The sequence below is a fragment of the Pseudonaja textilis genome, chromosome 5 (assembly GCF_049901715.1).
Source record: "Pseudonaja textilis isolate UNSWEBS1 chromosome 5, rPseTex1.2, whole genome shotgun sequence".
NCBI lineage: Eukaryota > Metazoa > Chordata > Lepidosauria > Squamata > Elapidae > Pseudonaja > Pseudonaja textilis.
In genome coordinates this window covers 30522722-30580506 of record NC_141994.1, presented here as the reverse complement: position 1 = coordinate 30580506, position 57785 = coordinate 30522722, and the positions used below count along the sequence as shown (strand labels likewise).

At 37.2% G+C, this 57785-nt stretch overlaps 2 protein-coding genes across 2 annotated transcripts; one reads left to right on the top strand and one right to left on the bottom strand.

The window, feature by feature from the left end:
• The first annotated feature begins 1645 nt into the window (after positions 1-1645).
• On the top strand, positions 1646-22906 carry GNS (glucosamine (N-acetyl)-6-sulfatase). Its single transcript, XM_026700096.2, has 14 exons — positions 1646-1878; positions 3370-3429; positions 5270-5476; positions 6185-6250; positions 9199-9297; positions 9981-10148; positions 10991-11073; positions 12138-12256; positions 12589-12692; positions 13857-13958; positions 18035-18142; positions 18385-18495; positions 20555-20715; positions 22316-22906. Exons 1-14 carry the CDS (start codon positions 1723-1725, stop codon positions 22386-22388), a joined length of 1617 nt encoding a protein of 538 aa, XP_026555881.1. The 5' UTR covers positions 1646-1722; the 3' UTR covers positions 22389-22906.
• A 6022-nt stretch (positions 22907-28928) lies between these two features.
• RASSF3 (Ras association domain family member 3) lies at positions 28929-57078 on the bottom strand. Its single transcript, XM_026700107.2, has 5 exons — positions 56676-57078; positions 42996-43103; positions 36497-36761; positions 35250-35365; positions 28929-31757 (listed from the first exon to the last, which is right to left on the bottom strand). Exons 1-5 carry the CDS (start codon positions 56802-56804, stop codon positions 31608-31610), a joined length of 768 nt encoding a protein of 255 aa, XP_026555892.1. The 5' UTR covers positions 56805-57078; the 3' UTR covers positions 28929-31607.
• Between the last annotated feature and the right edge of the window lie 707 nt (positions 57079-57785).

Sequence of the window (57785 nt, the reverse complement as noted above, 5' to 3'; positions counted from 1 at the left end):
ACCTACTTTCCAGCTCTGTTCTCCTGTGCAGGGCAATAAAAGAAGGCCCAGCCAATCAGCTGGGACTTATGAGGCAAAGAATAGATGGGGCGGGGCCAGTCAGCTGTGCTATTTGCTGGTTCTCAGAACTACTCAAAATTTCTGCTACCAGTTCTCCAGAACTGGTTAGAACCTGCTGAATACCACCTCTGAACCAGAAGTAACTATCATGCAAATACAGCCTAAGAGTTATTACTCCAAGCATACATCTTGATTGGAAGAATAACAGACCAGGAAACCTATATTTATGACTGATTCTTTTCATGGTTGCATTAAGCTGATGAAATAAAGAATGCCTAAGAGCTATAGAACTTATTTGTAACTTACAGAACTGCAACTACTTGTATACAAAATTTTCCATTCTGGATGGGTACTTCTAGTTCTATAAGAAATATACTGGTTAAATAATGAAAAATTTGCTGTTTGGCAATATTCAGGATAATTTAGCATGGAACTGCTATTATTAAACTAAAATAAATAATCTTTACATAACATTTTAAAAATGTTTTTCTTAAGTACTTTTCTACACACTTTTTCCAGTTCTAGGGAAAACAGAACCTGATAGCCATTTGGATATTCTCCTATTTGAACCTGATGTCAAAATCTGCTTCTCTTCCTAGGAACAAAAGTGATAAAATATTTATAGAAGGCTATTAAAGATGTCTATTTGGGCAAACTACAATATTTTTTTCCTCTCCATAAAATTCAGAAGCATAAATCATGATTTGAATTTTAATGCTTCCCCAAATAATTCATGGCAATTTTATGTCCAGGCCACTGGAAAACCACCTCCCCTTTTTAACCTTCTTTGTGCTAAAAGACTGTCTTAAGGTCAAATTTCAATTACTTGTGTTTTATTTTCAATCTGAGAGGCAGAAAGATTTAACATACAGTATGACATTTTGTGCACAGAATGAACAGCATTTAAATCAATTAAAAACAGAATTCATAAAGAATTCACAAACCAACAATGTTGGCTTGTTGCAACAGAAAAAATAGTCTGAGATTTTAATTAATGAATTTATGCATATTTTGGACCATTGCAGCCATTATCATAAGTTAAAAGCATACATCTATAGCTGAATGTGAAAATTGTAACCGGTGTTATCAGATATGAACTGTTGCAATGCCCACCATTAAAATTGTTGGATACAAATTATCTACCAGGTAGCTAATTTGACAGGACTGTTTGTAATTATGTTTTCTTGTGGGGTTTTTTTTAAACAAAACGTTTTGTTCCATGACTTGGTAAAGGATTATACAGAGATACATCATTGTTTATGATTGATATGCTTCAAAGCTGAGACAAACACCCAGCCCCTAAACAGGTGATAGGACTCAGCGTCTTAATACCAATGAAATCCTGACGCCGCCCCCTCAGCGACCTTCCCTCGAAGAAATCCGACGGCTGAAGCGATCGGAGCCAATCACAACCGGAACGCGGCAGCAACGCAGAGCGAGTGGGAGGACCCGGAGCGCATTTACGGCCTTCGCGGAAGCTGCCGGAGGTCTCCAAGTCACGTGAACCCAATTTGGCTCCGTCCGTCAGCCTATAGGAGAGGAGAGGAGAGGAGAAATAAGGAAGCGTGCTACGCCCCCTTGTCTCGCGACTACTCTTACGCGGTCTGCTGCTTTAACTGCTCTCGTCTTTCCCTTCCGTTCGCGCCTGGCTCGGATGCAAGGATGGCCCGAGCCTGCCCGGTTCTGGCTCGGCCTTTGGTGTTCCTGCTGGTCCTCGTTTCTACTGCTAAAGCAGGGGCAGCCGGTCTCGGCGGAGAGCGGAAACCCAATGTGGTGCTGATTCTGACAGACGACCAGGATGTCTACCTGGGGGGAATGGTAGCCTTGTTCTGCGCGTCGTGGGGATGGGATGGGGAGATGGACCCTCGGGTAGCAGGAGAAGTGAATGCGGGTGGTTCGGAATCGAAGAGTGTCCAATGTGGTAGTGAAGAATGCGCAGAAAAGCCCTGTGGTCTTTGAGGTGGGGGAAGAAACCACTCTGGAACCACTTCGGTGCCCACAGAACCCAGGATAGGGTGTCCTGGTCATACGTCGGTGCTACTCTTTTGCATTTCTGCAGCTTGCAGTGGAGAGGGCATTATGGGACTAGTTCTGAGCAAACGTGCAAGAATAAGGGGAAGGGAAACGGGGAGGGAACTGAAGTATTTATTTTATATGTATCCATTTCACGTATTCATAACTATGTTTATACCTATACCTATTATCTTTTAAGCTATTGACAAATCAAATAAACTTGAATTAACGTGTGTTAGGTGGGCCCGGGGGAAATTGAGGATTGAAGTCCGGTAATCGACCGGTAATCAAGGAAGCAAGGTTGTTTCTCCATTCCAGGGTTTAAAAAGGGGATTAAAAAGAGCCTCTTACTATACTTTAAAAACAGTTGCAGCTATGGTGGTGTATAGGTGAAATGCATATAATTCTGCATGCACCTGTAGTGGAACCAATCAAAGTAAGTGTTGATACAACTAGAAGTGTGGAAAGGCTTGGGAAACAGTTGCATCTTTTGGTGTTTAGCAGGGACTGCTCTAGAATTTGCAGCAGCTGATTCTGTGATCTAAAAGGAAGGAAATTACTTAATTTATGGGTAGCAGAAATGCTTGTGGGATTTTCTGCCTCAAGGTTTGTTATTACATTCTTTGGGGTGTGAACAATATCTGGTTTGTGCTTCAGGTTCAGGGTTATGCTATTTAAAATACTAGCAGAGTCCTGAAGCAATCTTTGAATACTTTAAACTAGATTCCGTGGAAACTGGAAAGACAAATTCAGAATATTTATTGAATTACCCATCAGAATTGGCTGTGAATGGCATTTTTCTAAAATATATTTTCTAAAAAGTTTGTTTACTACATACTATTCTCATTACTGACTGAAGCATCAAAACAATATTTAAATTAAAGGTATTTTCTATGTAATATATAATTCTACTATTGTAACATGTTAATAGCATCTACTTTGCATCTCTATGCTTATTCCTAAGAAAGAAACATCTCTGAGCAGAAATCAGATGATTTTCCATGAAAGAATTTAATATAATACTGAAGTTATGGAATAATTTGTTTCCAATTTTGAGATTTCAGTACTAAAACAATATTGGCTTCTTAGCCTGCAATTATAAAGTTATTGTTGAAGATTTGATGCAACATCAAAATTCTGGATTAGCTGCAATACTGTGTATGCATCTCCTCAAAATGTGCAGTTGGGAAAAATTCTAGTTAATGTAATATTTACTTTTTAGTAAATCTTAAGATTGTAATCATGAAATTTCCTTTTTTACAAAGTACAGTTCTTTATATATTTCCTTTATTTCAGACACCTTTGAAAAAGACCAATGCTCTTATTGCAGAAATGGGCCTAACTTTCTCAAATGCAGTAAGTACATAGTTTGTGGTGGGTTTTGCAAAATTGATTGTTATAAGGAAAGACTGTAGAAGGCATCTGACTCAAGGCATGAATAATTAATGTCAAGGGAAGAGCTGGGCAACAATTTTGTGTCCTGGTAGTCAGTTAGCTTGCTTGTAAATACAGTTATGATTTATTTCATTTGAAGAGGATATTATAGAGCCTTAGAACCTCTAGAAAATTTAATGAAATCACTGTGATGCAGAATACTTCAGCATATAATTTGCTGAAGTAAAATTTTGGGAAAATCTTAATTTTCTAGCTAAGCAACACCAGAGAACTCTCTGAGCTATTTGTTAAGTTTGGGCATTGTCTTAATTAGATTCAATGATTTCTATCAACATTAAAGTTTACTTAGTAATTTTTGCTTTATTAAGGACATTCTGCATGTTTACAGTATCATCTGGGTGGCACTTAAGCTGTTATCAAAGACTGATAGGAATTTGATTTCCCTTTTTATGTTGGTTGGAATTTTGGCATGCATGGTGGAAATTGTTTTCTAGAAATTTAGTCACAAAGATAATGAGGGGATGGGGAGAGGCAGTTTAGGAGGGTTTCTTATTTGGCTTATGCTCTCCCTCAATACTGGATGTATCCTTCCTGTTGGTTATCATCTCAAATTATGAGGAGAGATTTGAGAGAGATTTTTAGGGGATTTGGAGTACAAGTATTATTATACAAACCCAAAGAGCATTATAAATGAGGTTGTTTAAGCCATGTGGGAGAACATTATTCCAATGCTCAAAGTATCTATATCTTTGGAGATTAATTAGAGCACTTCAGGATATTTCAGTATTTTTTGAAGAGTTTGCAATTTAAATGGTGTTTTGGTTTAATTGAAGTATTGAAGTGCTGTGTTCTATTTTTTAATAGTTTTTATTAGACATTTTTCAACAATTTAAAAACATTTACAACGTTACAGCATCGTTATCATTCATATTCATATATCAGTTGCTGTATTCCTTTTATATCTATTGTCCAGCTAGATATACCAGGTGTCCCAGACTGGATAGTATTCAGTTTCATTTTTATCTTTTAACTCAAGGGTCAGCCTGTTCATCTTTGCGCAGTCCAGGATCTTTCTTATTACTGTTCCCTCAGATTACTGTTCCAGAAGTCAGTTAACATTTGGCAGTAAACTGGAAAAAATGCTACAATATTCTTTTAAAATGTGACACATTTGATTATTTTGTGTGTTGTAAAATATTTTTGCAATAAAGACCTTGTTCATTTCAGTAATGAGGAAACTGCAATTGTCACTCATTCTATTCTATAAATATAAAATTAAAATAATTACTAGGTTATAATATCAAGCAAAAAGTAATATCAAGCAAAAAGTAATAAATAGTTTTCTGGTGTTGCCTATCTAGAAAATAAGATTTTTCCAACATTTTATTTAAGCAAAATATCAGAGATAGCAATTCTGTATCACTGTGATCGCTATGATTATATTTTTTAGAGTTTCTATGGCTCTATAATATCCTTTTCAAATGAAAAAAAAATCATAAGTGTATTGACAAGCAAGCTGATTGACTACTAGGACACAGTATTGTTGGAACTTCTGCCCTTTCCACTAATATATATTAATGAGAGGTATTTATTTTGGTGAGTGGCTGTTATGTCAAATATTTTAAAATATATTTGGATATTGTATGTAGAATAGTTTTTTAAACTTGATGGAAATTACTAAATCTACTGAATTACTACAATTACCAATCTGTTTATGTTAATTTTCTTGTAAAAGTTATAGACAGGAATGTAGGAAATTAGTGTTGTACTACCTAATTCTATAATCATTTTTTTCATGTAGTATGTACCCAGTGCACTGTGCTGTCCTAGTAGAGCCAGCATCTTGACAGGAAAATATCCACATAATCATCATGTTGTAAATAATACTTTGGAAGGAAATTGCAGCAGCAAATCCTGGCAGAAGATTCAGGAGCCATATACCTTTCCAGCTCTACTCAGGTCTGAGTGTGGCTATCAAACATTTTTTGCTGGAAAATATTTGAATGAGGTATATGATATATATTGTTTGAAACATCAATTTTAAAAGATTTTTGCATGTATAAAATCACTGATTGCACAAGGAAAATAGAAGCTCTTTGGATTAATCTAAATCTAAATGTTATATATAGAAGGAGAAAGTCATGCTCCTGAAAATTAAGCTATAATAAGAGTATGTATTAATGTAAGATCAATAATCTATACAGTACTTAAATACAATGGGAATTAGTTGAATTGCCTTATTTTAATTATCATAAGTACATGTTATCTAAATATTGTGAGAGAGTTTGTGTGGTACATTTTGTGGCATTCAGTGGAGAATAATCAGCTTCTTGTTCTTAAGAGCCTGTTTATAAGTGAAATAATGGAAGGTTGGGACATCAGAAGCCACCTCTCTCCAAGTAAATGAATGTTATTTTTAATAATGAAGCTCTTGATTAAGTCATTTGTTGGTTATAGAACCATATATGCCTATAAGGGATTAGGCAATTATATGCAAACTCTCAATATTTGCAACTTGGATTGCCTCTTCCAACTGAAAAAAAAATCTACATGAAGAAAACATGTCATTTATTTTACCTTAAAGCTTTTTATTTCTTAGACAGATAGCTTTGGTACACTCTTTAAACCTCTTCTAGGGCCTGTTGTGGATACTCTTAAGATTTTAGCTGAGAAAATGAGGAAATAACCTCCTTTAATATTAGATTTTCATTTTCAGTATGGAGCAGAGGATGCAGGAGGACTTGCCCATGTTCCTCCTGGATGGAGTTTTTGGTATGCTTTGGTAAGTATGAAAGAAGGACGTATGTATGTCTTTTCATCCTCATCATCCTCATCATCTATCCACTGCAGGATGAAGGCCTCTTCCATATGTTTCTAACCAATACAGTTCTGAACTTTCTTTTGCCAATTGGGCCTGCAATACTTGCTGATGTAGTCGATCCATCTTGTTTTAGTTCTCTTTTGTGGACGCTTTTTATCAAGTGGAATCCACTCTTCCATCAGTTGTTCTTGCTATTGTGACCAGCCCGTTGATGATATTGTATACTTTGTTGGTTTTCTAATCCATGTGCAGGTCTTTCTGTCTTGTCTTGTAATGCTGAGCATGTATCTTTCCATGGCTCTTTGCACTACTCGTAGCTTTTGTATCGATTGTGGCAGTAAAAATAGTGTCCATGTTTCACCAGCATATATGTTAGAGCAGATAGCACACACTGATTGAAAACTCTTCTCTTCAGGCTTAGGGGGAGTCGCTCTTGAAAAGTATGCTTAGCTTGCCCAATACATGCCAACCACATTTAACACGCCATTGAATTTCCTTTATTCTATCACTTTCATTGAGATCTGTTGGCCAAGGTATATGTAGTAGTCTACTATATCTACTATGTCTACTTCTTCTTCAGATATATTTTTTTCTTTCTTTGGTGAATTTAGTAAACATAACCTGGCTCTTTCAGGTTTATTTGTAAGCCAAATGATTCTCCTTCCTTGTACAGCTCTTGTATGTGTCTTTGTAGCTCTTTGAATCTTGTGAAAAGAGAACATCACCTGCAAATCTTAAATAGGTGCCATTGATTTTTATTCCATCTTTTTCCCAGCTAATTTGTGAAATATTTCTTCGAGGCAGGCTGAGAAAAGGATAAGTGATATTGTATTGCCTTGTCATATGTAGATTTCCAAGATCATTAAAGCAAATTGTTGCCATTGTTTTTTCATATATTGGTTGTAGTATATGTAAGCAGTGTCTACGCTTTGATGAAGCAATGCATTAATTATTGTTTGCTTGGAATTTCATAGTCTACTAAAGCCATGCACAGAGGAATAGTGTACTCATTCCTTTCAATGAATTGCTGAACAATCTGGACATGATCCATTATGCTGTAGCCACTTCTGAAGCCTGCCTGCTCCTTTGCTGTGCATCAATTAATATTCTCAATATTCTTTTTGTTATCATCTTGGTGAAAACCTTGTAGATGACTGAAAGAGGCTTATTGGACAATAGTTTTTTAAATCATCTTGGGCCCCTTGTGTATAAGAATCATTTCAGCATTTTTCTATGCATCAGGTATTTTTTCCTTTCTGAGGCATCCCGAGTATAATTTTGCTAGTATGTTGTATAAATTCTGACCACCAACTGTCAGCTTTTCAAGTGTAACAAGGTAATTTCCTGAAGCTTTGCCATTTTTCATTGATTTTATGACACTTAATACTTCCTCTATTAGGATATCTGGCATTTCCTCTTTTGTGGATATTGTTACTTTTGAGTGATCTTTGTATAGCTCTGGATAGAATTTTCCAATTATTTCTAACATTTCCTGTCTTGATTTACACACAGAGCCATCTTTATATTTAATTTAAACACATTCATTCTTGTATTTATAAGCTTGCATTTTGCTCTTTCTAATCCCTTTGTTTTCTTCAATTGCTTTTATTCACAAGCTTCACATTAAACTGATATGTTTTTTCTTGGATAGATTTTCTTATGGTCTTGCAAAGTTCAATGTACTCCAGTTTATTAATGAAACATCCAGTATTCTTCATTGTTGTTTTTTCATTAAATCAATAGTTTAATGTCTTTTATATGTACTTATATGTAGTTTTAAACAGGAAATTATTTTCTCTGGCATACCTTAATCTATGCCTCAAAAAGATGTGTATTAAGAATGGGATAATACCTACATGTTTATTGCACAATTGTGTTATACATAAATTTGTATATATTGAATACCCTGTGTTTCCCAGAAAATAAGACCCAGTCTTGTTTTCTTTTCAGCCCCAAAATAAGCAAAATAAGGTCTTATTTTGGTGGGATGTCTTACCCACTTACCTTAGGACCACTGCAGCCATGCCTCTTACACCCTGACACCTGTCGCGCTAGAGCCCAACTTCTGCGACTGCAGAATGCCAGGTGGCTCCTCACACCGGTGCCGCCGCTTGTGGCAGGAAGCTACATGGTGCATTGTGCTGTTGCAAGTGGCGACATCGGTGCGATGTGCCATGGGGCATCCAGACACAAGCGGCTGCAGAAATCAGGCAGTGGCATGGCAGGTGTTGAGGCATAGGGTGCCTGACTGCAATGGTCCTTAGGTAAGCAGGTGCGGGGTGTATGGGGCAGCTCCCACCCACCCCCAAGCTTGTTTTTTACACCTGCACCCATCTTATTCAAACAGACATTGGGCGGGGCTTTATAAGGGCCTATTTGAGGGGCAGGGTTTAGACACAGGCATGAAAATTGGACTAGGACTTGTTTTGGGAGTAGGTCATATTTTTGGGGAAACTATTTAAGATTGATATCTGCTATGACTTAAAGTTGTTTCTTTGTAACCTAAAAAGATTATGTCAATACTCCTGTGTGACAAATTCAGGCAAGATTATAAGAATTCTGATTTGTTCAGATTAAGTATAATAGTAGATGCTTCCTGATTGGTAGTGCTTAATTGTTAAACCAGAAAACTTTTTCCTGCAAGTTCTTTTAGTGTTATCTCTGAATTGGTAGCCTTAATTTGATTTGCTCAAAGCCAGGATCATTACATAGGATTTATTTTAGATAGGTAAGATTTTAATGATTAGGAGAAACAACCCTAGGGTCATAATTCATACATAATTATGACAGCCAATTGGAAGGCATATATCAGAATTTGGCTCAATAAGCCAAAATTCTAAAGGATATTGGTTTTGTTCTATTGTCTCTTTCCTGGGCATAAGCAATGTATTTTTATTTTCGTACGCTAGGAAAAAAACTCCAAATATTATAACTACAGACTTTCAGTAAATGGAAAAGCACGTAAGCATGGTATGAACTACAGCATGGATTATCTGACAGATGTACTGGTAAGAATTTTTCAACTAGTTTTAGCCGATTTATTTCTTCTACTAACTAGTTTACATAGAATGTCCATAAAATGAAAACAAATTTGTTACGCGCAAACTTCAGTGTAATTGATTAGACTGCAGTCCCTCGAATGTTAGCCATAATATAGTTATCTATGTTAAAATGACACAGGACATTCTTTTGTTATACAGTCCTAATATGGCTGTCTGTCTGGAAATAGCATATTGCTCAAATTGTTCACGGTATGATGAAAAGAATGAAATCCTGAGAGTAAATTCTGAACTCTTAAATGCATGTCTCATTGTACTTACGAAATTATTTAGAATACGAATTTCTTGCACATCTCTTTGTAGTTCCTAGTTTTCTGTAGTATTTTTTTTTATATCAAGGCATTCCTGAACCTTGCCCAGGTTATCCTTATCACAACCATCATACTTCATTGCAGTTTTACATCCAAGATGCATAGGGATTGTTTCTGCTCTTTATAAATTTAATCCTTGAATTTCTGCATCTGAAGATCAGTTTATCCCTTTTGCCTTGCATTTTTTCTTTGTTACTTAGTTTGAATGCTAAACACAAGACATTTAAAATAAATGTAATGGTTTGTGAATTTGAGGCATTCTCTTAGAGACACCTGGTTCTGAATCAATATGATAATGAGTAAATAAGCATCTGCTTTCAGGCTAATATATCATTGGATTTTCTGGAATACAAATCCAGCTTTGAGCCATTTTTCATGATGATAGCAACTCCAGCACCACATTCACCTTGGATAGCCGCTCCGCAGTATAAGAAGAGTTTTGAGAATGTCAGTGCTCCAAGAAATAATAACTTCAATATCCATGGAAAGGTATGGATTCTAGATTTTCTACAGATACTCTTGTTAGTATTTGCTAGATATTCTTAATGAATCCCTGCTTTAATTTCATGACCTCAGAATCTATGTAAATATATGTAGCAGCAAATTTGTTTTTTTAAATTCTTAGGTTCTAATCTCAAGGTTCTAATCTCTAGGTTCTAATCTCTTAGGTTCTAATCTAAACACCAGATTAGATTGGTGCTTTCTGATTCTAGTTGAAAATGAGGGGCATATGATGTTTCATAATATAAACATAATGATATACATCTTAATTTTATATTGGCTAGTGTTTTCTTTTTTCATATTCCTCTATTCAAGGTCTTGTGCTTTAGCAATATTTGGTGTTTTTCTTCTTGTCTAGTAAGACCTTGCCCTCAGACAATACTATTTTATTAATGAAAACTAATAAAAACATTTAGAAATCGTAATGTTTGAGTTTAGGTTTCTTTGTAGAAGAAACAGTACAAGTAGCAAGTAGCAAAATACACTGTATATTTATGGAAAATTCTGATGCTCAAATTTCCTTTGTCTTTTGAAGTATGGGGTTATTTAAGCAATAGTCACTATTGAAATTGATCAAACGCCAAAATGTGGCAGCCAATTTTTTATTTTGGAAAAGATGCTTGAAATTAATGATTGCATTAAATAAATAGGTTAGCTAGCTAAGGATACCTCTGCTATACCTAATTACTGAGAGCAAGTCACCCTGATTTCTGTGCCATTTATTTCTGAGTAGACTTATAAACTTTGCATGTTATTTTCAACTAGAGTTATATAATGTTGATTAAACATTAAATACATTTTTTCTCACTTTTTTAACAATGCTTTTTCAGGACAAACATTGGCTTATCAGACAAGCAAAGACTCCAATGACTAATTCATCAATACAATTTCTAGATGATGCTTTTAGAAAAAGGTAGGAAACAATTTTTATAGGAATTTGTTTTTGCAAAATCAAAAGCTTACATGAAAATGCATGTTTCAATTTGTTACTTTGATACAGAAATTGGCTTTAAAAGTATAAAGCTAATAGTACTTTAGAAAAACAATCTGTCATAGCAATAGCACTTAAGACTTTTACAGGTAGTCCTTGACTTAGGATCACAACTGAGCCCAACATTTATCTTGCTAAGTGAGAAATTTGTTAAGTGAGTTTCACCCCATTTTACAACTTTTCTTTCAACATTAAGTGAATCACTACAGTTGTTAAATTAGTAACGTGGTTGTTAAGTGAATCTGACTTCCCCATTGAATTTGTCCGAAAGTTGCAAAAAGGGATCACATGACCCACATCATAAATGTGAGTCAGTTGTCAAGCATCTGAATGTAAATCAGGTGATCATGGCGATGCTGCGATGGGCCATAAGTATGAAAAATTGTCATAAGTCACTTTATTCAGTGCTGTTGCAACTTCAGACAGTCACTAAATGAACTGTAGTAAGTTGAGGACCAGTTGTATACCGCTTTACAGTGCTTAACAGCCCTCTCTAAGCAGTTTAGAGTCAGCATATTGTCCCCAACAATCTGGGTCTTCATTTTACCAACCTCGGAAGGATGGAAGGCTATATCAACCTTGAGCCAGTGAGAATCAAACTGCCAGCAATCAGCAGTCAGCAGAAGTATCCTGCAGTACTGCACTCTAACCACTGCACTACCATAGCTCATCCACCCTAACTTTACAAAATAATTAAAAATGATTTGCTTACTTCCATTGATGGAAGAACTAAATAGTGAAATGTAGCAGCGTGTGCTAGTATATTGCTCTTTAGAAGTAGGCAAAAATTCTTGTTTCACATGAGTGTTCTTACAATTGAGCAAATCGAGTAATTTAAAAAAAAAAATCCAAAGCAATCTTTGCCCAGCTGAGAGTACTTGACCTAAATAGCTTTGTAGAATATGTGAAATCAATGTCTTTTGTGAGATATAAAATGCTGTTAAAAGTTTTTGTATTTTAACCTGAACAATCCTATCTCTATGTAGATGGCAGACACTTCTGTCAGTGGATGATCTAATAGAAAAACTTGTGAAGAAACTGCAGTTTCAGAGAGAGCTGGATAATACATATATTTTTTACACATCAGACAATGGATTTCATACGGGTAATATATATATAAAATATTCCTAGAATTAATTAAGGAGTTCAAGGTATAGATTTGGAAAACTTCTTTTAAAAATGTGATATTTCTGGGCGAGAAATAATACATTGGACATCATTTATTTCAACTTGGATGATAATATATGCTCCTCAGAAATTATCATGTAGAAACTCTAAATTTCAAGCCAACAGATGAGCAGCTAATCAAAAATATTTCATGAAGATCAGATAAAGTAGAATAGTAGTTTGCCAACCAACCTCTGAAGAATGAAATATTTTGCTTCAGAATTTCTTGAAAATTGCGAGTGATAGAATTTCTGCTCTTTATATTTATAGGCCAGTTTTCTTTGCCTATTGACAAACGGCAGCTGTATGAATTTGATATTAAAGTTCCATTGCTTGTTCGAGGCCCAGGAATAAAACCCAACGAGACAAGCAAGGTATGTTTTCCCTCTGTATGATACCACAACATTTATGGTATGAATTATTTGTTGAGTATAATAAGAATGCAAGATGTTTTGAATAGAAATAGGCTGTGTAAGAAGGGGAATGTAGTAAAACTGTATGTACATATATAGGTAAAGCAATCGAATAATATTTGTTTCTGAATCTGGTAAAAAGCAGAATTTACCGTACATTTATTTTAATACCTGAGGTATTTTTTAAAAAGTTGTTACAAAGCCTCTTATCTAGTCTTTGGAAGCATTTGTTACTCATATGGGTGACTAGATAAGTTTTCTATTTGCAAGCCAAGCTTAAACATTGTATTATTGCTATAGGAGGTGAATGGCACGAGCAAATAAGAGCTGCAACCCTCTAAAATTATAAAAAAAAAAGTTGAACACCACTCTCCCATTAATAAAATTAATAATTTTATTGAGGTTAGGATTGGATAAGAAATGTACATACTGATATATATCATATGGAACTGATTTTCTTGCCTCCTTTTTCTCTTGCTTATATATTTTGTATACACTGGAATGAATCTCCCTTCTAAATTCTTGTGTGTAGTTTTATGATTAAGAATGGGAAGAGGTTAGGCTAATAGTTGAATTACTACGTAACTATTCTGTTTATTATAAAAGGGAATGTTCATATTCTGAATGAATGGCTTTAAGTCGTCTTCTTCATGTGAGCACCTCTATGTTATCAAACAATGGTAGGGCATACCCCTGATCCAGAAATCATGCAATATTTATGGTACCACAGCAACATTTTCTAAATGGAGATTCTCAAGAGATAACTAAAATTTAGAGAAACCACAAATCTCACAAATTTTATCATCTGCAATAACCTCCAGAGTTGCTAGTGATCCCAGGAGAATATACTGGGAGCTGCCATTCTCTATTCTTAAAAACAAAAAAAGTTGTCTTTTTAATCCCAGGTGACCAGTTATCAGGTTTAAGTTAAAGTGAGAGTATCCACTGAGACAAGAATTTTAGCTGGGGATTATATAAGTAAATGGCAAAGCAGGAAATTATGCTTCAGTTTTGTTACTTCTGCAATTTTGGCTATTTCTAGCTCCAGTTTTATGACATTCTGTAAATCTCTTAACATTTAATTGTTTCAGTTGGAAAATCTGTAATATTATTCCTGCCTTCTAGATGCTTGTGGCGAACATTGATTTAGGTCCTACTATATTAGATATTGCAGGCTATGATCTGAATAAAACCCAGATGGATGGAATGTCATTATTACCATTGTTGGTAAGTGCACAAATTAGATATTTATTTTGGAAATTGTTCTTAGGGTTCCATAGTGTAACTGTCACTGGATTATAACAATCAATCTCATATTTTCACACACATTTTTCTGTCAATACTTGTCATGCCCCTGTCAGAATCTGATTCGGAGGGGGAGGCCAAGCAGCTGACAGGGAGTGGGAGTATGGCTCCGTTGGCTGTGGAAGAAACTGGGAAAAAGTAAAGGCTCGCTGGGAAGAGCAGGGGAGAGGTAGAGCAAGGGAGAGGGGGTTTGGAGGACTCAGGCCCACCCTCTCTTCATCCTAGGGCACGCAGGCAGGAACGGAGAAGGGAGCAACATGAGTTGCATGGCTTATGGGGGAGGAAAGGTCCCCATTCCCTTCATTAGCTGCAGCTGGGAACACAGTGTTTAAAAAGGGAAGCTGTGCACAGCAAGTTGTTGGGAGCAAATCATGAATTATCTGATTTCCTTGAGGCTTATCTGGGTTCCTGGCGTCTTCCCAACTGTGTGTGCTTTGCTGTGCTTTCAAGTCTGCAATTCAGATTTAACAGATAATCAGAGTTGGAAGGGACATCTAGCCCAACCCCTCGCCCAAGCGGGAGACCCAACACCATTTCTGACAAATGGGAGCCTAATCTCTCCTTAAAAGTGATGGTGCTCCCACAACTTCCAAGGGCAAGCTGTTCCATTGGTTGATTGTTCTCACTGTCAGAACATTTCTTTTTATTTCCAGGTTAAATCTCTCCTTGTTCAGTTTCCATCCATTATTCCTTGTCTGGCCTAAGGGTGCTTTAGAAAATAGCTTGACCCCCTCCTCCCTGTGGCAGCCCCTCAAATACTGGAAGACTGCTATCATGTCTCCCCTGGTCCTTCACTTCACTGGACTAGCCATGCCCAGTTCCTGTAACTGTTCTTCATATGCCTTAGTGTTCAGTCTCCTAATCATCTTGGTTGCTCTTCTCTGTACTTTTTCTGGAGCCTGAACATCTTTTTTATAATGTGGTGAACAAAACTGGATGCAGTACTCTACGTGTGGTCTTACTAAGACTTTATAGAGTGGTATTAGTACTTCCCTTGATCTTGATTGTATTCCTGTTAATACAACTTAGGATTGCATTAACTTTTTTGGCTGATAGTGCACACTGCTGGCTCATATTTAGCTGGTTGTCCACTAAGACTCCAATATCCTTTCACAGTTACTGCTATTGAGCCTGGTTTCACCCAGTCTATATGTGTACTTTTGGTTTTTCTTGCCTAAGTGTAGGACTTTACTCTTCTCTACATTGAATTTCATTTTGTTAGATATGGCCCAGTGTTCTAGTCTGTCAAGATCCATCTGGATCTTGAGCCTATCTTCTTGGGTGTTAGCTATTCCTGCCAGCTTAGTATCATCTGCAAATTTGATAAGTTTCCCTTCTATTCCCTCATCTAAGTCGTTAATGAAGATATTGAAGAGTACTGGGCCTAAGACAGAACCTTGTGGCACCCCACTGCTTACTTCCCTCCATGTAGACTTAGACCCATTAAGGACTACTCATTGGGTACAGTTTGCCAGCCAGTTGCGAGTCCATTTAGTGGTGGTGCTATCTATTCCACTTTTTTCTAGCTTACTAAGAAGTAGGTTGTGGTCTACTTTGTCGAATACCTTGCTGAAATCTAAATATATTATGTCCACAGTATTTTGCTGGTCTACTAATTTAGTCACTGTGTTGAAGAATGAAATAAGATTGGTTTGGCATGATCTGTTTTTAACAAACCCGTGCTGACTGCTAGTTATTACCTTACTTGTTTCTAGATGTTGGCAGATCTGTTTTTTTATTATCTTTTCCAGTATCTTCCCAGGTATTGATGTTAGGCTGATTGGTCTATAGTTTCCTGGGTCTGGTTTTTTTTTTCCTTTTTTGAAGATGGGAACCATATCAGCTCTTTTCCAGTCCTCTGGTAGTTCCCCGGTGCTCCAGGATTTTTGAAAGATATGGTGCAGTGGTTCTGAGATGACCTCTGCCAGCTCCTTTAAAACTCTGGGATGTAATCCATCAGGCCCGGGTGATTGGTTTTCATCAAGATCATAAAGGTGTTCTCTTACTATTTTTTTTGCTTATTTTAACTTTTATTTCTGATCTTTCTTTTACAGTTATGTTTTTGGTGGGTTGAGCTATAGTTTCTTTTTGCGTGAAGACCAATGCAAAGAATGAGTTAAGCAGCTCTGCTTTCTCTCTGTTGCCTGTTACTTCCTTGCCTCTTTAGTGGACCGACTGTTTCCTTGATTTTTTTCTTGTTATTTATATGTTGGAAGAAACTTTTTTTATTATCCTTGACTTTTGTTACAAGTCTTTGTTCGTTCTGAGCCTTTGCTTTCCTGACTTTGTCTTTGCAGATTCATGCTATCTGCTGATATTCTGCCTTAGTTGTATGTCTTCCTTTCCATTTTTTGTACTTGTCCTTTTTTTCTTCCAGTTTGCCAGAGAGAACTTTGTGTAGCCATGCTGATTTCTTCTTGGATTTCTTGTTTTTCTTTCTCAGTGGTATTGTGCTGGTCTGGGCTTCTATGATCATACCTTTTAGAGTTTCCCAAGATTCTTGAGTTGTTTTCCCCTTTAGGATTTTCATCCATGGAATCTTTCCCAAGTTCTCTGTAGCAATATAGTGGTCCTTTAAATACAGTGCAACTCTACCTCCTCTTTTATGGGGTCTGTTTTTTTTTAATAGTTTGTATCCTTCGACCAGTATGTTCCAGTCATGGGTTTCATCCCACCAAGTTTCTGTTATTCCAACTATATCATATTTACCTTCATGTATTCGTAGTTCGAGTTCACCCTGTTTGTTCCCCAGACTTTGTGCATTTGTATATAGGCACTTGAATCTTTATGTCTGACACTGTGTTTACTGTCTACATAACCTGTGTTGTGCCTGCCTGCCCCTACTTTCTTGCCACCTGTTTGATTAGTGCATGTGGTATGGCACTCACTATTAAATGCTTGGTTTTGGTTGGCATCAAGGCTGATAATCTTACCTGCACAAACATCTATTTTGCATGCACTGGTATCCTGATTAGTTTTAGGTTGCTGGGGATAGAAATTCTCTGAATCCATTAATTCTCTGTCCCCGCTGTTCAGTTTAAATATTTATCCAGGATCCTGTGCTTTACAGCCATCTCTATCTTTCTCCTGGCCTGTCAAGTTAATTACTATAGCGAGGTTTGTTTGAATTTTTAGTTACAATTTGTATGTACTTTGTTTTCGGACTGAATTTCCTCCACTTAAAGACTGTTCCTGAGAGTCTTTCTCCAACCAAAGGTAACCTGGACATTGGGGGCAAAGTTGGAGCTAATAAAGGGACTCTTCTTGCTTATTTGACTGTGTTGCCTTTGTGCCACGCCCCGGGTCATCACAATACTATAGGAATGAATTGCTTTACATCTTGGTTTGAAGCAGTATGCTTCAGATGCAGAAAGGATAATTTCTGTTTAAACTGAACAGGTTTGAGGTAGTGCAAAACAGCTTTCTATGAAACAGCAATTGCAATAGCTTTTAGATTTATATACCGCTTGACTGTGCTTTACAGCCTTCTATAAGTGGTTTTACAGTCAGCATATTGCCCCCAACAATTTGGGTCCTCATTCTACCCACTACAGAAGGATGGAAGGCTGAGTCAACCTTGAGCTGGTGAGATTCGATATGCCAAACTGCTGGCAGCTGGCAGTCAGCAGAAGTAGCCTGCAATCCTGCACTCTTAACTACTGTGCCACCGTGGCTCTTGGAAAATTAAGATGAGCACTGTGAGTTTGGGAACCCTGGTCAAGATGGACAAAATGTCCTCTTCCTGTGCACAGTTAAGCAATGTGAGATTATCTGAAAATAAATGCATTTTTCACTAGTTGTGGTTTTAATGGTGCTAAGTATTAGAAAAAGACAACAATTGTTCATCATGAAATTATTGAGAGGATCCTCGTATTTGTTGAGTTTATTTCTAAGATTGTTTTATTGATTATAAATAGATTGATTACAGACATTTAGACAGTCTCTGAGCCTGTAAAAAGCAATAATTTCCACTTTTGTTAATCCTTTCTTTGTTGTAGAAAGGAGAACTAAACAAGACCTGGAGATCAGATGTTTTGGTTGAATACCAAGGAGAAGGACATAACAGCAGTGATCCTACTTGTCCTGGTCTTGGACCTGGTGTTACTGTACGTAATGTTGAAAATGTTTCATTCCCTTTAGAATCCTGTATACTCTAAATTTAGAGGGAGATGGCTGTATATGGAAATACTTAGTAGTCAAATGTTGGCTGAAAACACGGAATAGTAAAATTAAATTTGGATGTCATTTTGGGAGGTCTCTGGGACATAATCAAAGGCATATACCATTTCAGTGTTCTAAACCATTTGAATGGTACTAAAATTATTCTAACACTTAGCTATTTTTATAGCACTGTTTTCCAGACTGTGTTTGTGAAGATGCATATAACAATACTTACGCATGTGTAAGGACGCTATCGAATAAATGGAATCTGCAGTACTGTGAATTTGATGACCGTGAGGTAATTTTGTCTTTGTTTTTGTAATTCCATGTTAATGGTAGTCCTTATGAATATATAATACTTCTATAATTAACAGTGACTTGAATTAAGCCTTTTAAAACTGGTAAAATACATGCAGAAAAAAATCAGGATGTTTCTGTAAGATCTCTTATGCATTTACATATCAGATGCATTTTGGAGCTTCCTATAGTAAAGCAGCTACAAAGATTCCTAAGGCTTCTTTGGATTTATAATCGCTATTGATTTTAATATTGTAAAGTAGCAGGAGCCATTTTTAAAAAGATACTATATTTTCCAGAAGTTTTTAAGCTCTATTTCTTTAAAAGATAGATGTACAGTAACCATTAGCATCCATTGAAAAAGTTTGTTCTCTGTGGTTCAAAAATAATGTCAACATTTTATCTCAAAAAGTTTATAAAATGCAATGATTTGCTTTCACAAACTGAACCTAAAGATATACCAGAAAGACATTTTTGAGCAAAGAGAATTGTCATTCTAATTCTCTTCTAGCAAATAATTCCCTATTTATATTCCTATTACACTTTATTTCCACTTCCTTCTTACAAAAATTTACTTGCAGCCATGTATCATTCTAATATTTATCACAGATTTAAGTGTTAGTAATACATTATATTGCTGCAATATTTGATTGTGTTGTCATATATTTTAAATAGCGTAAGTAACGGACTATACACATGGTGAACCTATGCCTCAGCTTTGGCATGCCTCAGCTAGCTTTCAGAAAAACATGTCTGTGCTACATTGATTTTAGACTCTTTTGGGCGCACGCCGATAGAACCGCACATAGAACCGGTAGGAAAAAAATTGGAAACCCACCACTGATTAGCAAACACTTTTAGTAGAGGACTGTTCTGACTTAACAGCTAGTTTCTTTATAGTTGAGGGAAGACTGAGATTAGCATGTACAATCTATATAGGCAGCTTCCATTATAATCTTATTTTAGATGTCATCAACAACGGAGGCAGTATATTTATGGCAATCTATATATACAAAAAAGCGAAATACCACTCACACATCATCACAAAATCTCCAGAACCATAAAGCCTACAAACCTGAAATTTGGTATGTATGTTCCTCTTGGCTTGTAGGTGCTCACTAAGAAAGGATTTTTTTAAATGACCATCAGAGCATTAGTATTTCATATATTATTATTAACATGGTCTGATGCTAAGGAGTTCTACTCCCCCTCCCTACCTGAAAAGAAATCTGTTCCAAATGCAACATACAAGCAGAGGAAAGGAGTTTCAGTTTTAGTTTCATAGCAGCAACCAACTTTAGTACAGAACAGTTGAGCCATTACTAGGCTCGTTGCGGTCTCCTTGCTCACATAACAAATACTCTTTCAATTTCCAAATAGCCCTCAACTCTCTCACACACTGACAGGACACTAGCCAGATGAATACCGATGGATGCTGATAGCCAGAGGCAGGATTTTTTTCCCCTATTTTCCTCCCCCAAAACTAAGCCCAATCACATATTTTCACAGCAAAGTACGGGTATAGAGCTAGCAATTGATAAATTTAAGATTGCAATGAAAAATTAAATTTCAGCTCTTGCCTGAAGAGCTGCAGTTCCAAACCTCTGCTTAGCATTTTCAGATGGCCTGGACTTGCTGCCTTATAGGTATGAGAACAGCTGTGTCAGCCACCCTTACTGTATCCACAACATGGTTTCAATCTTACATGAATTCATCATTTTGATAGAAACTGTTGTGTATTATTTTTGTATCTTTTAAGTCTAACATATTTATTTACTAGGGCTGTGCATGTTTTAAAAATTGGGAAAAGCACTTTGAACCTAACTTTTTGGGGTCTTCTGTGTCTCTAATACCTTTGAATGAATAAATTAACATTCAGATAATTATTAACTGCTAATCAGATCCAAGGCTAGGTTTTCCATTCATCCATGGAAAAAAATGGTTGAATTGAGTGAACAACTTCACTAAGATGTTAGAACTCGAAAGAAACTTCAGTCACAATGATTTGTCAGATGAATTAAGTACGTATTTCTAATAGCATTGCTTTTGCTTTCATGAAGGTGTTTGTTGAAGTTTACAACCTGACTGCAGACCCACACCAGATTACTAATATTGCAAAAACAATAGATCAAGAAATTTTAGAAAAAATGAATTATCGGCTAATGATGCTACAGTCCTGTGCTGGAGCAACGTGTCGCGCACCAGGAGTTTTTGATCCAGGGTAAATATATTCCTTCAATTATTATGTTCAGTATCATCAATATGCTGCTGATGCTCTGTTGTACATCTCAACCCCAGGCCAACCAAGTACTCCTATCAAGGTCATGTTACAGTGCATGGAGGCTATGAAAGTGGGGGAGGAACAGGTTGAAATTCAACCCCGATAAGGCAGAATCACTTGGGCTGTTGGTTTTTCTGGTATGAGGGATTTGACATCTTAAATTCCATAAATAAAACTGCTGTGCATTTTGGAGGTTTTCCTGGATTCTCTGCTTGGAGCAGGTTGTGGCCAGGAAGTCTTTGCCAAATTCATCAGGTACACCTATTGCAATCTTTTCCAGACGAAGACTTGGTCCTCAGTCAGTCATGTCTTAAATGATCAAACACTTGACCCATTACATTCTCTGTGAATATTACTTGAAAAGCACTCAGAAGCTGTAATTGATTTAAAATGTGGCTGTACAAGCAATTATGGGTGTGCCTTGATAGACACCTCTGCTAAATGTTCTTCCAAGTGAGATTCGTGGTGTTGGCTGTGACCTATAAAACCCATTATGGACTATAACCTGGTTGTTTGAGGGACTGCCTTTCTCTCATGGTTCCTGTCTTGAATGTTCCAACAGAGTGACAAGTTGTGGGGTCTGTTTCTGATACAATGTCACCTGATGGTTGCAGGAAGCCTGTCTTTTCTATTGTGGCATATACCCTCTATGATACCCCCTGCAAAGCTTCCTATTGTTCTGGCCCTACTGCCCTTAATCAAGCCTTAAAGACTTGGCTCTTGATCCAAGCAAACTTGGGGTGATAAGGGGTTTTCCTGCCTTTTTATTATTGGGCCTGATTTGCTTTGGATTTTGGCATTTTTATTTTCTCTTGCTCTCCTAGTGGAGATTTGGTAATGGCTGTGTGTATCGTAAGCTGTCTAGAGATATATGAAATGAGTGGCTCTATACATTTGATTAAATAAACACACTTTGTCTCTCATGCTGCATGTCCACACAGCTATAAACATTTACAGATCAAAAGCCCTGTAAATGGGGCATCTGGTTATTTTTAGCATTACAATGAAACCTTGATTTAATGGACTAAATCCTGCTACTTGTAGCGTTTTCTGTTAATTTTAGGGGATTTGATTTTTTTGAATGGGGATGATACTCTACTTCTCTATAATACATGTTTCCCTCCCTTTCAGTTTCTCTTGACTCTTGGTGATTGCCTGGCCTAGTAACTGCAGTTTTTTTGACAATGTTTTCAGACATAGTTTGCCATTGCCTCCTTCTGATGGCTAAGAGCAGGGGTGTCCAACTTTGGCAACTTTAAGACTTTGCTGGCTGAGGAATTCTGGGAGTTGAAGTCCACAAGTCTTAAAGTTGCCAAGGTTGGACACCCCTGGCTAAGAGCGTCTGGCCCAAGGTCACCCCGCTGACTTCATGCCTAAGACAAGACTAGAATTTCTGGTCTTCCAGTTTCTAATCCCAGTATTTGTAATGACTACACTATTCAGAACTCAAGAGATTTGGTAATGTACATTTCTCTACTGGTATTTTTTAACGTGCAAGACCTTTTCTTAAATTTCTTGTTTTTGTCTTTTTTTCCTTTAGGTATAAATTCAACCCACACCTGATGTTTGGCAACCAAGAACTTCAGACTCGCAGACTTGCACCTTCCCTGTAGCTAAACTTGCCATCTTGTTTGTTGCCAACTTAATTTCTTTGAAAACAACTGCAGAAAACTACTTAATCCTTTCTGACGTCTTGAGATATTAGATCAGCTGATCTTGCTGATTAAACAATCACTGGCCATGTGTTAGAGGCATGATCTACCCTGTCTACTCAAATCTGATTGCCACACAAATGTTTCATTTGGAGTTAAATATTAATTTGGGATGTAAATCTGAATGTCCTTGTTTGGTCTTGTAATATAACAGAGGCTAGGACTGCTGTCCTATGTACAACCACTACCTAACAGCTTTTCAAAAGATACAGTGTGCATCTCAGTACTGCTTCCATTCTGAGTCTGATGAATTAAATTAAACAGGTTAGTTGACATTTGTTTTCTTTCCTGTTTTTCAGGGTTCACCTGGATCACTGACTAGAATCTATGTGTCTGATGTTATATGTGTGTTGTTACAGAATCAGCTCAATATTTTAAGTCAGAATCAAATGATTAAATGAGAATCCTCCCTCCCCCAACTGTGCTTTCTCCTTGGCACGTACACTGAAATGTGAAAGTCCTACAATAAAATTATAAGACATGCCACTCTGAATATTTAAACTGGAACTTGGGCCAATAGTTAGAAGAACAGGCATCCTTAGATGCAATAACTAAAATGAACTGCATTACATCGGTGCAGTTTTTTTTCACTGATGCATTTGCATCTAAATCGAAGTGGGGTGGCTATTACATGGCTAAGCACATTTGAATTCTACACGTAATGCAGTGTATTTTTGCACTAGGTAGTTTTTAAGAAAATGCCTTCACAAAAGCTGGTCATTGCATAAGAAATAGGAGCTTTCTGAATGGATTTCTTGCAAATCACATGGAATCTGTCCTGGACAAAGCAGAATCAAAGGCTAGCTGTTTCTCAAAAGAAAACTTAATCTTTATGACAATCTGTTAAAAAGGATATGACTCTTATAGTGAATAGATAATTTGAAATAAGATTGCTTCATTTTATAATTTATGAAATCAGCTTTTATGAGTTTCTGTCTGAAGGGAGTAAGTAAATAGCAAGATAACAAGTTACTCTGAAATAGACTATTGAACACTTGATCAGGTGCCATTTCTCTCCATACTTATTTTTGGGTGAATCTTGTGATTTGATTTATTGCAGCTATACATGTTCAAGCATTTGAAATTTATCTTTAGTTTCATCAGTTTAGAGATAGTTAAGGATCTATGGAAAACTGACCCAAGATTTATTTGATCCAATCTTATGCCATAAGACTGAAAACGAAGGCACACATCACTCATACACAACTTATCCTCAGGTTATTTCAACATGTAGGAGTGTCAACTATGACCAGATCTGGACCCAAAAATCAGATTTGTTTACATTTAATGCTTTCAAAGTTCTAGCAGCTTTCAATATTCTAAATAAAGTGATTAAATTTCTCATGTGATTGATACCTAACATACAGTTGAGGCACTTCAAGTTTATGTCTAGCAAAATATTTAAGATTATTTTTATGCCTGGGTCAAAACATAGTTGTAGTATTGAGTCTTCTCTTCATATTATGATACTAATCATGTAAAAGCAGTGCAAAACCTAGAACACAGAAATTCAGTAATGAAACTGTTCCTTACATTAGTCTTGTTTTTCTTATGTACAACTATTATTCACCTGTGAATTTTTCATTTAGTTAATGCACTCATAAACCACTTCTAAATTAGTAGTGTAAGGAGAAATCGGGAGTTAGGCATAGAATTAACATACTGTGAAATATTTATAGTTTTGTTTTCCTATTAAATGGTTTCACCTTACAACACTAATCAATTTGCACCTCAAAATGTTTTTAACTAATTTAGATATGATGAAAATTAACATATAGTTACAACTTCACTATGAAAATCAGATTTTGGAAGATTTTAAGTTTTTTCCAAAGAATCAGTACAAAAAATATATATATTTGGATTTGCAAACCTGAATTGAATAAGAAACTCTAATAACTACTCAACCTCTAAGAACTACTCAACCTTTCCCTCTAATAACTACTCAACCTTTATCTTCCTATGCCCTTGATTTAATAATTTTAACAAAAAACAAAAATTATAAACTTATCACACACAGTGCATTGTTTTGGCAGTTGTCTACCCACGCCTTATTGTAAAATTATTATGCTACTGTTGGATACTAAAATGGGCATTATAGAATATTAGTTGTATATAAATATAACATTCATAGATAAAAGGAAGATGTGCTTGCAAAATACATGAAAAAAAAATCTTCGGGGATTTTTTTTTTTGGTCTGGCAAGCTGGTATTAACGATTGATAACATGGAACTATTGCCATGTTTCATAAATATCCTGAATTGATGTGATGTGACTGCTAAATCAGATTTTGCTGTTTATGCAAACATTTTGCAGGAACAAATACAAATTTTATTAATTCAACTAGAAGGGCTAAGTAATGTTTTTCCATGTTAAAAACAGTTGCTCCAAAGCAAATGCTTTAAATGACAAAACGCACTTGGAGAGGGTTTTTTTGATATGCTAAGAATCACTGCATGAACTTTATGCAATGTCAGGTTTCCAGGTGTTTTTATGGCAACGTTTCTATATTGATTAATGTCAAAAATAGCAGTTTGCAAGGCTTATTGATGCTATTTCAACAATCGCACAGGTTTCTTTATCATGTCATTAATGTGTCTGTGAAATACGGGAACTGTACATACGTACGTTCAGTATTTTAAATTAGAAAGTGCCATTTTAAGGACCCTGTATATTGCTGCACACAATTTCAGTGATTAAATTTGTCTATAATAAAGTGAGTGTTAAAAATCAATGTATTAATCGGCGTGCTACTATTCATAACTAATAACTGTTCCACTATTCAGCTTTTTGATACTTGAGTCTAGTTGATTAGAAACAAACACTGGGAACTGCTATAAAAACATGGCAGAGACATATTACTTCGAAGTGCAGACAGCCTGGAAGCTAGTGTTAAAATATCCATTGTCAAAGGTTCTTACTGCTTTTACCTAAAGGTCTATATAGAATTCTATACCCTTGCATTTGGTCATTTCTCTGCCCCCCCTCCCAATTTTGTATAACTATTCCATAAATATTTCATAGCAATTTTAGTTTCTTTAACATGTTGAAGCATTTTTAAGGTAAATGATAAATAGCGTGTGTTTTAGCTTTCACATTATGTGAAAATGTAATGTAAGTTAATGTAAACTTGCTTAAAAAAATGGCTGCCACGGATTTCCGGTTTGAAGGGCTTCGGCGACAGACAGGAATCCGCGATCGTGCATGGTTTCTGCCTGGGCTCACTGCTGGAGCGCCCTGAGCCAGCTGGTTTCGGGGCTAAGCCATCCCGTAGAGGAGGTGAAGAAGGGAGAGACTGCCAGCAGGGTCAAGGAGAACCGCATCTCTCCTCTTCAGCTGGTCAAACTCCCTTTCCTGAAGGTAGTAGGAGCGGTGGTCAGAAATGGCCACCTCAAAGAAGTACTCAACCGGAAAAGAACGTGCAGGAGGAACAGCAAGGTTTACAGGGGAAGCAGGGTTTGCTTAATACTGCATGATTCACTTAACATCTGCAATGATTTGCATAAGTGTGTCAAAAAAAGTTGTAAAATCAGACATGATTGAACAACTGCCCTGCTTAACAGAAATTTTGGACCCAATTGCAGTAACAAGCCAAGGACTACTTGTATTTCCATTTAATACTCTTGCCAACATACATATGCAGTCAATTAAATGACTTTAAATGGGATGACTCACTTAAACACATTATTTGTTAAATACCTACATTGCTGGAGTTTAATCAATGGAAATTAGGTGCTTAGAATGTGATGTTTCTACGTATTTCTTGAGTTCTCAAAAAGCAGGACTTTTAATGATTTCCCTCTGAATTTTAGATTTTCTGAGTCACAGTATTAATAACTACCTTCACATTTATTTCAAAGGTGGCTTACAAGTAACAATGCCCTTCTACAAATCTGTGCAGGACTGGACCTATGCATCTTTTCCTTAGCTTAAGTATACTCCTATTCCCCCTTAAGAAGTCATACTTCGCAAATATTGTAAATATTTTTGAACAAAATACAGGTAGTCCTCAATTTACAACAGTTCTCTTAATGACTGAAGTTGAACCGCACTGAAAAAAGTGACTTATCAATGTTTTTCCCTTACAAACGTTGCAGCATCCCCATGGTCATGTGATTTTACATTGATGCTTGACAACTGACTCACATTTATGATGGTTGCAGTGCCCTGGCGTCATGTGATCACCTTTTGCAATCTTCTGCCAAGCAAAAGTCACTAGGGAAGTCACTTAACCATGTTACTAATTTAAGAACTAAATGATTCACTTGACAAATGAGGCAAAAAAGTCATAAAATGGGGCAAAATTCACTTAACAAATTTCACACTTAGGAACATAAATTTTGAGCTCAATTGTAGTAAGTTGAGGACTAACTGTTGTTTTCCTATAACAGACCAGATCACAAAGGAACTGCTTCCTTTGCATCCCTCACAAGCCAACACACTGCTTGATTTCAGTGAAAGAAGACCTTATTATGTAAACTTCTCTGTGTGGACTGCAAGTTTTGTGTTCATTTTAATTAACTGTAGAATGGGAGATTAAGCAATACTGTCAGAATATGCTTTATGAAGAGACTGAAAGTAATAAGATAGAAGTATCTTCCTTTTAATACATTTGTTATGTATCCCGCTTTGAAATTTGTGGTTCAGGAACCCAGGAAAAAAATCTTAATGAGGCTGGAATAAAATTTTTTCCAGAAGTGAGCTTCAATCTACATATCACTTTTTCTTAAGTAATCAGCTCCATTAAATGTATACACCAAGACAGTATTTTAACTACACATACCAAAGCCACTAAAACAGAAGTGAATTCACATTATGGTATAGGACTCTTTGTGTATGTTTATGTGTATAGACAGGGATAAAATACTGTCTTAATGTATAAATTTAATGGAAGAGAGAGAGAGAACCCCTAATGTTGTAGTAAATCTTACTGTTCAGGTTCTCATTCTAGAAAATTCCAAAGTTGGTAATGCAAGAATAAAATACATAGAAACATTGCATCTTTGGGTAGATTTGAAAAGAAAGATATAAAAGAACCCCCCAAAAAACTTATTTCCAAAGAGAATAATTTTTTAGATTAACCATAGAAAATATTTTTTAGGTTTATTGTATTATCCCAGCATTGACTTTGGCCATTAAAATGATGAATAAGCTTCAAAGATAATTCCATACCAGTTTGAAGAATAAGATATTTTTTTAAAGACCTATAATACTTAAATATAATTTTACTCAAGCCCTGTACTATGACCTTTAAACCTAAAAAAATACATGTAGATAATACACTACTTGTAGAATTTAGCAGCTCCAATCCCAACAAATCTATGGGTGTTTACTGTATCAGCAAGGGCTGGTATCATCCCCATAGTGCCAATTTATTTTTTAAGGGAACTGCCCATTTTCTAGGAAATGTAAATGTCCCCAATTTCTGCTATGCAGTTTCATTGAGGTGGGGACTTGCTCCTGGGAAGGATGAGCAAAGAATATTGGAAGTGCCATCCAAGGCACGAATATCATCTCAGTTGCAGTCAAGTAAGTAGGCAGGCATATATACCAGAGGTGGATGATCAATGATAATGACATCATAATTTCATACTGGGCAGGAGAAAGCAATAGAACATTGGTTCACCAGAAACATGATTGGCCTCCTTGTTGGTTTCCAAAAGGCCCTGAAGATATGGTTTTGTCAGTGGGCCTAGTAACCCCCAATAGAGATGGAGCTGATCAAATGGTTGTTTTGATTTAGGGGTGTCAAACTCACAGCTCGCAGGCCAGATGAGTTATTTGCTGACCATGCCCATCCCCGATTTAGCGAAAGGGTGAAAGTTCCGATACGTCACATGACGACATGTGAGTTTGACATCCCTGGTTTAATTATATTGCTTCTGCCATTTGTGTGTGTGTGTGTGTGTATTTATGTTGTGTATTTTGAATGTAGTAAGAGCCTCCTAGTTACCTGTGTGTGAACTGACAAGCCATATAAATCTGTTTAATAAATACTTGATCAATTTTGAAGCACATAATATTTGATGCACAAAGTAGAACTTATTCCAAAATGACTGGAGAGTACATGAAAAAAACAGGTAGTTTTTTGTAACCCAATAATTTAATATTTTTTCAGAATTAGTCACTTTGCAGGAAAAAATTGTAGGAAAAAGGCAAGGCAAAAGAAAAGAGAAAAGGCAGTGATGTTTTATCTGGCAAGTATCCAATATTTCCTTCTATAAACTTCTATATTAACATATTTGACCATCTTATCTATCAAACACTTGGAAAGGTGGAAAATGAAATTCAAATTATAAATTTTGCTGAAGTCCTCTGTTGTAAGAATTGAGTGACCATGTGCTTGAATAAACAGAGAAGCGAATATATGAAAAACCCACTAATTAGTGCCTTATTAAACATTTAAAGGAAGCCAGAAGTTAGTAAAAGAAATAACCATACAGTACAATGCCAACTTCATATTTATTTATGGAAAACTTGCTGCAGTATTTTCTTTACATCAAAGAGAATTGGATTTCTGTATAAAAAAAACTCAAAAATAATAAATAACGTTTCTCAAAAAAAGTGTTTTCCTTGTCCTCTCCGACTTATTCATTAACATATAATCAAAACATAACAGCTGTAACATCTCTGAAGATTAGGAATGTTACACTAAAACAAAAATTGAATCCTACATTAAAATAATCAATCACCAAGTCTCTTTATAATTAAAAAATAACAACAGCAGTAACCCAAGTAAAAGAATGTCTGGATTAATACAAACTGTTTTTCTTACTCCAACCTGTAGTACATAAAACCCATCAAAAGAGAGTAAGAAAACAAAGTTCAAGTTAAAATTATAATTCACATATTTGTAAATTTTCATTCAATATTCAAAAACAGCATTTCAAACTTAGAATCAGATGTTTAAAAAAAACTAAAACATTAAATGCTTTACCTTAATACAGTTAAATGACTCTTATATTGGTTTACAGCTTAGCTGCTCCAATAAGCAAGCTAAGGAAAAGAGTCAAATTGGAAAACACTCTCAAATCACCATTCTGAAATCACATACATAGAAAAACAAGTTCTGATTTGCTTTACCACAGTGATATATTCATTTTTCACCTGTCCTAATAATATGTAATACTACTTTTACACTGTGTGCCCTTTTAGACAAGCAACATTGTTTTCTTATGTGGCTTTGGATTTACATTAAAAGAGTAAACAAGGAAGTGATATTTCCTACCAAGGTAAGGTAGAAAAAGAAATTATACCTTGTACATGAAGTGAGTGAACAAATATTCAGTGGCAAGAACAGAATATTGAATGGAAAACTGAAACAATCTCCCCAAGCATTCTTCGTTTTACCTCAGAACTTTTTACTCTGTTCTGGATTAATGCCCTTTTTTCAGTGATGCTTTTATGCAGGAGCAATTAGGTATAATGTTTGAATACTGGTCATTTGTGTGCAAATTATATTAGAAATGAACTATAGTGGAACCCATGATGCACTTTATAAGATAAAACAAAATAAAACAGCATTAATGTCACTAGAAGATATGTTCATTAGAAGATTAATAATATCCAAATTGATCCAATGACCTGACTTAGTATCTTCAGGGAAAAAAACATTATAGTTGCAGTCAAGCAACACTATTCTATGTAACTTTGATTGTATCTCCAATGAAATAAAAGACAAATACAGAGTACTACAGTTAAGTGTTAACAAAAAAAACCAAGGTATGTCGTTATATATTAACCACAAATTTCAAAATAGTATTAATATTATATTGTAGTAAAGATTGTTTCTGCACTTTGAAAGTTATAATCTTATGTTGACAAGAAAAGCAACCTAAGATTGACATAAAGGCATTTTTTAATAATATATTACTGTTGCCTGCAATATCCACCAGATGTCACCATTTCTAAGAAAGTTCCTCAAAACTTTTAAAGTAAATGTCCAAATGATTACATTTTTAAAAAGGTTGGCCAACATGATTATTTTAAATTATGGAAATTAAATTTATCTCAAGTGAATACATTCTGATTCATGGTTGCAAATAGTGTGTACAAAAACCTCTGTTATATATTTATCTAAGTGTTTCTATTGCACATCCATTTCTTTGGTTTTGTTATACATATCTTAGATAAACTATTTTTTGAGGAAAAAATACTGCTAATTGACTGCAAAATTTTCCCTCTCACAAATTTTGCACCTAGAACCCTGATCAACTTTTAGTTGACTTTTCAGAATAGAAATTAAAAAATAGATTGTCAAGTTATTCCCAGTGCAATGAGTATAAGTAAAAATATTACTTGGTTTCAAATGGAGGAAATTAGCTTCATATTAAAAGTAACTCTTTTCCAAGAAATAAATTGTGTATTCAAAGGAATTCATATACATATTTGGACATTTAATAAATTATAAGAATTCCAAATTAACAATTTAATGTTGATTTTAGATTCATAAAAATCCCTACATACCACATGCAGTTTACTCTCTACTATATTTAATAAACCCTCTTCAATAATAGCACTGAATATATTAATTTCAACTACAAAATCCCTCAACAAAACCCCTCAACTTTCTTTCTCATTACATTAACCAACTGCAAAACAATATCTTTTCAATATTATTTCAACATTTCTTTTCTCCAACTCTTACCTTCATTTCAACTTCCATTTCACCTTATATAGTTCCATTTGATTGAACTTTAACTTATATTTCTCTTCAATGTATAAAAATAATTTAATTTGCAAAATTATAAAGAAATACTTGAAAACAGCAGTCAAATCAATTATGCTATCAAAGAGTCTACTAATTCTTATTATAAACTGAGTTTGAGTAGCGTATCAAAATTTGCATCCCCCTTTGTTTTAACATTAAAGCAGAAAAGCTTCATTTTTTACTGCCTATAAAAACAGATTTCTCTGACAATCACAACTAAAGTGGAAAAAATCAAGACATACCATAAACAAAAACCTGAAAATATTGCAATTTCTGTATGCTCCTACATGCAAAATATCTATAGAACTGCCTCTAGGGAACAAATTATTCTTTGTGAAAGTCATTTTGTTAAAGGCAAGTTACTTAAAATTAAGCAACACACATCTTCCCTGAGTATTCTTTGACCCCCCTTTTAACTTTGAATCCAAACTCCACCAAGAGCTTCTTCAAGTTTTTTTCTGTATGCTGCATAGCGTCTTTTTAAGGTTTGTAGTTGCTCATCTTCTTCTTTATCCAGAATACGCAGGAAGTTCTGTAATTCAGGAAGGCTAAACGCTTCCCACTGCAAAATAAAATTATGGATTTATCCATAGCCTCTAAGAACAATTGACAATTTGTTTTGTAATTTTCATTTCATTGTGCTACTCAAGTTAGAAACCAATAAATTTGTTTTCCTTCAGAAATGCCAAAATACAGTAACACATAAACCTATAGATAAAACTGTCCATGATTAAATCCATGTAATTCTCACAAATTTCAAAAGTATGCAAAAACAGAATAACTCCACATTCTTGAATTTTTTAGTTCAAAAGCAGGAAGATAAAAAACCAAAATGCTAATATTATAGCTAGCTACCGTAGTTTTTTTAATATATACCAACTTATATGCAATGACCAAGAGAGATGATGATTAACATAATTGTTAGGAGTAGAAACCTGCACATGTACGTCTCCCTAGGTGAATGGGCTCTGCAAGCCCTGGTCGCCTACATGCCACTGCCAGCCCCAGTTGAGTCCCAACTCCTGGGCCAGCCACCGCACTACCACTGCTGCCCTTGCCTCCACAAGTCCCGTTGAGTGCCAACTCCCAGGCTGGCCTAGGTCGCCAGTGCCGTGCCACCACCGTCCGCAGCGCTTGTGGCCTAGCTATCTGCCCCTTACCCATCCCTATCTGGCTTGCTTCACTACCAATGCTGCGGCTCCATCCCATGTGGCACTCGCCGCCTAGCAAGCTTCCCCCGCGACTGCCCCCAGCCTCCAGCTTACCTGGCTTGCTGGTGGCAGAGAGGAAGTCAAGCCAGGGCTGACCCACTGCCGCTCAGGTCCCCACCAGCCTGCATCTCACCCCCTGCCTGCATTCTCCACAGCTGCTAGACCTTGCCTGCTAGGGGCGGGGGCGACCAGGGAGCACGATGCTATGCCGCCTGCATCACCCCTTTGCCTGCTGACCCATCCCTTTGCCACCCACCGGCCTGCATGCTTTGGCTGAATGTGGGCCGCCGCTGTGAGAATGCCAAGCCTCGCCAGAGCAGATATTCCTTTCCTGCTGTCAACCTTACCTTCCAGCCCATGGAGCTCGCACTGGTCAATCACACCTGGTCCCTGGAACTCTAGCCAGGAAGAACCCTCATCATGAGCAATGCTGCCAGGTGAGTACTTTTTGGGAAGAGAGAGAGTGCGTGTGTGTGTGTGTGTGTGTGTGTGTGTGTGTGTGTTTGTTACAGGTGGGTCTCCTAGCTTTAGAAGAAGCGGGTGAAGGAAGAAGGGAAGGGATAGAGAGAGACAGAAAGGGGGGAAGACAGAAAGAGAGAAGGAAGAGATAAGAAAAAAAGGGAAAGAAAAAGGGAGAGAGAAAGGAAGAGAAAGAAAGAAAAGGGATAGACAAAGAAAGGGGGAATGGAAAGAAGGGAGAGAGAGAGAGAGAGAAACAAAGAAAGAAACAAAGAAAGAAAGGAGAAAGTGAATGAGATACATGGGTGGATAGATACATACGTGGAAGGAGGGAGGGATGGAGAGAGAGAAAAATGGAGAGGAAGGAAAGACACAAATGCTGGCTTCAGAAGACTCTTTGAAACAGCACAGCAATCTAAGGCTGGCCTGCAAGGGATATCCAACCCCCTGCTCCAACAGGGTTAGAAGGGGGGGTGCATGTGCGCGCGCGCGTATGCACACACATGGCTGTCAAAACTCCAAAACCAGGTCAAGTAGCTCTGGGGAGGTCAGTCATAAATTCGAACACTTGTTAGCAACCAGCCATTAAGCAAGGACCACTTGTACTTGGTTTGCCAGTCACATGGCCACGCCCACCCAGCCACATGACTACCAAACCATGTCCACCCGTCACATGACCAAACCACACCCAGCCGGTCACATCGCTACCCAACCACGCCCAGCTGGCAAGCCACTCCTACCCAGTCACATGACCACCAAGCCACACCCACAAATTAAACCATGCCCACAGATCCGGTTGTTAAAAAATTTGAATCCCATCCCTGGAGGATCCACAATAAGTTGGGGGCTCAAGCGGTGTTCTCATCCATCGTTTAGGCCCATGGAAACGAGAATAGAACATAAATATTGGTACAGAAGCAGAGGTGGCTGTGCAAATAGTATTGAATAGTATTGATCAAATTTGTAGATGGCACTATGTGGAATAAAGATGTTCAATCTAGGGGTGGTTCTCATCTCTTTCTTAGCTAAGGGAGTCACGAGTTGTGTGAAGATACTTTCATGGTCATGTGGCCATGACTATACACTGAAGTACATGGAACACTGTTATCTTCCCACTGAAATCTATTCATCCACTCACATTTGCATGCTTTTGAACTGCTAGGTGGGCAGGAGCTGGGGCAAGTAATGGGAACTCACTCCATCATGCGACACTCAGGTTTTGAATCTAGGCAGTTAACTTTCCAGCTGACAAGCTCAGAATCTTTAGCTGCTGAGTCAACTCATCCCCATTCTGAATGGAAATAGGTACTAGTATAATGGATAATAGGAATAAAACTCAAGATGATCTTGATCAGTTAGGAAAACTAACTGAGATAACAATTACTATGTGGCCAGGAAATAAATGCAATTTTAGGCTGGAGCAACTGAAATAGTTGACTGATTGCTGTCTCCAAGGAGGAGAGGATTAGTGTTTTAATGTTGTGTATTGGATTTTTATTTTTTGTTAAGCTGCCCATGATCACGGAAGAGTGAGTGAGTGACCGTAAGTTTGATAGATTTGATAGAAAGATATTAGATAGCTAGACAGACAGATACAAGCAGGCAGGCAGGCAATTAGTCAATTTTTTATTGAATGTTAAGGGGAAAAACACTTTACTAACAATAAAAATAGTTGAGTAAAATAATGAACTGGCCAGAGAGGTGGTGGATTCTTTTGGCAGACATTTTCATCTATTAGGAATATTTGAGATCAAATTCTTATACCAAGCATGGCATAGCACTGAATCCCAAAAGTTTTAAACATCCTTTCCAATGTAATATTTATAAAACTCTTATAATCTGCACTATACAAGTAGTCCTCAAACAGTTCATTTAGTGACTGTTCAAGGTTACAAAGGCACTGAAAAAAGTTGGTCATGATTTTTTCGTATTTACGACTGTTGCAGCATCCCCAGGGTCACGTGATCAAAAATCTGATGCTTGGCAACTGACTTGTATTTATGATGGTTGCCATATCCGAAGGTCATGAAATCACCCTTTGCAAACGTTTGACAAGCAAAGTCAATGGGGAAGCCAGATTCACATAATAACCGTGTTACTAATTTAACAACTGCAGTGATTCACTTAACAACTGCGGCAGGAAAGGTCATGGGAGCAAATTTCACGTAACAAATTTCTCGCTTAGCAACAAAAATGCTGGGGTTCATTTGTGGTCATAACTTGAGGACTACCTGTACTTAAATTGGCTACTTGCTTGCTTTTCTCTATAAACATGAGTACATTCAATAGATGTGAACTGGAAATTGTACACCACTAGTTAGAAATCTTAGCAATGAACTAACTAGTTGGACTTCAAGATTTCCAAATACGCAAGTACAACTTACCAATACCTCCCCAGATTCATGCTCACGCAAAACAAAGCTAAGCGTATCTGTTCTTGGACCAGCCGCCAACCGCAAATAGAGAGGATGTTCTGTTTCTGAGAGCTTGCACATATAAACTGCAAATAATACAAAAGAAAGCATACTCAGAATTTCTGCTGATTATCAGAACCACAGCTTTATCAGTGCAGAGGAATCTCAGTACTACACTATATAAATGGAGAACTATTAGCAATGAAGAATAATGAATGGTACACTAGAACCACTATAATCTTTGACAGTTGATGAATATCTTACCGTACAATGCTTTCTTTAATATAGTTTGTGAAAGTCCATAGTCACACTGTATGCTTAATGAGCAGTTCTAAGTAAATAAAAATTATACATTCAGAAAACTCAAGAAATATTCCCTAAAAGTTATGTGCAATACTGGAAATAAATAGAAAAAAACACAAGGTTTATTGTGAAATTTATTGTGAAAGGGAAGATGATTTCCTTAGCTTTTTCTTCTCTCTATACTTCACTGTTTCTCTTTAACAAGGTTAACACATGCTGGAAATCCAAGAGACTGAGGCAATAACTGTAAAAGAATGTCAAAATAGCCTTGAAGAAGGAATTCAACAGTTCTTAAATAAATACCAGCTTAGCCTTGAAAGCTCCCTTGAAAGGGAGCACAAGGTGAAAAACTAACTCAAGAAGGCCCTAACTTGATTCTCTTTCATGTAAGGAGGAAAGAATGTATTTGCTATGTCCTTGAACAATAAAGTATATTTTTCTGATCTGGTCTCCTTCAAAAGGCTGACAGCAATCAAGATTAGTCTTAGAAAAGTCACCCTCGAACTAGGAAACATTAGATTGACATCACCTAATTCAATCAACTATTAATAGGTTTTAGAACAAGTCAAAATATCAAATCAAATTTGTTCAAAATTCAATTCATTGTGGCATCGATACTCCTAATTTCCTGGTTCACACAAGCATTCAAGATTCTGCATGCTGGCTGTAGAACCAAGTAAAACACTGGAGTTACCCAAAGATTCTATTCAGCTGAAATTAATCATACATATGCATGAAACAAGTCAAAAAGGAAAAAATCATTTCTGCTATTTTAATTGTTGATGATGTTTTATTGGAAATATGATCAGATTGTCAAATAAATCTATATTCCATCTAAGTCATAAAAGAACAAAATTAGCATCACAATCTTTTCCTTTAATCCACTTATAACTCAGAAAAATCTATTTGCGTACCTTGATCTTCCTTGTGACACTGCTTATAAAGTGCAAACTTGGCAGGATTATCAGCCACCAGAAATTTTTTGAGCAAAGCCTCAATAACTTCACGGACTGTGTTAGTACTGCTGATATGAAGAGTGTTCATATAGCCATTAGGCAAATAAAAAGTTGTCTCATTGCTGTTGAGATGCTTCCCTACATTCACAGAAGTCTGTAGAGTGATAGGTCTGCAAAGTTCGATCTGAACTTTGATGAAGCCAGTGTATATTCCGCTTGCATTCTATGAATAAAAAGACATATGCATATAACAATGAAATCACATTTGTTTGGTCTCTGAGAAAATGGAGAACAGATACATTTTCATGTACATGCTTTAGATGGCACAGGGGAAGAAAAAGAAAAACTCAGCAAATAATCAGATTGCTATTCTCCCTGATACTTAGGTAAGTACAAATTGCTTACCATTATAGGCAATGCTTAGTTAACAGTGGCAGCTGGAAGTGCCAGAATTTCAATCGCAAAGCAATGCAGTAACATGACATTGTGCTTTACTATCATGTTGCTTAGCAACGGAAATTCTGGCACTTCCAGTTGCCACTGTTAAGCACTATCATTAAGCACAATGTGACCACCATTTGTGATCTCTTATTGACTTGTCAGAAGCTGGCAGTGAAGATTGAAAATGATGATCAAATGACTTCAGGATGCAGCAACAACATAATTGCAATTTGGGCATTGAGAATCCAGGTTATGTGGGGAAACCATGATGGCCAGTTTGACCACTGGCCATAAGTAGCATTTAGTAGCAATAGCACTTAAGACTTATATACTGCTTCATAGTGCTTTACAGTCCCTCTCTAAGCAGTACCAGTCATTCAGTGCTGTCATAACTTGAAAGGCTGCTGAGCAAGCAAAGACCATTTGTAACTGACTGAACAGTCATCTGAGCATTTAGACATATGAGATTTATGAGCAGATACCATCAGAATATTCTAAATTTGTTCTGCATTTTCATAGGCCCTTAAAAGTCCTTCCTACTGCACATACATATATGAAGTCACTGTAATCACGCACAGATAAGCATCTAAATGTCTGCATGAGGAATGTAGAGAGAATCATATGAATACACAAAGACTCAAAGTCCACAGGTTACAAATGAGCAACCTGAATTTATTTTGAGGTCTCTATGTACCATGCATAAATGTGACTAACTAGCTATGCTTACTAGAGGTGAAAAAGAATAATCAACACAACCAAATCTAAATCAACAGATAGGACTAGGTTGTTTTATAATGTATGCCAGAAAATTGACTTTAAAAGCTGCAGTTAATGGTACCATCACCAACTTGAATGATCTTATGCAGGATGTGGAATAAGTCTGGTTAAGTCTGGTTAACACAAACAGGGGACTGAGAGTTCTAATACTCCAGCTGGGTGACTCTAGGTCAATAACTCTCAAACCAACCTAGTTCACAAGGCTTTGATGTGGGGAAAATGGGGGGAGGGGGGGATCTAACAAAGAAATAAAACAAATATTAATAGTAATCTCTGGTTTTGGAGTAGGTTTTGGAGTAAGATGTATAAAGGTATGTCAAATGAAAGTTGGAAGTGTAAAAGTTGGGACTTTTTACCATCTATGGTGGAATGTGGTAAAGCAAAAAAAAAATGGAAGTATGATTCATATTTTAATACAGAAAATTTTGAAAATGGAGATAAAAATGAAACCAGAAATTTTCCTTTTGGGCTTAATGGAAAAAGAACTGGATAAAATATTTGGAACTTTGTTATTATATATGTTGACTGCACCAAGACTATCGTATGCACAAAAATGGAAGGACACTTCGATTCCTACTAGCAATGAATGGTTACAGAATTCGATGGAATTGGCTAAAATGGCAAAATTGACCACTTTGATTAAAGAAAAGAACATAAGTACTTTTGTTTCCACATGGAGATCACTTCTGAACTTAGTGCTTGATGTGTAAAAGAATGAAACTCTGACTTTGAGTTTTGCCAATTAGACCAAGGCCCACAGGCCAAATCTGGCCCGCAGGGTGCTTAGATCTGACCTGCAGGGCCAGCCTGGAAATAGCAAAGGACCAGCCTGTGGTGTCTCTGCTAGCAAAAATAGGGCACACGGAGGTGTGCATACCGCCCCCACCATGTCCTGTTTTTGGCCTGGGCAGCCTCCTGCAAAATCCTACAACAATCACAATTCCCTCATTAACCTGTTTTCCAGCTCTGTTCTCCAGCACGTAGGGAAACAAAAGAAGACCATGTGACTACCAGTTTAAAAAAAGTTTAATCAGACCTAACTTCGTAAGATCTCCCCCACCCACCCCCTCCCGGCCCCGCAATAAGTTGGAAGGTCTGGCTGCACTTTTTTTAAACTGGTAGACTCATGGTCTTCTTTTGTTGCCCTTCAGGCAGCAGGAAAGGTTAGTGAGGGAATTGTGGTTGCTCTGAGATGAGGTGAGGATTTTGCAGTATGATTGTTCTGGGGTGGAGTGGGAGTGAGGATTTTGTATTATGATTCCTCTAGAATGGAGTGGGAGTGAGGATTTTGCATTAGGATTGCTCATGAGTTAAGTAGAGGATTGGAAAAATCCCTATCCCTATTATGATCACAATTACAACCACACTTTCCACTGATAAGCAAGAAGGTTGTTAAGTGGGTCACACCAATATTTTATGAGCTTTTCCCCCATGGATGTTAAGTAAAATCGCTGCTGTTGTTAAGTGAATCACACAGTCATTAAGTGAATCCAGCTTTCCCCATTGATGTTACTTGCTGGGAACCAGATGCAGGTCACAAATGGTGATCACATGAGCCCAGAATGCTGTGATGGTTATAAATACATTCAAGTTACCAAGTGGCCCAATTTTTATCACATGACTGTGGGCATGCTGGGACAGTTGTAAGTGTGAGGACCGATCATTAGTCATTTTTTCAGCACTGTTGTAACTTCAAATAGTTGCTAGATAAATGGTTGTACATCAAGGACTATCTGCATTGTGTAGCTGTCTATGGCAATGTTACAATAAAGGAGAAATGCTATTTAAAAAGAAAAGAAAAATAGAGTTAACTTCATTATGAATGATGTTACAATTTATTAAACATTCCTTATTCAAACACACAAGGCACAGAAAGCATTTGTCTTTTGATGGATACTTTTGCTGCACTTGTATACCTTCTAAGACAGGCACTCAAATCATAAGTTAGGATTTTCAATCCACAAACAATTCACAAAAGCCGAACTGTAAACACAATAACAAGAAAGAGCAATGATAACAATACAATAAATGTTAATATGATAAAACCACATAGTAAGTTCAGCAATATTTCAAATGAAAAAAATAACATGTTTTCTTAATATTCACCTTAATGTGACAAAATTGCAATCTCAAAAATCGTAGATTTATATTTCTAACTCCTTTAGGCATGCACAGTGAGAAGAAACATTCAGAGCACAAAATGTAGCTCAGTATTTATACACTTCAACTCAATAGGTACAGTAAACTGTAATACACAAAGACTACATGAAAAACAAAAGGGGTGTTGGTACTTACCTGACACCCCCTTCTCTGTGAGCTGTGAAGACCATCCATTGATTGCGATGATGCTTCTGTTGCTCGTCTGATAGGCTGGGCTTTAATTGAGAGGACGCTCCTCCTCCTCCACGGGACTCCTCCCTAGCGCCCCCAGTTTTGGTGAAGTCGAAGTGATGAAATATTTCTTCTCCTTCACCCTTTCTAATACTTGGCCGGAATAGCATCCCACAAGACGAATAAGGATGGGGATGGATGCTCTTCACAGCTCAGAGAAAGGGCAACGCCCCTTCTCCAGATAAGCTGTTCAGAGCATCCACTGATTGGAACATACCAAAGCTTGGTGTGTCGTACAGGAGGGCTTCCGTCTGGTTCGGATTCCCCTTTTTCTTGGTCCCTATGGACCCTTTGTAACACTCTCCTGTCAAAGGCAGCCAACATAGAAGCAAAGACACCATTCGAATAGTTTCTAAATAAAAGGCAATGGCAAGGCCCATGTTGTCACCTTGTAAATTTCCTCTATTGGCGCTTGTGGCCCATGTCAACATCGCAGCGCTCCAGGTTGAATGAGCAGTGATGCCCCTGGGTACAGGAAGAGACTGTGTCTCGTAGGTCTTCAGAATTGTGCTCTCAGCCACCTGCTGATCATTGAGGAAGAGGTCTTGCACCCAATGGTGGGTGGTTGAAAAGAAACGCAGAGAACCTCCGTTTCCTAACACACGTTGTGCGGTTGAAATATATGCAGAGAGCTCGCCTTACATCTAGACTGTGCCATTGTTATACCAGATTTTATGTCGGTCTCAGACAAACACACAGGAATATCAGTTCCTATGGTCTGTGGAAACCCAAATTTATCTATGGATGAAAGATGGATCTGGACTAAGGACCACTCTTTATGAATAATACATAGCTCTTGTCTAACTGACAAGGCTACTAGATCCAAGATACAACTGGCTGATGTAATGGCAACCAAGAGAACCTCCTTGTACATTAGAAATGGAGACTCGTGGTCTACAGGGACTCAAAAGGAGTTTTCTTTAGTGCCGTAAGGACCTTGTTGAGGTCCCACATGTGATATCAATGCACTACAGGAGGCCGTAAATTTGTAGCCCTGCGCAAGAAACTCTCCAGGGGACATACCTGAGGGTAAAGATGCTCTGCCCTGCTTAGTGACTGGACTGAGAGAGCGCTCTGTTGTTGTCCAGAGCGGTATGCTGCACCCCCACAGTGATACCTTGTCATATCGCTAATTCCATCCACGGTTTCATCTTTGCGGGGATCTTTTCCAGTAAGTAATCATCTTGACGGAATCCGGCCGCTGTTGGAGCACTGTGGCCAAAGAGGTCCTTTGTGTCACTTGTACTGATCTAGATGGACTACCTGAGCTTATGCAGCTGCACTGTGTCTGGATTACACAGACAGATCCAGGGGTGGTTGCAGAGGGGGATTGGAGCACACACATTAGGGTGGTTGCATTAGGGCGATTTCCCCCGGGTCCCAGGAAGGAGACCCCTGCTTGGGGGCAGAAAAGCCTCTCACACTTCCAGAAATAAAATGCAGATCACTACCACACAGTTAGTGAGTCTGCAATGGTGCCGGCCATTATCTCTTTAGGCGCATAATGACTAAAATCGGCTCAGTAGCAATTCTGCGCCTTGTGGGGAGTTGATACTGCAGAGCTCCCCCTGAATAAAAAGGCACGGTGGGGCAGATGGGCGCTGATGCCCCCACCCCAGACGGTGTTCCCAAAGGAGAGAGAGAAGCCTCGGAGCCTTTTAAAATGGAGCCGCTCCCGTTGGGCGCAGGAGGCAGCAATCACAGCAGCCCGGCTTGAAAAGGTCGTAATGGTATGGGCTAAGACATGTTAGCCATGTGGCTGAGGTGTTATCACCTCCAATCACCCTGGGGGCGAGGAGATCATTATTCGAAGCTACGGTGAGCTCTCCCGGCTCGAGTTATGTGCCGTAGGGCAGGGGTCCCCAACCACCAGGACGCGGACCGGTACCGGGCCGTGGAACATTTCCTACTGGGCCGCCGGTTTACTGGGCACCACCATCTTGTTTGATGAGAAAGTGCTTCCGGGTGAGCTTTTCCGGTTAGAAAGCGGCGTTTGGGTCCTGAAGGAATCCTCACGCCTTAGTTTCATCGAAAGGGGGGGTGCTTCGAATGAAACTAAGGCGCGAGGATTCTTTCAGCACCCAAGGCAAGGCGAGCCAAGCGACTGTCCCGAAGCTGTCCTGAAGCGAAGCCCATCAACTAAGGTACAAAGGAGGAGTTGAAGGTGGCGGGGAGAAGCGGGGGACGGCTGGCTGGCCGGTCGCTCAGCTCGCCTTGCCATGTCATGCGTGCTGATGCCGGTACCGGGCCGCGGATCATTTTGTGATGCCGGTACCGGGCTGCGGCATAAAAAAGGTTGGGGACCACTGCCGTAGGGAGCTGCTTGACTCATTGAACTAAGAGCCTTAAATGATTTGTTTAGAGTTTAAAAGCAAACCTATTTGTTGTCTCTTTTTGAAGCCTTTGCTATTTCGGCCAAGGGAAAGGAAATTAAGCTGCCTATATCCATGAAGGTTGAGCAAAAACTGGGGACGCTAGGGACGAGTCCCATGGAGGAGGAGGAGTGTCCTCTCAATTAAAGCCCAGCCTATCAGACGTGCGACAGAAACACCATCCCAATCAATGGATGCTCTGAACAGCTCATCTGGAGAATAGGTAGTCCGCATTTGCTTATTCTTTAATTGCCTCCCATCTTCTTTTGCCTGTCTGGTATAATCCTGTCTAGTAATATGAATTCTTGCAAATCTAGGAGGTGAATGCTAAGAAATATTTTATGCAATATAGAATTTACTGGCTAACATTTGCAGCATTGTTAATCACATCTAGTGCTGACTTCAGGGACGCAAGACTTCTGTCCCAAACAGACATGCTATCTAATCATAATAAATGCCATATATAAAAAGCTTACCAATGTCATCTTTAGCTTGTCAGTAACATCTGAATTGTATATTTGGACTTTTTCCTTGATTGCTTCCTTGCTGAGGTAATTATGAGTTTCTCTCTCCTTCTGAACATCCTAGAACAAAACAAATTGAAAATTTCAAAGATATTAAAAGATTACTAGCTCTATTACAATTAAAAAGTAAAGGAATGAACTGGAGAGCTATACATAATATTTATGATTGGTAATGCATAACAAACTTTTTTAAAAAATAGGAGTGATTGAAAACTGCCAGCATTATATCCTGCAAACATTTATTATGGAATTAGCCTCTTTTTCTTTAATGGCTTTTAGAATAGAATATTGGCTTTTGTTATAGAATAGCGTGTTTCTCCAATAATACGGCCTCCACCAATAGGAAGGTCCAGCATGATTTCTAGGCATGAGATGAAATTAAGCCCCGTCCCCCAAATTTAGGCCTATTTAAACCATGCTTTTCCCTGAGGCGGGGCTGCCCATGTCCCCTCGCCTTTAGGCAGTCTTTTTCGGGCGAAGGAGGCTCCCGAAATGCAGTCACCAGCCACTTCGCGCACACACACACACACACACACACACACACACACACTCCCCTCGCCCCAAGGCTGCTTCTACCGGCCAATCGAAGTGGCTGGTAACTGCATTTGGGGAGCTTCCATCACCCAAAAGAGACTGCCTAAAGGCAAGGGGACACGGGCAGCCCCGCCTCGCCCTGAAGTGGCTGGGGACTCTGCCTTCAAGGCAGCTTTTGTCTGCTGAAAGAAGTAGCCTCGCGGGTGTGTATGGGCCGCTCTTGGTGGGGAAGGAAATTAAGTCACCCCCCAAAAGACGGCCTAGCCGTTTTTTCAGGGGTCAAAAAAAAAAAAAAGGCCCGGCCTTATTTTGTGAGAAACACGGTAGAATTCTTTATTGGCCAAGTGTGTCTTCAGTGCATAAGCTCTTAGTGTACATAAAAAATATAAGTGATAAATCATGATCATAGTCATCTTAAATACATTCATCATGAATCATAAGATACAACACTTAGCAATGCTCATAGGATACTAAATAAGCAATCAACATAAATCATACTAGGAAACCAAATAAACAATATAAATTGTAAAGATGCAAGCAACGATTTTGGATGAAAAAAAGGAATATGAAGGAGTATGAAGATAAGGCAGAAAAGGAGTTCTACTCATGGTTTCTCTCTACTCTACTCATGCTTGGCTCAAATATTCCAAATCAATATTACAGGAATCCAATTCATAAAAAAATACATTCAAGACACTTTGCTGATTTGTATATAAAATGAACCCAATAAATATTTTTATCAAATATTGTATTGGCACATCTCATCAAAGCTACTTAAGGCCTGAACACGCATTTATGTCTCTCTTTGAAGCATTTAAAATTGAGGAATCAATGATATAACCAATAACATTGAAAATTCAGAACTATTGTAGAACATACTGATTCATTAGCAAGATTCAGGATATTATTGGTTTGTCTAAAAAGTAATTGGTACATAGAATTTCTAGGATACCAAACCTCTAGCCATAACCTAGAGTTAGTGAACAAGAGGGAAGCACATTCACAAGGTTATAGATATCAATTGATTTTAGTAACTTTATCTGGGGCTAGTAAAATAATTTTGAATCTGCTGGCCTTGAAGAGGAATGAACTTAAAATTTTGAAAAGCACACAAACGTACATAATATTCCTATCAAAGCAGACATTATCCTTACCAGCAATCACCTCTGTTTTTAAGTAAACTAGTTCTATAACATCATTAATAGACTGTGGCTGTTCTTTCTTTTGCAAACTATAGTGGAAGTTTCTGTTACAGAAAGAAAGCTAAAATGTAAAAGAAAACCAAAAATACAAAATAATTGTGTGTTTTTGAATATAAGTGAATGAGAGAAAACTTGATATGTACTTACAATAGTAAAGCTGAACAAGTTTATCATGATCTCATTCCAAAACCACTGGTTTTGCCATACCCTATATGGCAGTGCTTTAACTGTTGGCATGCAACCCATTTCTAAATAGAGTTGGTTGTTTAAACTTTGAAGGCTAAATTGCAAGAATGGCATTTGGAGTCCTTATACAAGATTTACAGCATGAAGAACATTAGGTTACCTATCCCATTACAATAAAATAAAAATACTATTTTTCTGTATTGCAACTTTATCTGATTCTAGCAAATTTTAATATGATGATCAAAATAGCATAAAATTTAATTTCTAAGTTTTTTTTATAGACCTTTCTGACTGTTGTCCTGAATATTTTGTATTGAAGGATAGTCTTTTGCTGTGACCAATCTGGCCAAAAGGAGCCTGAAAGTCTAGTTTTGTACCTTTTCTTTAGACAAGAAGGCATATAGGGAATTTGGAGAAAGCCTTATTTAATCATCTAGCAAATATACAAACTGTTCAAGATGCGTGAAGCACAGACTGGGTTCATATATTTTCCTAAATTATACAGATTCTCCTCAATGTGCAATCAAAATTGAACATAGAATTATGGTTGTACGTTGTGGTTGTTAAGTGAGGCAACTCATGTGATCCCGTCACTCAATGATCATAAACCCAGCTCACCCCACTGCAGTCTTTAAGAAACTGTACAGGTCATTAAGCGTAGCACAGGATGCTTAAGGAGATGGGGGAGGCCCTGGGAGACTTGAAGTAAGCCAGGCTTGGCACTCTCCCTAGCTCACATATGGCTTGTGCGGGACCTCTCAGTCCCTCCCCCTCAAGTCACCCCTTTCCATAGCTTCCCACCTTGCTAAGTCCCCAAAGGCCTTGAGCCTCTTCTCTGCCCCATCACATCTTGCTCCACTTATCTCTTTCAAAGATTGCCTTCCAAAAAAGTGCCCAATCAATGCAATACACAACCACCCTGCAAAGGCCACCTCACACTATTCTGGAGGTGCTGAAAACTGAACCTTCCTACAGTAAGAAATTGCAAGAATGGTGGCTGCTTCCAGAATGATGCAAGACAACTTCTACAAAACGTGACATTGGCTGGGTGCTATTTTTGAAATTTAGTCTTCAGAAGAGTTAACTGGAGCAAGACATGACGGAGTAGGGAAGAGCCCAAAGCTGTAGGATCCAGCAGGGTGGAATGCATGTCCAGGAACTAGGCACAAGGAACCCAGTGGGGCAGGAAGGATAAGCAAAATATGCAGAGAAGCAGTTGAAGCATCCCTGAGATCAATTGAAAGGTACATTGTCAAGCACCCGAACTGCGATTATAGGACCATGGTAGCGCTTTACTCCATGCTATACCCTTTGCTATACCCTATGATATGGATATGGATTGTAAGTCCCTCCATGTAGCACCACTGCAATTTTGAATGGTTACTGAACAAAAGGTCTAAAGTTGAAGATAACTTGTAATGTTAATCATTTTGGCTATTGCCACAAAAAACAATGATCAAAACAAATAATGTCTTAGGACTATAAGGGAGCCCATCATGAAGAAGCTATTACTTTGTATCCACCTGTAAGAGTTTTCATGAAAATTAGTGAATTGCTTAGCTTTATATCAATATGCTGCTAGTGGCTATGAAATAAACCGAGAAGAAAGATAATATAAATATATAAATTTATCATACCATAATTGCTAGACGGGATAATTTTCTCTTTGCCAGAATACTGGGTCACACAGTATTCACTATCCCACAATTCTCTATACAAACATAGTTCTCAGAAAAAAAATAAGGCATGAGCATGTTATCAGGAATACTGTTGCTGTTTTTGTCTAATTTATTTTGCAGCCATACAATAGAGATATCAAAATTAGAGCAATTTAGGAAAGGCTTAGCAACACTGAATATGAATAATTACTGCTATGACTGAAAAAGTTATGGATGCAATAGGTGAAATTTTGTAGTGAAGAAGTGAAAGGTTAGAAAGCATATAGATACATTCTCTATACAGTAGAACCTCTGGTCAAGAACACTTCTGACCACGACCAAATCAGGTTCCAACCCAAAATTTCACAATATTTTTTTTGTGGCTGATTTTCCCTTCCATTTTTTTTTGTAAGCGTAAAATTTCCAAAATTAGGTTTGGGTTATGACCAAATCGGGTTGCGACCAAAGTTATGGAACAAATTATGTTAATGACTAGCAGTTCTACTGTATGTGTGAATGCCTTTAAATCATCTTAACTCCAGGCAATCTGAAAAATCTGGAAAGAGATTTGTGATTACCAGGACAAAAAAAAAAGAGAACATTATCAAGTCTTCAGACAGCATGCCAGTTACATCTTTAATGTATCAGTATTGATAAGTAAAGTTAGTGTATGGTGATGGAAGAGGACACTGATGTTTTCTTACTGTCATAAGAATAGAAGGCAAGATCCTGAATCAAACCCAAGATTTTTCTAGTCTAGCATTTTGTTCCCACAGTGCAACTAGATGCTTATGGAAAACCCCAATAGATCACAATAGCATTTTTACATTACATTGTTTTAATTCCACAATTTCTGGAGGTAATATAGCAATCAATCATAAATAACCTAATATATTTTATGAATCTAATTAATATCTTTAAAAGTTCTTATAGTTCATTTAGACATGTGAAAAAATTCATCCTTTCCTGCTGGATCTTCCTTAGATCAGATCAGACTGTAGAATGAAACCTCAACTTAATGGAGCAACTGGGAAAATAGGAGATACATTATTTCTATTTATCCACTAAATCTGGGGCAATATCATTATGAAAATGGTATAAATTGTACAGTTTGTTTTATGTCATTATGAAAAATAAAAATAGGAAATTCACCTATTGTATGAGAAGTCTATTGCATTAGTTACCTGTCGAGATTTCATTTCATATATTTTCTTTATTATTTATTCATTATGTATATATAATTTTTACCATATGCAAAAATATATATTTCTTTGTTATTTTAAAATCTGAAAAATGCTAAATCTTTTAAAATTTCATTTTAGGGTAAAGTTAAAATATTTCAGCAATTATTTTTGTTTCCTTTTCTGTATGCCTTTCAAAGTCACTGATCCTATCTGAGAGTATTATTTCAGTATATGGCTATACTGTGGATTTGGACAGTCATTGATTCTATCATTTTTTTTAGCAGATTTCCAACTTTTTGAAAACATCCTTTGAGGAGAACAATAAATACAGAACAAGATTTTCTGATGAATAATTTCATTTCTAGATCATAAAAAGTACTATTTATATTGTATAATACCTGGATCCATTAATCTTCAATGTCTCATTCGATGTAACTTACCTACATTAATCTTCAACTTAAAAAAAGTTTCCCATAGAATTGGAGTGTTGATATTACTTAAAAATAACACTGCTTAAACTTTTAGGTATTTTATGTACTTCTGAAAAACATCAAGGCATATTGTTTTATCAGTATGTTTTAATTGCATTTTTTGTGATGCCAATTAAGATATATTCAAAGCAGTCTCTCAAAAGTTTTAAAATAGCTGTTAGGAAGTAGCAGATTCACTATATTAATCTCTTACCTGGCCCAAATTTTCCAGTACGATATTTTACTCCCATTTTTCTAACTGAGCTTAATACAAGGTCACTTTTTTAATGAAATTCTAAGTTCAGATTTAATCCCCAACCTATTAATGTTTACATATGTCTACCATGTTTCAAGACTAGGAAAAACAAATCCTGTTTATTATCCCCATGTTTATATCTGAAACATTTATTATAGCTTAGCTCTTGCCACCACTTTAGACAGGTTTCACATATACTAACTCTCCAAATAAACATGAAACATATGTTATTCCAAGAGTATGAATGTTAAAATAAAAGTCCAGTGATAAAGATGAAAATATAGTATTTTAATTATTGCTACCAATGTAATATAACCAGTTTTTTTGGTAGCAATTATTGCTATCAATATAAAATAACTAAAGAGAGTCCCTTCCTTGCCATAAAAAAAATTCTTGAACAGTTTTTCTATCTATATAAAATATCTAATAAGAATTAACATCAGAATCCCTCTTAAAATATAGACTGAACTAGAAGCTATTCATTTTAATATCTTGCTGTCCCCCCCACCTCTCTCTCTCTCTCTCTCTCTCTCACACACACACACACACAGAGAGAGAGAGAGAGAGAGAGAGAGAGAGAGAGAGAGAGAGAGAGAGAGAGAGAGAGAGAGATTTCCTTTGTATGTAAGCTGTAAGTGAGCAAGTTATTTTACTAACTCCGGAAAAAGGCTATCAGGAAACACAGCAAGCAGAACGTGTTCTTAAGAGTATATGGAATAATAATTGCTGTTTTTTCCCAATTCTAGGTTGAAAGGCTTTCATCTTCTTTAAACAGCAATTTCCCTATTTGCATGCTGAGGAAATCCATCACAAGGAAATGCTGTTGCTCCACCCTTCCTCCAAGAAAAAATTAAGAATTCATGGTTGCTTGTTACAAAGTTCACTATGTCAAAACACACACAACCGGTCATGTTTTTGACTGAAAAAATTGCTATTGTCTATAACACAGCTACTTATCAAAGTAAGAAACTTTAGAAAATTATTTTTAAATCAATTATGTTCAATAATTGATAATAGTAACAGACTTCCTAACAGAAGCTTAAAAATAAATGTGTACTTCTTGTTCAGGTTTTTTTCTAATATTATTGCAGTAACAAAGATTACTTTGAATTAAACTGAATTGAATAATTACATACAAACAAGTTAAACACAAAAGAAAGTTATGTGTTCCAGTGAGAATATTTTTCCTGTTACAGGATTATAATGCTCAGGTTCTTAACATATGGCTTCATTTACTTTTCCAATCTTACAACACATGGCTAAGGGAAATATTGTCACTTAATATTCTCATTTTATCTGGAGAAAATAAATGTTCATCTGGCTATATGTTGTTTAACTCTACTTCTATCTTAGTGAATAACTAATACAGAAATAATAAATCTCTCTGAAATCTAGTTTCAAAAATCATATAATGGTTGCAAATCATCTCCAAGCATTTGTGCATTTTCTCTCCATATGTGTCTTTTTTTAAGTTTTCAGTTGTTACTGTGGAAGAAACCAGTAGCATGTTAGGGAAAATATGGTATCAGGAAACTAATTTCCAGGTTTTAAAAAAATTTGTTAATCACAACTATAATATCACTAAAGTTGAAGTTTATCCAGAAACATGATGTGTTATAAAATCATACTTTTTGGCATGCACAGGATTATAACCTGAATCTATTATTCAAAAAACTTAAGAAACACCTATTTAATCATCTAGTCTGGCATGAGGTATATTTATATGAGAATTCTCTGGATGCCATTTCATTATCCGTAATTAGTGAAAAATTATAAAAAATTACCAATTATTTATAGTGCAATTTAAAAAGGTGTTATAAAATCACACTTTTTGGTATGCACAAAATTATAGCCTAAATCTATTTTTCAAACAATTTCAGAGACACTTGCTTAATCATTTAGTCTGACATGAAGTATATTCTCTGGATGCCATTTCATTATCTGTAATTAGTGAAAAATTACAAAAATAATGAAGTATTTATGATGCGATTTAGAAATGAAATTGAGATGGTATATCTAAATGTACCTAAGGTATTTCTACAAGCACAATCAAAAACTCAAAAGCTTGTTTTTCTTCTGTACTATGATTTTTATTTTGTTTCTAATAAAATAATATAGTTGTTATAAGTGCTCACATAATCCATATTGTTCATGAAAGTTTCTTAAATCCTGAAAACATAAGTGACTGTACATATACAGTCTTATATGAAATATCCCCTCTCCCTGCATAATTTGCCAACATCTGCCATTTATCAATGGATATGAAGACAGAATATATAGTTTAGTTAATATTAATTGTCCATTAAAAGTCTTACATGTTTAAGTTTTTAAACCACAACCAAATCTAACCGGCTTAAAGGCTATTTCTACAGTACTGTATTCATCCTTTCCTTGAACTGTTTACTATTCCAAAAGATAATTACGACAATAATTACACAAATAATTGTGAAGGTTGTGAAGCAGAAATGTGCTTTTTCTGCTATCCCTACTCTTTTTTTCATTTTCTTAAGCCTACAGATAGTATTAATGTACCTTGCAATTTTTTGATGTATCAGCCAAAAATGGAAAAGATCACAACACATTAAATGCTAACCAGAAAATTATCACAATACAAAAATAAGTACAATTTTAATTTAACAAACACCGGTTTAATTTCTGATCATGATCCAAATAATTCTATGATGCTACACACACAGTTAACACACACTCCACCCTTAACAAAAGGAAATCGTATATACATGAAATATTGGAACACAGTCATTATTGCCTACTTACGCTAAAATTATTTTTTTCTATCATATCTGAAAAATAACTAACAATGTCATGCTTTCTTAGTGAATTACATGTTTCAGCTTTCAAAGGTCTTATGTTTCACAGTTTTGCAAAACTCATCAACTGTGAAACAGAACGTTCTGTATCTCCCCTGGGCCATGCTGTTCTGACCTAGAGGATGTAAGTCTGGAAATTGTCAAAGAACACTCTCAACTAGATGGTCCAGTGGAAGGATGGAAAGTTGCTTTTTTCTCTGATGAGTTTTGCACAGCCCTATGAAATAAGCAAAGAAACAACTTCAACTATTTGCCGCTTTATTTCCACATAGGTAAAGATATACTGGAAAACTGCTAGCAAGTACACATTTACTGCTTCCTCTGAAGTCAAGCATTAACATGTCCCTTTCCTCTTAAAAATGCAGGCAGACATAAAGATCAACATGAATAAAACACACTAGTCTATTCCAAACCCTGAGTTTACCAGTTACCTTAAACACATAAAAATAATTCGCTATTTCAAATAAGACACTAAAACGACAATCCACAAATTGAATCATGTCAATTTGAAAGAAATGTTTAGGATAGATTGACAGCATGGCTGTAATTGCAGGCCAGTTGCTGAATATCCAAAAGGCAGTCATGTGACTATGGGGGTGCACAACCATCAGAATTTTAGAACCAGGTTGTAAGTATTTTGGGGAAGGGACCAACATAATTTAAATGGTCACTAAGCAACCTGTCAAAAGTCAAAGACTATCTGTAGTAATGGAGGAAACAAACAGCATTCACATAAAAGAGTAGACGTTAACCTGTCAGCAAAATTATTTGAATAAACAAAATATTTGATTTACAAGAACTTTCAAATGAAAAGTCACAATTAACCCTTTTCTATGGAATAATGCAACAATCTTTCAAGTTTGTATTTTGAACAAAGGGACCATTTGTATTAATGCCACGGATAATATAAGGTCAGTTCTAAATATTTAAACCAACCTGTATACTGATAACACTCCCTACAGCACTCAGCACACTTCCAATAGGGTTCTTTGCCTTGTAAGCCTATCATGACATATTTATTTATCCAATTTTATACTGTCCTATCTCATCTAAGTATCACTGGATGGTTTACAAAAACTGTGAAAAATTTGTATTCAAACAGCTTAAAGGTTAAAAGTTAAGAATGACAAGGGTTAAAAGCAGTTTAAAATGTCAATAGAATCAATCATTTCGTCATACAATTTCCTATGGCCATTTTAGTTTCTTTAATGAACTTTAATTTTTTTTAAGGCCAAATGCTTATAAGTTAGAAAGATTATCATAACTTGAGGACCAGGATTCCATTAAAAACAAATTAAAGGTATTTCAGAAGTTAATTAAAAGTGCACAAAACTGAACACTTCCACTTTTCAGGTATTCATTGACATATCTAAATGTTTTGATTAAAAGATATATTTTAATTAAACTTAATACATAATTGTTTTATTCTGAATTTCATGTCAATTCTAAAAGAACATAAAAGAATCACTTAGCCTTTATTCTTGAACTAAAGACCAACTACTGTCAAGTTCATTCTGTCTTCTTTCTCATATTACACTAAAGAGCTAGAAGTAGAAATATGTGGTTCAACTATGTAATTTTGCCAGAATTCTGTGGCGTTAATAGCAGTTTGCCCTACCACATCCATAAACTTTTTATTCTTAAATCTTTTAAAGCTTAAATGTCCTTAATTCCATGCCTTGTCTGTCTCCAATAGATCTCTGTGATACACCTCCATATCGGACATCTGCTTTTCCCAAACTACTATTTATGTACCCAAAACTCTTGTCTTAATTGACTAGACACAGAGCAAGTTCTTATGTCATTGTAAGTCACAATGTGGCTAATCTGGAAAGAAAGATGTTATTACACATTTTCAGATCATGCAAGTATATATGCATATGCAAGGAGGCATTATTCCTTCCAGATCAGTCCAGTTCAGACATTAACCCAGGGATCTCCAAATACCTTGGCTGGTGGACAACTGTGGGATGTTGACCTAATAGCTATTATACTTACATACAAATACATGCAAGAGTCATATTCGGTAATAGAACATTAGAGAACTCAATAATGGTCTGTTTATTCTTGAACCAAGCTGAACCTGCTATAGATGGTGTTCTTCTGGTATTTAAGCAGTTTTAGATGTTTCAAACATGATGTACCAAATAAAGCACAACTATTCTGGGGGCATATTTCGATTTCATTGAGGGCCGCATCAGTTGTATTTCCCTCGGGCGGAGGGGTCATGGCTGGGGGGCATAGCCAGCTCATCATTCATTGAGGCTGTTTTCAATCACAATGGTCTCCTACTGCCCTGTCAGTGAAAATGGAGCTTGGGGAGGCCATATGCGGCCTGCCTGGGCTCCATTTTTGGCTGTGATAGCCTCCCCAGGCTCCATTTTTGGCAGAGAGCTGAATGCATGGTGGCTGAAAATGGAACCTGGGAGGACCATGAGCAGCTCTCCTGAGGTCATTTTCGCTGGCAGACACACCGCAGGCTGGTCCTTCACTGTTTCAAGGGCAGCCTAGCAGGCCAGATCTAAGCACCCCATGGGCTGGATCTGGCCCACCCGCCTTGAGTTTGACACCCCTGCCTTAGAATATATATATATTTCCAGTTCAGAAGATTTACTTCCAGAAAATCAATGAACTATCCTTTGAATCATATGATCTAGAGCAGGGGTCCCCAAACCTGGTCCATGGATGGGCACCAGGCCATGGCATGCCACAAACTGAGTCGCGGAAAAAGCCCGATCTGTGGGATGCAGGCAGAATGCCAAACCACGTCCCTCCGATCCACTGAAAAACCTCTCTTAACAGAAACAGTCCCTAGTGCCCAAAAGGTTAGGGGCCGCTAATCTAGAGTGAGTTCAGATGGTCCGCAAGCATGAATTAGGTTCTCCAGAATCTTTAATTCCCATATTTGTGTTTTATACAAACCTACCAGAAACTAAACAAAGTTCCAGGCTTCTGCAACTTACCTTTTAAAAATCTAAAATTAATTAGATATTTAACTTAACAATTGCCAAAGTAAAGGTCAAGAGACACATTGCTATCTACAAGCAGCAGTTTGTAACTCCAAATTGTCCCCCACTGCCTCTGCTTCCGCGCTCAGACTTACAAGTATCTGCGCTGCACCAAGGTGCCAAGCCTATCTCCCAGGCTTATTTTGGGGTAGGATTTATATTAGGCCCATCCCCAAAAAAATCAGGCTAGGGTTTGTTTTTGGGGTGGGTATTATTTTCAGGAAAACATGGTACATCTACTGGAAACTATACAGGTAGTGCTTGACTTGCAACCACAATTGAGTTCAAAATTTCTGTTGCTAAATGAGACATTTGTTAAATGAGTTTTATCTCATTTTACAATCTTTCTTGCCACAGTTCTTAAATGAATCAGAGCAGTTGTTGAATTAGTCCATTTGATAAATGAATCTGGCTTCCCCATTGATTTTGCTTGTCAGAAGGTAGCAAAAGATGGTCACATGACCCTGGGACACTGCACTTGTCATAAATATGAATCAGTTGCCAAGCATCTGAATGTAAATCATATGAACATCGGGCTGCTGCAATTATCATAAGTGTAAAAAATGATCCTCACTTTTTTCAATGCCATTGTAACTTTGAATGGTCACTAAATGAACTACCTACATTGAATCTTCAAGATTTATTGTTGATAGATCTGTTTTTATGAATCCATCCAATAACTTTTGAAAGATATTCATTAAAATTCTACATATGGGCTTGTACTACATCCAAAAATTAGTTTTTTTTCTCAACAATGTCTTTGTTATTTAGGCATAAATTACTGGAATCTTAATTTAATACTTTATTATTTATATGATTATTGTTGATACACATATACTTAGATTCTAATATTAATTCATTGCCAACAATGCAATTCATCAGACTAGAAACTGGGAGATTGTAAGTTCCAGTCCACTTTTAGTAGAAGGGTAGTTGGATGACTTTCAGCCAGTCGAACTCTCTCAGCCCTAAGTTACAGGCAACAGCAAGCCACTTCCAAAAATCTTGCCAAGAAAATTGCAGGGAGTAGACCAAGTACCCCTCAGGAGCAAACACTGACTCCAATGGGTACATGCATGCACACACATGCAAATACTAATGAAATATTGAAAATTTTAATGAAATACAATAGCAAAATTTTAATGAAATACAATAGTTATAAAAGCTCTGTATTTTGTCATTCTCTTATTATAACTGTTTAATAAAAAGAAAGCCACCTATGTTGTCTTATGATAATGACTTCTACAGGTTAATTATCTGCTATGCTTTTTTTTGTTTTAAATCTGCTTCATGTCAGCATCACTGGATAATTTCTGAGGGAATCATCTCCAGGTCCACTTTTTGCATATCATTCACCATTGTTTCTACTTCAATAATGACCCGTCCCCAGGCCTTTTTCAGCCCGAGTCACAAATGTTTTTTTTAAAAATTGTAAGCCACATACTTCACTCCAATAATTTTAGTTGCCCTTCCGCACTTTTCCTACTCTGACAATTTATTGTAATTGTACACAATATTCCGAATACAGATATAGCGGAGGTTTGCATAAACGGCACAACTGTTTATTTTCAATTCCTTTCTTAAAGAACGAGGAGATGGACCATGCTTTTCTCATATCGAAAGAAAATAATATATGGCGGACAAGTTAACATAAAAGACTAAAGTTACTTCTGTTACTACACGTCTTTATAAACTTGTATTTACCATATCTGTATAACAGCCCAGTGACTCTGGGGGAAATATATAACCCGTTTTTAAAAAAAACGCTGAAACTACTATACACGAGGGTCATGACTACAAGGCCACGCGGTTCCATAGGAGCAGTCGAATTCAGTAGACCGCCTCTTGCCACCCGGCGGGGAGAATGTTTGTCCGGGGCTCGTTCTGAGAAGCCTCACAAAGAAGTGGATCCGCTGCGATCTATTTTTGGCAAGCCTGAAGAGCCACATCAATCTCGTTTTTGAACCGTTTCAACGGCTGAGCTACAGAGAGAGCGAGACTGGAGCTATCTAGAAATAGCACCAAAAAAAAAAAAAAAACACCACCCACCAGGTGTCTCAACTACGTACGAGACTCCTGGTTCACATGGATCCTTGGTAGGATTTATAAAGGGAGGAAGGGAATGGTGGGAGCTCTGGATATGTGCTAGCCCCGAAGCTGGAAAGAGCACGTGGGACTGCAGAGGAAGGCGCGGCCTGCAACGGATCAGACCGGGGTAAGGCGCTTGGCCAGGGACTCGGCCCGAAGATTCCCGCCCAGCTGGCACCCCAATGGAGCTACCTCAATGGAGGCCGACAGTCGCTTACTTGCAGGCTTGGTTTGGCTGGGCCGAAGGGTTTCCTGAAGAAAGAGGTGCGAGCTGTGAAGAAAAACTCCTCGGACTCCGATTCTTCCCAGCTGCTGTAGCCACTACTCATGCTGCTAGTCCAAGTCATGAGCGCCCCCCGTCGCCGTTTCTGCAGGGGCCCGGAGGCGTCCCCGCCGCCGCATGGGGATCCGCCGGTCCAGGGCTCGGCGGCAGCGGAGGCGGCGGCGCCCTGCGGCCCCCTTCGCTCTCCAGTCTACGCGCGAGCGGACCCGCCCTCTCGGAGGCGGCACCGTTTACCCCTCCCCAAGCGGCTGAGGGGAGGAGGTCTCAGTGCTGCTCTCGGCCACCTGTATGCGCGCCTGGCGCGGCCTCTCGCTCCTTTACTCTTTCCCTGTTGAACTGGGTCGACGGGTAGTCTGTTCTGCCCCAGCAGGTGACCTAAGCGGCATTTCGTTTCCATGCAACTATTTAATGCTCCTTGAAAAGCACTTTAGCTTAAGAATACTTAGCGGCGTTTGTTAATAGAAACATCACATGGGCGGATACATTTGAATGCAATGCAAAAACCCTTCAGGCGAGATGGCAGATATCCGGCATTATCGAGTTTTATTTTCCAACGTCAGATCACCCCAGCTTCTTGAGAATACGAGGGATGTTGTTATGTAATACAACTCAGCTTTTGACTTCAAAAAGAGAACTCTCCAATCCATAATGGGCAGGATTTCTGGCTGCTACAAAGCTTTATTTTATTTCTATGCGGAAGTCAAAATACTTTATCGGAAGACAGTTTGTAGTTGTTCATTCGCTAAATTATGTCCGACTCTTCGCGACCCCCATGGATCACTGCAAGCCAGAGCCTCTGTCCTCCACTATCTCCTGGGGCTTGCTCACTTGCGTCACTAACCCCTTTTAGTAAAGGAGCCGATTTAAAATATCACACCAACTTTAACAAACTGAATTTAGTCAAGTATTATGAAGAGTAAATATGTAAAAGGTTTTGTTGATATAATGAATGTTGGATGGGAGGAAGCAGCAAAATAATTCTGTCTAGAAAAGACTAATCACAACATCTGGTGTTGAGGTATTAAGAGGCTTGACAAATATGCAA

Bases quoted from the DNA above. Each gene is read 5' to 3' on its own strand.
- RASSF3 (XM_026700107.2), bottom strand. From the start codon at position 56,804: ATGACTTGGACTAGCAGCATGAGTAGTGGCTACAGCAGCTGGGAAGAA. The intron at 43,104-56,675 runs GTAAGCGACTGT...GTTTTGTTCTAG, and splicing joins CAGCCAAACCAAGCCTGCAA to GATGTTCAGAAGGAGAGAGA. The intron at 35,366-36,496 runs GTACGCAAATAG...TATTATTTGCAG, and splicing joins GTGTCACAAGGAAGATCAAG to TTTATATGTGCAAGCTCTCA.
- GNS (XM_026700096.2), top strand. From the start codon at position 1,723: ATGGCCCGAGCCTGCCCGGTTCTGGCTCGGCCTTTGGTGTTCCTGCTG. The intron at 5,477-6,184 runs GTATATGATATA...TTTCATTTTCAG, and splicing joins CTGGAAAATATTTGAATGAG to TATGGAGCAGAGGATGCAGG. The intron at 13,959-18,034 runs GTAAGTGCACAA...TCTTTGTTGTAG, and splicing joins TGTCATTATTACCATTGTTG to AAAGGAGAACTAAACAAGAC.